Source organism: Garra rufa, chromosome 1 (assembly GCF_049309525.1).
Source record: "Garra rufa chromosome 1, GarRuf1.0, whole genome shotgun sequence".
NCBI classification, from domain to species: domain Eukaryota; kingdom Metazoa; phylum Chordata; class Actinopteri; order Cypriniformes; family Cyprinidae; genus Garra; species Garra rufa.
This window is the reverse complement of record NC_133361.1, coordinates 66,663,336-66,735,424: the sequence shown is the minus strand read 5'-3', so window position 1 is coordinate 66,735,424 and position 72,089 is coordinate 66,663,336. Positions and strand designations below refer to the sequence as shown.

The 72,089-nt window shown below is 38.9% G+C and overlaps 2 protein-coding genes, 1 long non-coding RNA gene and 1 pseudogene across 3 annotated transcripts; all 4 read left to right on the top strand.

Annotated features, from left to right (window-relative positions):
* Nucleotides 1–517: 517 nt before the first annotated feature.
* Nucleotides 518–4,361, top strand: LOC141338485 (uncharacterized). Its single transcript, XM_073844052.1, has 2 exons — nt 518–1,119; nt 2,125–4,361. The coding sequence occupies exons 1-2, from the start codon at nt 1,035–1,037 to the stop codon at nt 2,994–2,996; spliced, it is 957 nt and encodes a 318-aa protein (XP_073700153.1). The 5' UTR covers nt 518–1,034; the 3' UTR covers nt 2,997–4,361.
* A 20,539-nt stretch (nt 4,362–24,900) lies between these two features.
* On the top strand, nt 24,901–25,658 carry LOC141318914 (uncharacterized). The gene has a single exon (XM_073833223.1). The coding sequence runs from the start codon at nt 25,014–25,016 to the stop codon at nt 25,656–25,658; it is 645 nt and encodes a 214-aa protein (XP_073689324.1). The 5' UTR covers nt 24,901–25,013.
* A 10,450-nt stretch (nt 25,659–36,108) lies between these two features.
* On the top strand, nt 36,109–62,931 carry LOC141338623 (uncharacterized; annotated as a pseudogene).
* LOC141338640 (uncharacterized) lies at nt 47,547–57,951 on the top strand. Its single transcript, XR_012355865.1, has 3 exons — nt 47,547–51,145; nt 51,268–56,217; nt 57,160–57,951. It is a non-coding gene; the product is annotated as an uncharacterized lncRNA (long non-coding RNA).
* Nucleotides 62,932–72,089: the final 9,158 nt, after the last annotated feature.

Below are 72,089 nucleotides of genomic sequence, written 5' to 3'. Positions count from 1 at the left end.
TTGCACGTGTGACAGTCAGTGTAATCTAGACAAAAACTGTTAATACCCTTTTAAATATGGATATTTTTCTTAGAGAAACTTGACTATAATTCTTTTACATAAATTAATGTGCGATCATATAAATCAGAATAATGTAAAATATCAAATTTAATAAACAAAAAGGATATACTTTATCATTTTAATAAAGATAATCTAGGGAAATGTAAATTACATGTTATTAACACAATTAAAGATTTCCATTCAGAATCTGTTTTAAATCCACTGTCAATGTAATCCTTACAAACCTCTAATGAAATACACTTTAACCAAATAAATATTATGAACCAAATACAATTACCTTTATAGCCCTGTAAATTGATGAAAAAGATACTGCTTTTACATTTAAAAACAAGACTTCTAATAGTAAATGTTAAACTCAAGCGAACAGGACTTTTATTTTGGCCGGCTGGTGTGACGTCATTAAGCAGCGCTGCGCTCCTGTCTGTGCTTCGGCTGAAGAAAAGTGAGTTGTTTTATTAATTTTAAGTGTTTAAATAGTTGTATATAAATCGGTGAAATGAATTATTGCCGAGTGTAAGTCTGTCATTATTTATCTAGTGCATTAATGAAGGTTGTTTTGTGTGAATAAAGCGCTCTGACACACAGGAGTAACAGAGCATTTCTCTTCTTAGATCTGAATCGGTTTATCATAAACACAAATTCAGTTTCTGGTGAGTAGAGATGGAGAAACGGATCTTTTGGAAATCAATGGAGTCAATTGATTCGCAAAGTGATTCAGTGTTTCGAATCACAACACACTGATGACCAAAACTGTGGAAATAACAATCATGTGAACCTGGAATACATTAAATGTAGCATGCTATTTCAGTCAAGACCAAGTTCATCTTAATGCAAATAGGAATCTTCTATATGTGCTTTTATTAATCTGAGTTTTTATTTATTTATTATTATTCTGATCTTAAACAGGACAAAGTGTTCAAACACAGAAAAACTCCTGCTGAATCAACTGAGATCCATGTGACACTATTATAAAGATGGTGTTTATTAAAGAGGAGAGTGAAGACATGAAGATTGAAGAAACATTCAGAGTCAAACATGAAGATGCTGAGGAACAAACAGGTTGGTTTTCTTTCTCAAAGCTGGACTATCCTGGTTTTCATTCTTAAAGCTGAACTCACTCATTTGAACTTTACTAAAATGTCCAGCTCTACTGCAGCTAGTATTTTTTAAGAATGTGATATGAGTAGTAATTAAACATTTGATTTGTGTAATATTAAACTGCCCAAAAATGCATTTACATTTTCAGACATTACAATATTCTGAGCTTCAAAAAAATCAGTCTGTTAGTAATATAAAACATTTCTCCAGCTGACACAGCTTGCTATAGTTGTCTACATTAGTTTTTAATTTAAAGGGCTTTAGAGAACAGATAACATGGCCAGTAGGTCATAATAGATGTAAATCAAACCATTTGTTAGAATCAAATCAGATCAAATCAGAAACACAAAATGTGCACCAAAAAAAAAACATCTGTTCTGATCTTGATCTTCTGTCATCCTCAGTTGTAAATGTTCATCAGAAGTTGATCTAGGATGAGTGTTTCTCCTCTTCTTCACGTAGCAGCAGCACATGTGTGGGATCTTCTTCACATTAAGAGAAATAAACTCAATGTAGCTTAACATGATTTTTTTTTTCCAGACAGACTGAGACTAGCTCATATGATCCAGTGAGTTAGCAGTTTTTTTAACTTCTAGCTAAACAAGCAGAGCACACATACAAGGAGAATGAATTGGAAATAATTCAGATAACACCACACACAAATTGTGTATTAGAGTTATTTTGAAATGTAAAATTAGCAGCTACCTTAAGATATTTTTTTACACAATCATTATCATTTGTGCTTGTGTAATATTTTTAAAAGTGTTTCTAGCCATCCAAGCATGCTTATATGCCTATATAATGGGGCATAAAACAAACTTGTGAGACAAAATGGGAACATTACATTACAATATACATTTTACAAACAACATGTAAATAAATGTAAATGATAATATTGCTCCATAACAGATTTCAAGTGCTATGCTATAAAACTGGGCTTAACATGCATTTGTCTTTTCCCCTTAGACATTGTGACAGTGAAAATGGAGAGTCAAGATCTGAATGAAATGGAAGAGAAAGATACAAAGCATCCTGATTTTATAACTGGAGAAAAATCTTTTAGTTTTTCACAGACTGGAACTACAAGTCTTTTCTTCTGCCAACATTGTGGAAAGAGTTTTAGTAAAAAAGGAATCCTTAAAGTCCACTTGAAAATTCACACTGGAGAGAAACCGTACACCTGCCAACATTGTGGGAAGAGCTTCCTACGAACAGATGATCTTAAGAGTCACTTGAGAGTTCACACTGGAGAGAAGCCATTTGAATGTGGTCGGTGTGGAAAGAGTTTCTCTCATAAAACAACCTTTTATAAACATATAAGGATTCACACCGGAGAGAAACCTTACACCTGCAAACTGTGTGGAAAAACCTATACTCAAGATGGAAACCTCAAGATTCACATGAGAGTCCACACTGGAGAGAAACCTTACTCCTGCCAACATTGTGGGAAAAGCTTCATAAGTACAGATAACCTCAAGAGTCATTTGAGAGTTCACACTGGAGAGAAGCCGTTTGTATGTGGTCAGTGTGGAAAGAGTTTCTCACATAAAACAACCTTTTCTAAACATATGAGGATTCACACTGGAGAGAAGCCTTATACATGTGATCAGTGTGGAAAATGTTTCCCTTATGCAGATAGCCTTAAAAAGCACATGAAGATTCACTTCAGAGAGAGCTGTTTTAACTGCCATCAGTGTGGACTGAGATTCAGAGACAGGAGTCTTCTTAAGAGACACACAATGAGACACACTGGACAAGAGCCTTTTATGTGTAATGACTGTGGAAAGACTTTCATTAATAAAGCAAACCTCAGGACTCACATGAGAGCTCACAACTGAGACGCTTTTCACCTGACAACAGTGTAGAAAGAGATAAAGAAAGAAAAAAAACTATGGTTTTATAACAGTTCACACCAGAGAGAGGCCTCATTTGTAAACGTATTCTGGCAAGGAATTGTAAGTGTGGCAAAAGTTTAACTTCTGAATTCATCTGTTCATTCACTCTGGAGAAAATACGTTACCCATGGGCCTTTGAAAAGTGTGCAAAAGCATTAAATTCACTTTCAACAACTTTAAAGGGTTTGTCTTTTGTTGAAGGCTTAATTGTGTTTATGAGGTTCACTGTAACATGTTCATACTCAGTTTGTTTAGCTGGCCCAGTGTGTTGTGAACATTGTCTGTAAACGCTGCACCGCTTACCATAACTGGTAGTTGCATGCGATCCCAGTGTATTGTAAACAATGGCGTCAATAATGCCTCATCAGTTTGAGCCTGAGCCAGATCTAAAGAATATTATTGAAAAGGATCAACATATACAAGCACGACTTACAAAACAATTCAGAATATGTTTTTTTTTTTTTTTTTTTTGCTAATTTTTAGATATGTATTTATAGTATGTATGTATTTTGTGAGAGACTCAGTGGATGTCATACATACAGTGTTTGTTTTACGTCAGACATTTTTGGGATAGGGAGGCAATTGTATTGGGGTGATAGACACACCTCATTTTGTGTTTTCCATGTAACGGTCTCATTGTGCACGGTGTGCCTTTTATCGAGGTCAATACCAAAAGACAACCATTTTCAACGTGGCATCAATTTCTACATTCTGTGGGTATAAAAAGCTGTTATTGTCAGCAAGTCATTCCAAGTTGATAATTTAAACGGCCATGAACACACAACGTCACTTAACAGACGAGCAGCACCACCTGGCCATGGGGCGCCTTCGGGTCGGCGGCAGGCAGTCAGATGTTGCTCGTGAACTTGGTGTGTCTCAAAGTATCATCAGCAGAGTATAAAAATTATTATTTACATATTATGTACACTGTCTTGATATATGTTTTTTAAATGTTTTTCTGTTTGGTTTTAAGATAAGTTGTTAGCATGCCACAGTTAAAGAGTAAACTGAATTTGGAAATAATTGTTAAATAACCAATAGACCTTTCTCACAGAAACCGGAAATACGCAATCGCAGGGTATGTGTTACATGTCACCTGATGTTTCATATCTTTTGCCTTTGTTTTGCACTGTTTGTCATTTGGTTTCTCCCTTCTGGTTTTCCCCTGTCTCTGTGTTGATTTGGTTAAACCCTATCATTAGTCTTCGTTAGTGTTATCTGTATCACCTGTGTTTCTTGATTAGTTTGCCTTTATCTTTGAGTTTAGTCCTTTGTCCGGTCATTAATGTTAACTGGAGTGTGTGTGGATGTCCCCTGTTCTGCTGAAGAAGTTCCATTAAAGCCTTTATTGTTTGAATCCTGTTTCCTGTCTCGTTGAACCAGCACAACCCGTAACAGTATGCAGACTTCCTGTGTAATGTCAACACAGCAGAAAGCCGGGTAATTTAAAATTAAAATGGAGAGAGTCTACACAACTTCCCTCACTGGTTTGCCAAAGATAACTTTTGCCGACCTGATAAGAGTCGTGGAGGAAAACTCCATCACAAAGAGGAACAAATTGGATAAAGGATATACATTTTTCCACGAATTTTATCCGGGACGTTCTAAAAGATTTAACGTGGCTTAACGTACGTAAAAAACGACCAGGAAACCCCAAATTTCTGTCAAACCTTACTTGGAATAAACACTAACTACTATCAAAAGAACTAGCCCTTATTCCACAGATAAAGTGCATAATATCACATTAAGCGTTTGCTCCCCCATAGAAGCCCATTATAAGGAAACTGCTTAACGTGGTTTAACTTACCTTAAAACAAACACAAGGGCAGTCCAAAGGTGTGACAATCATTTTAGGTGTGTGTGAATAGAAATTTAAAATGAGACTGTCATCTTTTATCTGTGATGCTCTTGATGCTTCTGCCTCATTTCTTTAACTGTTGTCATTGTTAATGCTAATGAGGACCTGAGTTGTGTGTCTTTCCCTGATCTCTGTGAGCATGACTTCTTTAGTTAGAGTACAGCATAGAACTGATCACATCCCTTGAATACTGTGTTTAAGCTTGTGATCTCAAAGCTTTGTCTTCATCTGTAAGAACGGCCTCCTGAAATCTGAACAATAAACCATATTCCTTTACACTGAAAAAAATTATTTAAGACAAAATTGCTTACAGAAAAGAACATTACCACTGAAATAAGTAAGATCAAATACAGACCATAGTATCCTTTATATCTAATATTTACAGAAGATTTGTTCATTTTTAGTGTGGATCTGTTATTAATGACCTTTGTTTGTAAATACATTTCCAGCAACTGAAAACTCTTAATATGTAACTTGTTTATATTATAATCATATTTAAGCACAGATTATATGCACATAAAAAAAAAAAAAAAAAAAGATTATCTGGGGAAATGTAAATTATAATTTATTAACATTCACAATGAATAAACTTCTGTAGTGGTAAATAGAAACTGTGACACACACACACACACAAAAAATCCCTGACAGTGTTTCAGTAACTTTCCAAAAGAGGAATAAATAAATAAATAAAAAAACAAAATTGCCGGAGATTGATTACAAGAGTCAAAAGAGTGATAGATCAAATTTGTCATCACACCCCCTTTGTAACAGTTAAACAGCAGCATTAACTAGTTTATTGTGAATTTAAAGGTATATCAACATAAAACTGTTATAAATGTACATAAAATTGAGAATAATATTGATCGATTTACGAAGTTATTAACTTTAGAAAAGCATCATCATATGGGTACGAAATTCTATTCTATATACAACATTTCTATGATATATTTGTGATTCTAGAGAGCAGTGCATCAATGGGACTTTTATTTTGCTCTGGTGATGTGACGTCATAAAACTGCGCCTCGCTCCTCATCTGTTGTGATTCACCTGAAGAAAGTTTTGTGCTTTTAAATCAATAGACATTGTTGCATCAATAAAGCGTTTTTACAATCTATATAAAATAAATATAATGCTTTATTTAGAGTTACTGAAGACGTTAGCCTTTAGTAACAGAGAAGGTGTGTCTTAGTTGCTCTCTATATCATGAATCAATCGTGTGATGATAAGAAGTGATGAGAAAAACTGAGAATCCGAATCATTTGAATCGAATCATTTGTGAAATGATTCAGTGATTCGATTCAGCGGCACGCGGTCTACAAACGACAACAACAAACACAAACGAGTGTATCACAACCGAGAATGATTTCATGAAAGTGTAATATATTAGATATGATGTACAAATAATTGAATACCATATCTAAATCAAAAATAGTCTACCTAAATATGAACCTTCTGGGTAATTCGAATACTTTTTTACATATTAGTCTATTAACTCTGTGACTGTCTTACTAGTGCATTGACTACTGAACTAGCAGCTGATTGAGACTCACCCAGAGATTTAGTTTGCTTTGATTGTTCTTTCTGTTAATTATTCTCATTAAACAGGACAAAGTGTACAAACACACAGAAAAACTCCTGGAGAATCAACAGAGATCCATGTGACACACTTTGAAAAAATGGTGTTTATTAAAGAGGAGAGTGAAGACATGAAGATTGAAGAAACATTCAGAGTCAAACATGAAGATACTGAGGAACAAACAAAGATGGTGTTTATTAAAGAGGAGAGTGAAGACATATTTAGAGTCAAGCATGAAGATACTGATGAACAAACAGGTTGGTTGGTTTTTTAAATTTTTTCTGTAACATTAAATCCGATATTTGCTTCTAATTTTAAAACGATTGATTTCTAGCACTTTGGTAAATATGCAAAAGTCTCTAAGAAAATAATTAATTTTGCACAAAGCAAACCTTGAAATGTGAGTAATCGTATTTGGCCACTACATGCTGCCTACAAACAGTGCTGTAAATATAAAGCAAGTCTGACAATAAAAAAAGGAAAAAAAGCACAAACAAGTAACATTTAGTTGTAATTATGTGAGGTGTAAAATTGTAATGTGTTAGTTATACACTTCTTTATATAAAAATATAAAAAAGGAGGGAATAAGGATGGAAAATGGGAAAAAGGGAAAGAAGATGGAACAAAATATCTAAAATAAATAAATAAAGAGAAGAAAATAATTCAAATAATATTAATACAATTAAGTAAATAAATAGATGAGCGCTGTTCAGGAGCATCAGAGTGGAACAGTAGGTCACAGTTATAAAGAAGGTTCTGTATTTTACCATGAGAACAGTATAAACCAGTGGTTCTCAAACTGATAAATGGGTACGTGAACAAAATGCTGAGCTTAAAGTGCCCCAACTTAAAGTAACATTGAAGCAAGTATTTCTGACAAGCAAAATGATACTTTTATTATAAAAACAGTTAAATGGGAGTAAATGGTCAAATGACGTTAACTTACCTCATTTTTGCTGTGAAATCTGACTGGATCCACACCAGCAGCGTACGTTTGATTGAATGCCCACAGAGTGCTGCTTTAGCAAATCATGCTGCTGTTCGTTGTGTCTTTAAAGTAGATTTGTAGCACTTAATAGCATGAAGAACAAATGTTGACAGACTGTACAGAGCGACTGATTTAAGAAACTCTCTTCGATACAGAAACATACAGTGTGACTTACTGCTTTTCATCTTTAAAATATGAGCAAGAGTGCAATTTTCTCTGAATATTCAAATGATTTCAAATGTTAATTTTATAATTTAAACAAAAAGGTAATATTAAGTGAAGATTTTACATTTTAAGCACTGCACTGTCAATATTGTCAAAATACAAAGCAATAATAGATCCAACGAAATCCACAACAGAACTGGTGTGAGTCTCCAAGAAACAGCAGCATCTCATTAGTAAACAAATCTGTAGCTTTCAAATTTTAATTGTCATTTTCATTTTGTCTGCATGTAATGCCTGATAAAGCTACTAGTCTCGGATGTAGCATGTGAGTTCTCTCAATCTGAGAGCTAAGGACTTTTCTCCATGAGCTCTGTGTGCAGTCATATAAGGTTCTTTGGCCTCCCCCCCCCTTCCTTGTTAGTCTGCTCCTGTCTTTGAACTTGGCAGTGCTCCCTTCACTCTAGAGCAGGGAGGACTAGAGTCGGGAAACGAAATCCGACCCTAGAGAGCCACCATCTTACAGAACTCAGCTCCAACCCTAATTAAAACTCACCTGCCTGTAGCTTTCTAGTAACCCTTCAGACCTTGATTATGTTGTAGGGATTAATTAGCTCAAATTTATAATGATTCAAATAATGAGTCAAATCGAAAGATTCGGAACTTGATTAAATTGATTCAGAGTTAATAGATTACACTTCTTGACCATTCGTCCGGCGAAGTTGTCAATTCAGTATACTGTATCAACTCTAAAAGGTTTATATTATGATCCTGGCCCAGATCACAAATAAACCAAAATATTACGTTGGGCAATTTTAAAGCTGAGGTAGCTTGATCTAAACACAGATAGAACTTTGTGAACATAAAATTCAAGACACTTCTTTTAATGAAACAAAAATTTATTGACTACTCTAAGACACAAAACTAATCTCTACTAAACACAAATGAACACACACACACACACACACACACACACACACACACACACACACACACTCATACAGTTCCGGGGATGAGAAATTACTGAGTTGAAGAGAACCCCAAATGTTCTAGTATCTTAACTAGTTCTTAGATCGCAACCTTAGAAAATCACATAAGCAGAGACTTTTAACTACTTAAGGAATATTTTGCACCAGTTTCAGCGAAGTAAAGAGAGATCTTGTTACTTGCGTTCGGTTCCAGTAGAGTTCCACTGGCTTGTCTTTAGCAGAAGGGAACCCCGGCTTTGCTGATAGGTTGCTTCTTGATGACGTCTTCTGAGGAACACATTCGTGAGGGGTTGGCTGGAGCCAGTCTTCGGTTGCCTAGTTACGCGGTTCGATGCGTTCGGAGCTCTTCTGTATCAGGGTTGCGAGACTTTGAAGAGTTTGGCAGTCACGAAGTTTCAGTTTGTTCTGTAGAGTTTTGATGGCGCAATCGCGTGCTTGGTCAAGTCAAGTGGTCGAGCGCAGATGGAAAAACACTCCAACCACAAGAGGCGAAAGGCGTGAGGCGAGAGCTGAGAGCTCTGAGTTCGCTGAGTTCGCTAAGTTTGCATGAGTTCTGTTAGGAACATGAAGTTTTAAACGGGCCGCTAGGGCACGTCCCATGATGCTGGGATCCAATGGCATTGCTAAAGGGGTGGGTCTCGCCACCCCCTTTTCGTCCTGTAATTCCTTCTGGTACGTAACTTATTAGGATATGGATTTCTCTGCAACTTTTGTTATTAACTTCAATAAACTATTTCAATGCATAAAGTCAAAACAATATCATTTTCTCGTTCATTCAGACAAACTACAATCGCCAAGAACACTCATCCCATATCAATAGTATATTGCTTGCATGCTAATACATTTGTCGCTGCTAAAGGCATATAAATGCATAGATTAAACTCCAACGATCACATAAAACACATCGAGCATATAAACGAAAACATGAAAACATATGATACTGTTTATAAGCTGATTGTTTCTTAAAGATTGTCTCTGCAGTGTACTCAATTGAGACACTGCATTGGATTCGGAATGTCAGAGGGGAGGGGGACAGGAAATCCAAAAAATCATGTGAATCACGCTGGACGGATCATGTGCCTTGGATGCTCTGAGACAAAGAGCGTTTTTCCTCTCAGGATGCGTAAAACGCAGATCTCGACAAAAAAAACGGTCCATACAATTAGCGTCTGGTGATCATCATGTGATGGTCATGTGTCAATTTTGTGGCTGAGACAGAGGGTCCTTTTGTTTCTTTGGAATATGGCCATTTCTGTTTTGTACGTTGTTCGCCCAAGATTCCTACAATGTTGTTCAGGTGTGTTTGATTAGGGGTTGAAGCAAAACTCTGTGAGGCTGTGGCTCTCCAGGGCAGATGTTCGCCACCCTACTCTTGAGGGTCTCTGATTAGCACACCGCTCCCAAAGAAAACATCTGGGCCCCCCTCTCATCTATTAGAATAAAGTCCTCTGCTCCATGGAACTTCGTGAGGCAATCATACCAGGTGTCTTATGCTTCTGCATGCTTCTCCCAGGAGCTCCCATCATGTGACTGCCCTTATGACTTAGTTGGCAGTGCTATCCTAACCCTAACTCAATTTAGAGAGTTGCCTATGATCATGTCGCTCCAAAGTTCTCCTTTGATTTCTGAGAGTCCTCTGCTGTCTTATGTTCCGTGAGGCACCAAAAATTGTTAGTCCACTTTTGTCTCTCTTACGGTGTGTTCACACGGGGCGTAAGCGTCAACGCTTCCCATTGATTTTGAATGATAGACGTCAAGCGTTGCCGAAAAGAATTGTGGGTCCATTGGCGGCGCTTCACTAGTGTTGCTCGCGGCAGAAGTTGAGAATTTTTCAACTTCTGCCGCGAGCAATTCCAGAGAAGCGCCGCCGACGGAAGTGTAAGCCAATCAGGATTGCTCGATGCAAATAGAGTGGCCAGGTGGTAGCCAATCACGTTCATCCTGTTCAAAGAGCAGCATTTCATTGGCTGAAGCTGCTATGACCACAAAACGTCAGCCACGCCTTCCATTAAGCGTTGACACTTGTCCCGACCCGAGGCCTCTCTGTGCCTACCCGTTTGAGGTGAGAACACAGGAGCAGACTGTGTCTACACGAAGGCTATAGAACCTCGTGAACGTTTTAGGGGTTGCCCAGCCCGCCGCTCTACAAATGTCATTTAGCGAGGCGCCACGAGCCAATGCCCAGGAGGATGCAACACTCCTAGTCGAGTGTGCTCTCAGCCTGAGGGGGCAGGGCACACCCTGAAGCTAATAGGCCAGGGTAATGGCATCCACTATCCAGTGGGCCATCCTCTGCTTGGAGACGGCATTCCCCTTCTGCCTGCCTCCATGACACACAAAGAGCTGGTCTGAGGTCCTGAAGCTTTGTGTCCGGTCAACGTAGCATCTTAGTGCTCGGACGGGACAAAGCAAAGCCAGGGCTGGGTCTGCCTCCTCCGAGGGCAGCGCTTGCAGGCTCACCACTTGGTCCCTGAAGGAAGTCATGGGAACCTTGGGCACATAACCAGGCCGGGGCCTCAGTGTTACCTGGGAATCCGCCGGGCCAAACTCTAGGCACGAATCGTCGACCGAAAATGCGTGCAGGTCTCCTACCCTCTTGATGGAAGCCAATGCAAGCAGGAGCAGAGTTTTCATCGAGAGAAACTTCAGCTCTACTGACTGCAAGGGCTCAAAGGGAGCCTGCTGCAGTGCTGTGAGCACTAGCGACAGGTCCCAAGAGGGCACAGAAGGGGGCCTAGTGGGATTCAATCTCCTGGCGCCCCTAAGAAACCTGGTGATCAGGTCGTGCTTCCCTACCGACCTTCCTTCTATGAGGTCGTGGTTAGCGGATATAGCAGCCACGTGGACTTTCAGGGTTGAGGGGGACAGCCTACGCTCCAACCCTTGCTGCAAAAAGGAGAGCACGACTCTGATCGGGCATCTTCGGGGGTCCTCTCCACAGGAGGAACACCAATCAACGAACAGGTTCCATTTTAGGGCGTAGGCATGTCTAGTAGACTGCGCTCGCGGCCGTAGTGATAGTGTCAACTACTCCTTGGGGTAGGTCAACTTAGAACCTCCGCGTCCCGTCCAGGGATCAGACATGTAATTTCCAGAGGTCTGGATGCGGGTGCCATAGGGTGCCCCGTCTCTGAGTCAGAAGATCCTTCCTCAGAGGAATTTGCCAGGGAGGAGCTGTCCCGAGGAGCATGAGTTCGGGGAACCAGGTCCGAGTGGGCCAATAGGGGGCTACCAGAAGGACCTGCTCCTCGTCCTCCCTGATCTTGCACAGTACCTGTGCGAGAAGGCTCACTGGGGGAAATGCATATTTGCGGAGGCCCCGCAGCCAGCTGCATGCCAGTGCATCTGGAGGCGAACAGATCTACTTGAGCCTCGCCGAAGCGTCTCCAAATCAGCTGAACCGACTGGGGGTGGAGTCTCCACTCTCCGGGAAGCGCAGCTCGTGAGAGCTTGTCGGCCGCACGGTTGAGCAACCCGGGAATGTGAATGGCACGAAGCGACCTCAGATGCTTCTGGCTCCACAAGAGGAGATGACGGGCGAGTTGCGACATGCGACGGGAGCGTAGACCGCCTTGCCGGTTGATGTACGCAACAGTCGCAATATTGGCCGTACGGATCAGCACGTGTTTGCCACGTAGGTGCCCCTTGAGGCGGAGCAGGGCGAGACGTACTGCAAGCAACTCGAGGCAGTTGATGTGCCAAGTCAGCTGGGGGCCCGTCCAAACCCCTGAAACTGCCTGTCCGTCGTACGTGGCTCCCCACCTCGTGGTGGAGGCATCTGTGTGTACCACAGCATGCCTGGAGACCTGTTCCATGGGTACTCCTGCCCGTAGAAATGAGAGGTCTGACCACGGGGTGAAAGTCTGACGGCAAGCTGGTGTTATTTGAACCCGGTGAGAGCCGCGAAGCCACGCTCTCCTCGGGACTCGGCCATGAAGCCAGTGTTGAAGCGGTCTCATATGGAGTAGCCCCAGTGGTGTAACCGCCGCTGCTGCTGCCATATGCCCCAGGAGCCTCTGAAATTGTTTCAGTGGGACCGCTGTCCTGCTCTTGAACGTATCTAGGCAGTTCAACACTGACTGAGCACGTTCCTGCGTGAGGCGTGCTGTCTGGCTGACCGAGTCCAGTTCCATACCGAGAAAAGAGATTCTCTGTGTTGGAGAGAGTTTGCTCTTTTCCCAGTTGACTCGAAGACCCAACTGGCTGAGGTGTGCGAGCACCAGGTCCCTGTGTTGGCATAACTGAACCCAATATTGTGCTGGGATGAGCCAGTCGGCGATGTAGTTGAGAATGCGAATGCCCTGTTCTCTGAGGGGAACAAGGGCCGCCTCCGCGACCTTTGTGAAGACACGGGGAAAGAGGGACGCTCTGACCCCGCCCCGGTCCAGCAACGAGACTGCGAGGCGGGGTCATAGCGTCTGTATGTTGAGTGTGTGAGACGCTTACCTGCACATGAGCCGATGGTGCGTGAGCAGTCCGTCTCGCCGTGCTCTCAAACCGCCCATCGTCGCTCGCTGGCGAGGGGGGAGGACGGGTGAGGCGCAGGGGTGCCCTGTGCACTCCCCGCAGTCCCGCTTGGGGACCCAGAGATAGAGAAATTTGCTCTTTTGTCTAGTATGTCGGTGGCGGGGAAAAAAACAACAAAAGATTCTCCGCCCGGCCCTCCTCCGGGGGAGGGAGTGGTGCGGTCACCATCTCACGAAGAGCAGCATCCTCCATCTCTGGGTCGCCAGTCTCAGGGTCTCTTGTTCTTACGTGTCCTACTGGTCTTTGTGGGGGCCTGGACGGGCTGGGCGGCTGCCCGGCGACCGGCTCCACGGCGCCGTTGTGAAGGCTGCTGCGGAGCGGAGGCGGGTGGAGGCAGCAGCTGTACGCCGGGGCAGGATGTGACTGATGGCCTCAGTCTGCTTCTTGGCTGCGGAAAACTGCTGGGCAAAGCTCTCCACAGCGTCGCCGAAGAGGCCGGTCTGGGACACCGGAGCGTCGAGGAACCTGGTCTTGTCGCAGTCCCTCATATCAGCCAGACACAGCCAGAGATGGCCTTCCTGGACCACCATGGTGGACATGGCACAACCCAGGGACCGCACGGTCACCTTCGTCGCACGTAGCGTGAGGTCCGTGGTGATGCGAAGTTCACGAAGAACTTCTGGGTCGTGACCACCCTCGTACAGGTCTTTCAGTGCCTGGGCCTGATGCACCTGTAGCAACGCCATAGCATGAAGGGCGGAACCAGCGGGGCCGCATAGGCACTGCCGATCAGAGCCGATGAGTGCCTACAGGCCCGGGATGGTAGCGACAGATTGTTGCCCTGCCAAGTGGTAGCGGCGCCCGGACACAGTTGCATCGCAAACCGCACGCTCCATCGGCGGGACTGCCGTGTATCCCCGCGCTGGTCCGCCATCGAGGGTGGTTAGTCCCACTCGAGCGGTTTCGGGCAGTGAAAGGTGCCGTCCATGTTCGGGTGAGTTCTTCATGCACCTCCGGGAAGAATAGCACCGGTCATCCAGCCGGGAGGGGTCGGGACGTGATGGAGGATTCCATTCAAGCCCTACCCTCTCGGCGGCCCGGGCAAGAATAGCCATCATCTCTGGGTCAGTATCGGGCACCACTGACCGCCCAGTGGACGACAGTGTGATGTCCTCCTCCTCAGAGAGGTCTGGCTCTCCCCCCGATGCTGCGACCGACATCTGTTTCGTCGGGGGGGGCCCCAAAGGTAACGGGCGGTACCCCTAAGGGAGGTCCAACCCGCTCCCCTGAGAGCCCCGGTGGCGACGGAGCGTCGGTGGAAGGAGGAGCCCCCGCCGATGGAGTCACTCGTCACTGTCAGACCGGGCAGCCCCCTGCTTCCAGCGACAACGCCCCCCCGGCGTTTGCCTGGAGGAAAGTTCGTTCTGGGCAGACGGACTGGAACCCCGCCCCTTCGCAGGAAACTGAGTCTGGTCCGCAACTCTGCGATGGTCATTTTCCCACAATGGGGACATGACTCATCCACGAACGCTGCCTCAGCGTGTTGAAAGCCCAGACACGTGAGGCAGTGTGCGTGGCCATCACCCGGCGCCAGGAAACGGCCGCACCCAGAAACGCACAGGGAGAAATGCATGTTGCCTCGTCTTTAAAAAGACGCTCAACCCATGGAGCTCCTTTGAAATTCTCTCTTATAGGAATTTGCTCTTTTAGTGCTGAGGTGCACAGGGGAGATGGCCGCAGCAACACAGAAGGTGGATGGTGAAGACCAGGGGCCTCATGTATCAACGCTGCGTACGCACAAAAACTTTGCGTACGCCAGATTTCACGCTCACGTTTGGATTTACTAACGATGAAATTAACGTGAGAATGTGCGTTGATCCACGCCAACTCCATGTCTGGCGTACGTGTATTTTTTGTGCGTGTGTTTGTTTTATTTCCCTTGGCGACTCCTAGAGGCAATTATTTTAAATTGCACACTACAAAGTATCGCACCAACACATGTGAAAAACATTGCTATTAATTTATAATTGATAAAATGGGTTAATTGAGACAATATTTTTCTACCAATTATGTGATTTAGAATATAAAAGCATTTGCAAATGTATACAACCCTTAGTCTATGGCAATGTTGTCCTATACATCAATGGCCGAATCCGAAGGGAACGTTTAGGGATCACAGTGATTTTCTGGCCCACGATGATGACTGGCTTATAAGCCGTTTCAGATTTCCAAGAGCTATCCTCTTGGAGCTCTTTCCTGAGTTGGGTCCAAATTTGGAGACAGCGAGGAGCCACGCATTACCCGTTCCCTTAAAGGTGCTGATAACGCTTGGTTTCCTGGCAAATTGTTCTTTCCAAAGGGAACTGGCAGATCGCTCGGGGTTAAGCCAGTCGTCTTTGAGCCGTGCAATGCCAGCTGTATGGGACGGGATCATCCGCATGTCTAGCAGGTATATAAGATTTCCATACCATGCAGTTGACCAGCCAAACAAAGCGCAATTTGCAGCGATCACCGGTTTTCCTAATGTAAGCGATCGACTGCACGGACATTGCTATAAAGGCGCCATCTGAAGAACAATTTGGATACGTGAATCGGAAACAGCTAAGTTTTACTTTATTTTATTTTATTGAGCGTAATTATTTAACTGCATATCAGGAGACCGCGGTTATCCATTAAAGACGTGGCTGTTAACCCCCCTCAACAACCCACAAACTGACCAAGAGCGCAGATACAATGATGCCCATTCTCGCACTTGTAGAGCGGGCGATTTGGCAGCTGAAATGCCGGTGGCACCAGAGCCGTGCACAGACCTTTTGAGGGGCATGTGCTGAAACTGAAAAAAGCCCCCCCCCCAACCCCTCCACCACCAAAAAAATAACACACAATAATATTCTTATTTTATATTTAATTAGTATTAATAACTTTTATACAGATAATATACATATAGAGGGTATGTAAATATCTTATGTGTGTGTATATATATATATATATATATATATATATATATATATATATATATATATATATATATCTTATGTAAACTAATTCAAACAACACTGCGATCCACTGGGATGTCCCTCTCAATGGCTATATAGTCTATATAATATGATGAAATGTTAATAAATTACATCATGTAATTTACAAGCATCAGCAAATTCAGCAGATAACCATAAAATCAAAATAGAAATTTCTTATAAAATATTTTACCTAGCTGACAAGGATCACTCGGTTGCTTTGTGTCAAACTAAATCACATTATGTCAACATCACACCGTGTGGTGAGGCATTATATGAACCTTTATAGACATAGGCCTACTATTGTTTATTTCATAAAGACAACGTTGCACTTATTCAAACAAGATATTTTACCGTTACAAGACAACGATGTTCATCAGGGGCCAGTTGCATAAACTTAGTCTCTATGTTAAGACAGTGTCTTAAGAACTCGTTTGACCAGCTAGCAGATAACTAAGGGGTAATCAGTCTTATATTTTGGATCCAACTTAGACTAATCTAAGATTTTATGTAACCAAATTTTCAAAAATTTGACCAGTCTTAAAGAAAAAAAATGAATGACTAACTTTTAAGTCTGTCTAAACCTTTTATGCAACTGGCCCCTACTTGCGCTCTATGACTCTGACTGATGCGCTGAAACGTAGGCTAAGTTGCCGCTGTTCTCCACCTGCACCTTTACATCGGACCATTTCTTTTTTAATTCGTTCATAGTGCGATGTTCAGACCCCACTGCGTTGACCGCGTCAGCTAAACTCTCCCACTCTATTTTTTTTTTTTACAAACTTGCAAATAACAGTTTTTCTCCGGTCTACCGGTGAGGAGCACCTTCAAATCACATTCTGTTAAGTTTCTCTTGCTTGCTTTTTCGTTTGGTTTTGCCAAAGTGGAGTCATTACCATATTAATACGGGGGAGGAGGCAGGGAGGGGTTTTGCGCTCGTGCATGTGCGCTCAATTTCACGTAATTCGGATGTACAAAGAGATATGCGTGGAATTCCGCGTACGCAGTGTTTCATACATCTGATTTTTTTACTGCGTACGCACATTTACAGCTTTGTCCGTACGCAATGTTTTAGTAATAATTCAACGCAAGTCTTTGTACATGAGGCCCCAGCTGTGTGCTTCCACTCGACACGGAAGACCATGCCGCTGAAGCGCCGTGCCGCCAACACAAAAGAGAAGAAAAGGAGGTAAGTGTTGCTTCTGACTCGTCCCACAAAGAATGGTCCAGCTCCGAAGCAAAAGCTTGATGATGCATGCACCTGCTGCGCGTTATATGCTCACACTGTGATCAGCCGCAGCTGGCTGCAATCATGCATGCCAATATTCATTGGCTCGTTTGTATACACACAAAGTAGATTGGTCTATCCAGGCGATATCCCAATTCGTCGGTTTCGACGAGACGTCGAAGGAACCGACTGATAGGGAAATCTATTTCCAGTTAAAATGTAGGCTTTCTATTATTTCATTTTTAATTTAGTGCCTTAAAGATTTGTAATGTTTAATATCATTGTCATTAATATCATTAAATCTTGGGCACAAAACCTTAAATACAGTTGTCTGTAGTCTATGGTTTCAATTCATTAGGGCCCGTGCCCAAAAGGGCGAAGGCCCTATTGTTCTTCTAAGGGTTCTTTTTTTTTTTTTACCTTCCGGGTACTTTTGGGGGTCAAAAACTCTTGAAAATTTGCACACACGTCGGAATCTGACCCATGCTGCAGACCATCTTTAAGGAAGAAATGCACATAGATGTAGTGTATAATACATAAATATGTCTGATCTTTGAGAGTCATATATTTTGAGAAAATATAAAGGGTCACTAAGTATTTCATTGTTTGTATTTTGCAGTTTTTATTTATTTTTTACTGAACTGTACCATGAACTTGTCCTATTCAGTCACATAGCAAAAGATTAAGAAAAATACAACTTTTTAGCATGAGCGATTTATCTTCATTGATAGACAATATTTTCATAATTTAAATTTTAGATTCAATAAAAAACACTAACAATTTCAAGACAAACTTTGACAACAAAACTAACTTTGCTGTTATCTGTTCAAAACATCTGAAAACCATAATTTTAAGATCAGTTTTATATATATATATATATATATATATATATATATATATATATATATATATTGTAAGAAGTAATAGGGATTAATTACATAATAATTTATAATTTAGCTCAAAGGGAATCGAATATGATTCAATAGGGAATTTGAACAGAAAATTGAAATTTGAGAAAATCGCTGTTTTACGGCTGTTAAAGAGTCGACCCGCGATTCATTCACAAGCCATGTGACAGAAACTCTGCAATGGATATTACTATCCAGAATATAGTGAAAACACTATATATTAGCACAGTAGCAAAATCGGCAGTTTAAGGCAATAACTTGTAAGCACAAAACACAAGATACTTATCTTTTCTAATAAAAATATGATTTTAATGGATAAACCTAACACATACAAACTAAACTAACATAAACACACGCATTCACACAGGTTGCAGAAAGAGAAAGTGAGGAAAGAATGAGTTTAAAGGAATGAAAATATGAAGTCCCAAGTTAGCAATATGTGCAATTGCTTAGACCTGAACAACCATCAATCACTTAATTAACCCTCGTATTGAGTCTCTCAAAGAGGTTATTAAACTTTATCAAATGCACCAGTTCAGTTAGAACCTGGAAGTTACTTGCGTTGCCTTTGTCTGTGAAGGGAATTCCTTTCGTCGCTCGTTCCAGAAAGGGTTTTCCTGAGGTTGCTGATTGGTTGGTGGTCGGTCAATGTGATGTCTTCTTGGGCGTTGGCTGGATATGAGAGTTGTGCGTGCGCTGTTAAAGTTCAGGTCCACGAAGACGTTTAAGTCGGTCGCGGCTTGCACAAACTTAACTAGACACGAAACTCTCAACGGAAAGAAATAAAAGAATTAAAGTAATAGATAGAAGTGTGATGATCTCCTCATGTTTCCTTTAGATGAGGAGGCTGGCATTCAGGCCAGGCGGCGTCGAGACGCGGCGGCGCGAAGCACGTGAAGAGCGTTGTAAGGAGTAAGAAAAATTGCAAGAGAGAAGAGAGAGATTTTAGGGTGTCCTGGGTATTTAAACTCAGCTTTTGGACACATCCCCAAATGGTGTCTTGACCAATTAGAACAATGTCCGAAGTCAGGTGGACTGCTGGTTCCTTCTACCAACCATAAATCACAAGGTTATCTTATCAGTCCCTTGGGTCCCAACTTTCCAGCTCTTGGCAAAGTTAAATGTGGACATGATTTCGATAACATTACTAAAATACATTTTACAAAGAATTGACTTATAGAAACATTTCAAGAATCTTATTTCAAACTCAGGCATATCAAACACCAATATAAACCATCAAACTATTCAATAGTTATCAAAAAGGACATACACAATAAGTGATTCAAACATAATAGACAAATGTGTGGGTTACATATATGATAGGAAGTTAGACATAGAAATGAGGAGTTGCTCCTTAGTTCTTTAGCACATTTTGGGTGCATATATATCTATATATATCAATAGGCAGTTTCTTGTGCCATGCTGTGAGGGTCTGTTCTCTAAGCTGGGAGGTCAAAAGTTTAGGGAAGGAAGCTCAGTCTTTTGTCCTTCGTGTGGGGGATGACCATCGACCAAACTCAAATGACTCAACTCGTGAGGTTCATGAGGTGCATTTCTTTGACCATTAATCTTGATTATTTGCCCCAGAGTTGACAATCTCCTTCTTCGAAGGATTTGATTATGAAGAAGTGTCTTTTGTGTTAATTGTTGCGAGTTCTTAGTTAGTTTGGTTTGCTTCAGGCTGGCGGTCTGGCGCCAGGCTATCGAACGTCAGATTTATGACGGGGCCTCTTGTGGAATGTGAGTCTGTAGTGTTTTTACTTTTAATCGACTCCCCCAAATTGTTTGATTCGCGCTGATATCCCTACAATATATATATATATATCGCCCCATTAAAATTCTCAACTTGATTTTTAAAGATATTTTGAAAGAATTGAGCGTTTATAGAGCACTTTATTGTGTAATGCTGTACACCTACATGAACTGTGTTCATGTTCATGTAATTCACAGTACATAAACTAATGTTAAAAGATACTAATTTACCTTTAAACAATATATGGATACTTTTTTTAGCTTAATATTAATTAACATTAATAAATGCTGTTTAATTATTGTTCATGTTAACTAATACAGTTAATGTTAACAAATGAAACTGGATGGCAAAATTGTACATATTGTGTTTTGATTTTAAAGTGTAACCCTTTCAATTCAGTAAACTTTAGATCCAAACTGGCAGAGGGTTACTGTGAATGCATGTGCCAACTGGACACCATTTTCCTAATTGATTCTTAGTTATGTAGCTGTTAAGAGTGATGTCTTATAACAGGAGCCACCAGCAAAGCAATATCCACACAAAAATTGAACAGATAGGTAACGATGACATTTAAGCAGGATGTGGATGTAATGCAAGCAATAATATTTTGTTATCATCATAAATCATGTTCTTATCATCATCATCATCAGAATATAGGGGGAAAATGTAGCATATTGGTTCACAGTTGGCATTATCTGAAGTCCTTGCAGGGGTTTAGGTTTATAGCAAATTCGTCCTAGAGTTTTAATGATATCAACATTATATTTGGTCAGTCTGATCTAAAGGCCTTAGAAATGTTAAATTGTGACGATCTTGAGTTATCGTTAAAGGGCGTGTCCGTGGCGGCCTGACAAAGTTTGTTGTTTCGCCATGGACATAGAAGTTGTTGTAACTCAGCCATAAAAAGTCCGATCTGCCTCAAACTTCACAGGTTTGGTAAGAGTCCTGGCCTGAAGACACCTAAATGCCAATATTCAGATATTATCATAGCGCCACCTGTTGGCAGCAGGATATATCATATCTTTCACTAACTCAAACATAACAAGGTCAATCTTCACCAAACTTCATATGTTTGATAATAGTGCTGGCCTGAACACATGTACATGCCAATAATCAGTTATAGGCATAGCGCCTGCAGCTGGGAGCGGCAAGTTAAGCACATTTAAATGACTTATGACATATTTCTCTTACACTTACTGTATTAAAAGCATACTGCCCACCGTTGGCCGTTTTCCTAAAGCCACCGGTCGTCGGTGGGCCCGGGTGTGAGGGCCCGTTCATCGCTGCTTGCAGCTTTAATTTTATTTATTATTTGAGTTGGATTTTATATCTACTTTTATGTTTAAAGTGAAATAAGGTTAAATAATTGTGTGGGAGAGAGTCAGTGGTAAGTAATATCAATGCATTCCAGTTGGTCAGAGTTAGAGGACTCAGAGTAGACAGATTAACCTGCCTTGAACCAGGTTAGTTTAACTGCATGATTTGGCCAGTGCTCCAGGTGTTCGCGTGCGTGCGTGCGTGCGCGTATGTGTGCGCGCACTTGGATGGATTTAATGCAGAGCACAAATTCACCATACTTCACATCTCACTTCACTTTCAATTGGTGTAAAAAATATTGCCTGTTCTCTTTTAAAGGATATGTTCTGTGATGTGTTTGTTTGTTTGTTTGTTTTTACAGTAAGTTTTTGGGCATTTTCCATTCAAAAGGTAATTGTAACAGACCAGTGGTTCCAAACCATGTTCCTGGAGGCACCCAACACTGCATATTTTGCATCTCTCCTTTGTCTGACCATTTGTCATCCATTTTAGGTCTTGGTGCAGGGGTGCCCAATCCTGTACCTAACGATTTACCATCCTTCAAAGTCTAGCTCCAACCCAGATCAAACACATCTGAACCAGTTAATTAATCACTTAATTGGAGAAACATGAAAAACATGCAGTGTTTAGGGGCCTCCAGGAATTTGGTTGGGACTCGCCGTAACCAGTGATGGGCAAGCTACTTGGAAAATGTAGTGAGCTAAGCTAACAGTTACTCTTCATTAAATGAAGCTTAACTACACTAAACAGTCCCTCCAGAAAAACGCGGCGTTTTTTTGTGATTGTTGCGGGCAAAAATCCTTGATTATGCGGCACGTTTTCTTAAAAAATGCGATTGAATATGCGGGATATTTATGCAATTTTATGCGATGAAATTGCGGGAACTTGCAAAAACTGCGGGAACTTGCAAAAACTGCGGTTTGGTGAAAAAGAGAGAAAAAAGTGATTCCCCCAACACACTTATTGCCAGATGTAGCACTGTAAGGGGTGAATTTCGTTATTCTGGATTCAATTATAATTATAACATCGACTACTCCACCCTGGGAATCTCTCCCATGGGAAATAATGGTCAAAGACACCCAGGTATGTTCCCACAAGAATAGAAAAAAGATACAATATTTTATTATTACTGGGATAAAAGCTAAACACAGAGACACAATTTAGGACACAAGGGGTTAATATGGCTTCCAAATCAAAACAAAAAAATTAACAAATTAGACAAATCAAAATTAACACATCAGATGGCAAGGAGAAATAACCAACCTACCCCAATTCCACTTCACTACGCACTTCAAACGTACACTAATGTACTCATTTCACCACAAACACACGTGTATTCAGATGACACGTGTAAAAATCAGAAGAACAAAATCACTCAGTGAACAAGGGTACCCATTAACATGGACCTAGAGTGGTCAGCACTCCTTAGCCCGTCCAACAAAATTAACAAAATCAACATCAAATTGACACAAATCAATAAACACACACACACACAAAAAATAATACAATCAAATAGTCATAAGTCAAAATCAACTAAACACGAAAAAAAAAAAAAAATTCAAATGACCATAAATCAAATCAAATCAATAAACACAAAAAAAAGAAAAATTGATCAACAAAAATAGAAAAGCAACAAAATAACAGATGCAATCACATTACACCTGGTCCATCAACAATATACACACAACAAAATTTACTCCATAAGATCACGCAAACTCACAACCCTTAGTACCGATTTCTCACGCTCACACACACTCTTACATATACACACTCGCACACGCTTCCAACAATAAACAAACAGACCACATTCAAACCACTCACATCAACTTATAATTTCATCCACACAACAATCTAATGGTACCATACGAACCCCACAAACACAGTCCTCCAGTTGAAACAGTGCGGGGATGGCCAAACGGCCACACGGATTAATATTCGGGTCTCACAATCTCTCGATGTCCAGTTCTCTTGATGTGGACTGGTCAGGCAGGCGAAAATGAAGTGAGGCAAGACAGAACGTCGCGGCAACGCGCGACCACAATAGTATACTCGAAAGAACGAAGACAAAGACCCAAACGGAAATGGGATTATGAAATCATGCAAGCCCGCATATTTTGCGCGCGGAAATCTGCAATTTATGCGGCGAAAGTGCGGCGTATTTGAAAAAATGCGTCCCCCGCATAAATATGCGGACTTTGGCTGATTATGCATGGAATCATGCGATCGCATAATCGCGTTTTTCTGGAGGGACTGTCAAAACACTGGAAATGCAGAGAACAACAAATAACAACGACTACAAACAATTTTTTTCATGAAAGTGGAATCTGTTAAATGACTAAACTAGGGAGCTGATTGAGACACACCCAGAGTTTTAGTTTACATTTATTTTTCTTTCTACCAAACACAGAAAAACAACTGCTGAAGCAACTGAGATCCACGTGACGTAAAGATGGTGTTTATTAAAGAGGAGAGTGAAGACGTGAAGATTGAAGAAACATTCAGAGTCAAATATGAAGATACTGAGGAACAAACAGGTTGGTTTTCACTTATTTGATCCTTATTAAAATATCCAGCTCTACAGAAAAAAAAGTAACATATTTTGTGTAACATTAAACACAGTATCTACTTTTGATTAGAAAACAATGAAAGCTGTATCTAACAAAAAACTTTATTTTGCTTGAAGCAAACAATGACAGTGATTTTTTCTGCTATCATCAAAAGTGTGGTATTGGAATGTAAATAGCACTGAATGTTCATTACAACAAGCAATAAATAATCATATTTCAGAAACACCAGCTTAGCTTGTTAACTAAAGATGCAGGACAGCCACATAGTAGTGCATTACAATAGTCCAGTCTAGACGTCATGAATGCATCAAATAACTGTTCTGCATCAGAGAGAGGTAACATGTTCTGTAATAGTTTACCGTAATAGTTATTCATCTTGTATTTTAAATATGAAATGATGTTACATGTACTTTATTACTCTCCAACTCTGGAAACCGAAAATCACTCATCATAACTTCTCTGGGTTTAATTAGAAAATATTTCTTACTTCAATGCTGCTTTTAAATTATCTAGCGTGAAGATAAACATGGCAGATTATGTTTTTTTTTTTTTTTTTTAAAGGAGGTAGTAATTTTTTTTTAATTATATGGTAGTTGTGATAAAAGAACAACAATGTTGCAAATAATTGTTTTTAATTATGGCTATAATTAATGATTAAAATTGGAAGGAAATGCATTTAATAGAGACAGATCAGTAGCAGTATTTGTATCAATGAGAATGAGTCTTCATTAACAATTGGCTACTTGGTAAAAAGATGCCAATAAGCCCCATATTTTAAATGTACAATCTTTATGTTTTACATTCAATTTACATTGTTTAATTTGGAGATTTAATGTGAAATTGTTTATTGTCAAAAAGTTAGTTTTTAATTAATTGCCAGCACTAGTCTAAGTGTTTTGATGTCGGTTGCTTTGTGTCATTAAACTGTTGTTAACTTACATTTTTCTCATTTCACCTCAGACCTGATGGCACTGAAAGAGGAGAGTCAAAAACTCAATGAAACAGAAGAGAAAAATCAAAATGAGAAACATGATTTCAAAACTGAAGAAAAATCAATTAGTTGCTCACAGAATAGAAAAACTTCCTCACCAGAAATAAATCAAAAAACACAAAGTACAAACCTTAATTCTAACATGAGAATTCACACTGGAGAGAGACCTTACAGCTGCCAACAGTGTGGGAAGAGTTTCTCACGAAATGGAGATCTTAAGACTCACATGAAAGTTCACATTGAAAAGAAGCCGTTAATATGCCCTCAGTGTGGAAAGATTTTTATAAAGAAAAAATACCTTGATGTCCACATGAAAACTCACACTGGAGAGAAGCAATTTACCTGCTCTCAGTGTGAAAAGCGTTTTATGCTGAAAAAAACCCTTATTGACCACATGAGAATGCACACTGGAGAGAAGCCTTACATTTGTAAACTGTGTGGGAGAAGTTTTACGCAGAAAAAAAACCTTACTGTCCACATGAGAATTCACACTGGAGAAAAGCCTTTCATCTGTAAACTGTGTGGGAGAAGTTTTACACAGAAAAAAACCCTTATTGACCACATGAGAATTCACACTGGAGAGAAACCTTTTACCTGCTCTCAGTGTGGAAAGAGTTTCACACATAAAGTAAACCTTAAGGTTCACATGACAGTTCACACTGGAGAGAAACCGTACAAGTGTCTTCAGTGTGAGACGAGTTTCACATATCAAAGCAACCTGATACGTCATTTGCAAACTCATTCTGGGAAGAAACTGCCGTTTTCTTCAATGCAAGAGGAGGTTTAGAAAAAGGAGCAATTTCTAGAATCATCTACACATTCATTTTGAAATACATTCAATTGTAGTCAAAGTGGTAAAACTTTGTTTTTCATCAGACTTACAGATACATGTGAACAATCATGCAAATGTAAGACTCTGTCTGTGTTCTTTGTTTAAGAGTGTATTGAGAAAAAAGCTGTGCGAGAAAATCAAGGCTGTTCACACTGGAGCTGAATGTGGGCTACATCTGATCACCTTCATGCATCCTTCATTTTTATGCTATACCATGAGGCTTTTTTTTTTTTAGTTTTTGTACTTCTGTGGCTATACCAGACCATTTGCTTTACTGTAGTTTCAAATATTGAGTGATTACAGTACACTGTAGAATTTTTCGTTGTGAATTTACAATAAATAATTGGATACATTTTGCATGACTTTCACAGTAAGGATTACAGCAATATGCTGTGAAATATACTCACGGCAATTTACTGTAATTTTATATCTGTGATATTACAATGCATTGTTGTAAAAGCACAACTCTATACTGTAACTTCACAGCTCCAATGACAAAACAATTACTGTTGAAGGATTACAAATTTAAGAATCTGTTCAAATTTATAAAAGATTAAACAGGTTCCAATATAACAGCATGAACTGAAAAGCTATGTATATTGTGATTTCTAAGAGCAGACAGCCCAGGCCCTGAAAGAGAAACCTTTTGTCTTTAGGCAGTTCCTGAACATCTGGCAGGTTTCCCAAGTTAAGTGTGAATTCTAAGCTCAAAGTACAACTGTGTCCTTTTGTTTAGCACCTTTGCATTTGAATGACACTTGTAGTCTAAATAGATCAAGGATGGGAAAATCCTACTAGGCTAATTATCTGTATCACATTTGCATGCTTTGTTTAAATTGCCTCTACCTCTATGTATCCGTCCCCCTTGGAAAGGTATATAAACTGTAATGTATATGCCTTAGTCAGACGACTTTTGATGACTGAAGCGATGCACAGCTAGGATCTCAATAAAGAGAAACTTCTGCTTCAAAGATCTCCAAAAACGTCTCCTGGTCTCGAAGAAAAAGTTCACAACACTGTCATATTACACTACATTACTGGGGAATTACAACCTTTTGCTGTACATCATTACAACGAGGCCCTGTACTTTTACAGTGTGTACTGTGAAAGTAATGTACAAGTTGACAATTTACTGTGACCTTCCAATGTACACTGCGGAAGTCATGCTAAAATTGTCCAGTAACTTACTGTAAAAGTAATGCAGATGAAGCTTCCGTTTACTGTGAATTTACAATCATTGTACAATTAAAAAAGTCAATGTTAGCCCAATGGCATATTTATTAAAAAAATAATATTTTTCAATGTACAGGTGCATTACAGTACACGTACTTAAAATGCAGAAAATGCAGAGAAATTGTGAAAACTTGCAATTCAACTACCTGTCTCACAACTATTCAGCCAGCTGTGTCACAATAACAGTAATGGACAGGATGGGAATGAGGCCTTCATGGCAAGATAAGAGAGCAAGGTAGAGAGCGATGAAGGAATGTCTTAAAGGGGTCAGGCGCTCCTCTCAGTCTCAAACATTATTCAATTCAATTCAAGTTTATTTGTATAGCGCTTTCAGGGCTTAAAGTATTCCGGCACCGTGCCGGATCTCTGGCGTGCGGCCGTGAGGGAAAAAAAATATATATATTTTAGAGCCTGCGCATGCGGTTTAATATTTTCGAGACAATTTATTTCACCTACCAATCATATGAGAGGAACGCAGCTTTAACTAACGTTACAAGCCTATCAGAAGCAGAGAAGGGCAGGTCCTTGCAACACAGTATGATTGACACCCATACGTCAATGTCACGTTATCGTTGTCAGAGAAAAAAAAAATGGAGCGCAAGTTTATGAAGCCTGGGGATGATGTCCTAGCAATAGTTAAAGGACTCAAAAATAAATGGCGCTGGGCGTGGATTGAAGAAAGTAGAGATGGCGAGCCTTTTGGCAGTTGGTGCAAGAAACTGAGAGAGCCCGGGGCTTGTTTCTGCACGATTTGCTCGAGGAAGCTACTGTATGCCAGCAGCGGTAAGAAAGTGCTTGCTCATCATGATTTAGGCTGTATCTGAAATTGCCCCCTATTCACTATTCCCTGCATTAGTCCACTCATTCAGTTCACTTGAAGGAGTGAATGAAAACGAGTGAGTGAATTCGGACACTAAGTCCACCGGAAGGACTGCCGCTTTTGCATAGTGTGTTTACTGTTTAATAATCATTTCAAATGGGCAGCTCCAGTAGTAATATTAAATGATTTATCTTGAACTCTGTCACGGAAATTATGTATAAGCCCTTTTGCAAGTTGCAGTTTAAGAGATTCTGTGTACTGTTTTTTGGTCCAATAAGTAATATCTCGGTCTTATCTGAATTTAATAGTAGAAAATTATTGGTCATCCAGTCTTTCACATTTTTAACACACTCTGTTAATTTTGCTAAGTTAGAAGTTTCATCTGGTCTTGTTGAAATATATAGTTGAGTATCATCAGCATAACAATGGAAACTAATTCCATATTTCCTAATAATATTACAGAGGGGTAACATGTAAATTGAAAATAGTAGGGGACCCAGGACAGATCCTTGTGGCACTCCATACTTTACTGGTGTTAGCTGCGATGACTCCCCATTTAAATAAACAAAGTGGTAGCGATCGGACAGGTATGATCTGAACCATCTTAAAGCCTGCCCTTGAATACCTGTATAGTTTTGTAATTGATCTATGAGTATTTCATGATCTATAGCAGGGGTCCCCAAACTTTTTTCTGAGAGGGCCACATAATTTTATTTTCTTTAATGGGGGGCCGGTCGGTTTATAAAAGAAAATACCATGGGCTGGACTGACTACTACTTATTTTATTATGATTTTACCTGTATTTATTCTACCTTTTAATGCTAGAATAGTTTATTTTGTTATGCACCACACAGAAAAAGGATAATTTCTTTTCAAAAGATATACAGGTGCATCTCAATAAATTAGAAAGTTCATACATTTCAGTAAATCAACTCAAATTGTGAAACTTGTGTATTAAATAAATTGAATGCACACAGACTGAAGTAGTTTAAGTCTTTGGTTCATTTAATTGTGATGATCTGGCTCACATTAAAAAAAAAAAACACCAATTCACTTTCAAAAAATTAGAATATGGTGACATATCAGCTAATTAACTCAAAACGCCTGCAAAGGTTTCCTGAGCCGTCAATATGGTCTCTCAGTGTGGTTCACTAGGCTACACAATCATGGGGAAGACTGCTGATCTGACAGTTGTCCAGAAGACAAGCACTGACACCCTTCACAAGGAGGGTAAGCCACAAACATTGTTTAGCCAAAGAAGCTGGCTGTTCAGAGTGCTGTATCCAAGCATGTTCACAGAAAGTTGAGTGGAAGGAAAAAGTGTAGAAGAAAAAGATGCACAACCAACCGAGAGAACCGCAGCCTTGAGAGGCTTGTCAGGCAAAATCGATTCAAGAATCCACTGTGTTTTTTGAATCTCATCATTTTCAGCGCTTCCACAGACTTTTCACCTGGGAATGGGGCCACTGGTTTCTCAGCTGTTACTTTGGGTAACTGGGAGATAAGTGAAGTCTTGCTTTTGCACCTGTCCCACAAGCAGTGCTAGTTTCACCTCAAATGCTATTGAGTCATTTTGTCATCTAGCTGGCTCGCGCATCACCTGTTCGATTGCGATGACACATTCTGTTGAATGTTAATAACTAAAATTAAACGAAAATTAACTAACAAATTGTAGTTTGAAAGCCAACCTTTATTATCAAGATATAAGTAAATCATATTTAAAATTTTTCTTTTTAATTTAATCTCTGGCATTGTTCAGAGGGCCGGTCCAAATGTGGGGGCGGGCCGCATTCGGCCCCCGGGCCTTAGTTTGGGGACCCCTGATCTATAGTGTTGAACGCAGCACTAAGATCAAGTAAAACTAGCAATGAGACGCAGCCTTGATCTGATGCAAGTAGCAAGTCGTTTGTGATTTTTACAAGTGCAGTTTCTGTGCTATGATGGGGCCTGAAACCTGACTGAAATTCTTCAAAGATATTATTATTTTTCAAGAAGGAGCACAATTGAGCAGACACAACTTTTTCTAGAATTTTAGACATAAATGGAAGATTAGAAATGGGTCTGTAATTTGCCAGTTCACTAGGGTCTAGCTGTGGTTTCTTAATAAGAGGTTTAATAACTGCTAGTTTGAATGGTTTTGGGACATGACCTAAAGATAACGATGAGTTAACAATATTAAGAAGCGGTACTTCTGCTACAGGTAACAACTCTTTTAGTAATTTAGTGGGTACAGGATCTAATAGGCATGTTGTTGGTTTAGATGTGGTGATAAGTTTATTTAATTCTTCCTGTTCTATAGTTGTAAAGCACTGCAGTTTTTCTTCCGGTGTAATGACTAATGTTGAAGTATCAGTTGCTGTAGTATCTATATTAGTTATTGTATTTCTGATGTTGTCTATTTTATCAGTAAAGAAATTAATAAAGTCGTTAATATTAAACTGTGCAGGAATATTTAGGTCGGGTTGCATTTGGTTATTTGTTAATCTAGCCACTGTGCTAAATAAAAACCTTGGATTGTTTTTTTTTTTTTCTATGAGTTGGTGGATGTACTCGGCTCTAGCAGCTTTTAAAGCCCGTCTATATTTAGGGGTGGGCGATATGACCTAAAATTAATATCACGGTATTTTTCATCTTTTGAACGGTGACGGTATAATATCACGGTGTTACTTTTTTTGGTGCATTTTGGGAGGAGTAGCCTGTCCTGTCCCTTTAGTATGTGAATAAAGTTAATATTTTTATAATATAAGTAAATGGTAGGTATCCTTATCAGAAAGAGACATGGGAGAGTATTATGCATTCTCAACATATTTATTTAGCAAAAAACCTAAATATCTTACTTAACAGTGTACAACAAAACCTTTAAATAACTGGGGGAAATCAACCCATAGCAACAGTTTAAAAGTAGATCAATTCTGTGGGGAAAAAACGCGGACTTGGCAACCCTGCATCCAACACGAGCTCCTGGAGTTAATGTCATTGCACACATGAGTACGAAATTTTCGTCTGAGATGCACGTTAAAAAAAAAATACAGGTTATGTTAATCGAGTTTACACACTGCCTCTGAAACTTTAGTCCGTCATAAAAAAAATTCGGATCGTGTTAGATTTTCTGCATTTTCGCATCCATAATAAGCATTTTGATAAGGATGGCGAATATGAGAAAAAAAAAAGAAGAAAAAAAAACGCATACGAAAATCGGACTCGGTGTACAATGACCTTTAGATTTGAATGATCACGGGTCGAAAGTAAAGAGAGATGACAAAAATAGACTGGAGGATTTGCTGCAATCTTGTACTCACTGACAAATATCTATTATAAGATGTGCTGCTCCCTTTACACAGAGTGTGCGTTATCGCAAAAGCGAAAGTAAAATAAACAGCGCGAGCTCTCATTTAAAAGCAATTTCTATACCCTGCATATTGAAAGTGCGAAAATGATATACAATATTAGTTTGCCTCGCGCCCACTCAATTTGTGATCCGCTGTATAAATCCTTCGGCCGGCTGACCGGGAAAAGTCCCGGTCGTCCCGATTGCCACTGCGCCCCTGGTATAGGCTACAGGCCCAACCTTTCTTTACCATTTTCCCCAGTCGTTTAATGGCCGAATATGTTTTACTTTTTTATTTACAACAAGATATTTAGTATAAGGACAGGTATTCAGACCACAACTGACTGAAATTTAATGCCTTATTATGTAGAGTTAGCTATCATTAATGTTAATGCAGCCGTTTGAAGCACATAATTGATTTATTACGGTATTGACGGTATTAGAAAATCCATGTCGTGGCGCAATGTCACACCGGTGCTGACTATGACACCGGTGTACCGCCCACCCCTAGCTGGACATACTGTTTTTCCATGCAATTCTAAAAAATTCTAAGTTAGTTTTTCTCCATTTACGCTCAAGTTTTCGAGTTTCATTTTTTAGAGAATGGGTATTACTGTTGTACCATGGCACAGTACATTTTTCTCTAATCTTTTTTAGCTTTATGGGGGCAACAGCTTCTAATGTATTAGAGAAGACAGTGCCTATGTTACTAGTCATTTTGTCTAGTTCATGTTTATTTATGGGTGCACAGAGCAGTTGAGATAAATCAGGCAGGTTATTTTTGAATCTATCTTTGGTAGCAGGAACAATAGTTCTGCCCATACGATAACGCGGAGCTATATAGTTAACATCTGTAATACGCAGCATGCACGATACGAGGAAATGATCAGTAACATCATCGCTTTGAGGTACGATATCTATATCAGTAAGATCAAGTCCGTGCGATATAATTAGATCTAGCGTATGATTAAAACGATGAGTGGGCCCAGTGATGTTTTGTTTGACTCCAAAAGAGTTTAACAGGTCAGTAAACGCAAGTCCTAACGCATCATTTGTATTATCAACATGAATGTTAAAATCTCCAACAATTAACGCTTTATCAAAATTAACCAATAGGTCTGAGAGGAATTCTGCAAATTCTTTTAGGAAATCTGTATACGGCCCTGGAGGTCTATACACAGTAGCCAGAGCAAGAGATAGGAGAGATTTCTTTTGCATATCTGACAGAGTAACATTAAGGGGAAGTACTTCAAATGAATTAAACCTGTACCCTGTTTTCTGAGTAACATTGAAAATATCACTATAAATTGTTGCAACACCACCGCCACGACTAATCTGACGAGGCTCATGCTTATAACAGTAGTTTGGTGGAGTAGACTCATTCAGACCAATATAATCGTTTGGTTTTAGCCAAGTTTCAGTCAAGCAGAGTACATCAAAGCTATTATCTGTGATCATTTCATTTACAATAAGTGCTTTGGGTGCGAGTGATCTAATTTTTAGGAGCCCAAGCTGTAAAAATTGTTTTTGTTCATTTACAGTGCATTTTTCTGGTTTAATCACGATTATATTTTTTCCAGATCCTGCATTAAATTTTTGTTTTGACCTCACTATTCGAGGAACGGACACAGTCTTTATAGATTGGACAGCACCAATACTATCGTTTAAATGTGCATAACAAAAGCCATCATCGCAACTATTTGAAGATTTGCTTACTAGTCAAATGGAGCGCAGCGTCCTGGAGATGTTGTCCGACAGGAGTTCTGCTCCGACTCTGCTGGGGTGCAGGCCATCAGCGCGGTAAAGCCTAGGACGCTCCCAGAAAAGATTCCAATTATTGACAAAGAGCAGTTTCTGTTCTTTACACCATGACAACAACCATTCATTTAGAGCAAAACGTCTACTGAACCTTTCGTGTCCACGTCGATACGTGGGAAGCGGTCCTGACACGATGATTCTCGTCGCGGGCGCTGTGCTGCGAACCGTCTCGATCAGGCTCGCGAAATCCCTCTTCAGGACCTCCGTCTGCCGCAGCCTGACGTCGTTCACCCCCGCGTGCAGGACGATCGCACCGACGCTCACATCGTCCTTCAGGATGGCAGGTATCTGTGAAGAGACATCAAGAACGCGAGCACCAGGAAAACAGCGAGTGTGCACTTTACCGTTAGCTAAGTTAGCACGAACGTACCGGACGATGGAGTCTCCGACGATCACAGCGTCGCGTTCCGTCTCGCCGAGGGGAGCGAAGCGGTGCCGGGTGGAGATCTGGCTTTCCTCTGCTGCTGCACCCAGGGTCCGTGGTGTCCCGGCGCCGGAGTGAACGACATCTGGGAGGATCGCGTCCTGGGTGCGCCGGATCTGTGCAGAGAATCACACGGGGTAGAGGATATGGGAGTGTTAGGATCGAGCTGTACACTTACCCGGGCAAATTCGAGTGCGGTCTTTCGTTTACGCAGCTCGATCTGCCTAGCCAGGAGCTCCTGGATCTGCTTCTCCACGGCCTCCAGCTCCACCAGCACCGAGTGCAGCTCGAACGTGTCTTCACCTGCACTCAAAGGTAGACACAAATTCGCCATTAAAGCAAGTAACAGTGAGTAAACAGTTGAAATGTGTGTGAATAGAGAATAAACAATGTATGCAAGATTAGCCGCGACCGCGCTGGAAATGCTAAACGGGCTATAAGCTAACTTAGTAGCAGACTCGGGAAAGCAAAAATAAAAACTAATGATAGCAAGGCGTTCCGATTTGTTTTTGTTGTACAACACGACAGGGGGTATATTCACATGTTATGAAAAACAATGTGTGTATAGAATTGTTTTTAGGTTTAAAAAATAGAAAATAGTAATTTGACTCGACGGCGCTTCAACTCAAGGTGTGCGCTACGACAAACGGGAAGTGCTTGAGCTAAACACATCATTTTTGTTTGGTTGGAAGTTGGAACAGCAGCTACGCTAATTATTTCTTTGTTTCTCTGTCTCTGGTAACTAGGATTTACACAAGATTCAGCCTGGATTCAGAAGAAGAGATGATGCCAACCCCTCAGAGGACCGCAGATGATGCCAGCCTTGAAACAACATACAGCACTACATAATTTTCCTACAAGTTGATTACAGCACATAACCATTGCAATTAGTGTTCATCATCTGTTTGATTACACAGTTACTGATTTTAACATTTATATCATATGTACATCGACTTAACATAGAGTATTCACCACTATTAAGCTACTAAATATATTGTAGTAGCCTACAACTTTTGTACAGCTGCTCTGCAACAATTTGTATTGTGAAAAGCGCTATACAAATAAACTTGAATTGAATTGAATTGAACAAGGACAGGTGTACACAATAATCCAAATCAACACAAATGAGGAGAGGAAGTCCATACAAGGGCAATGGGTGAAACCAAGAACACAGAACAATAGGGGAAGACAATGGGAGAAACCAAAACAGAACAGTCCAATGACCAGAAACACAAGGAGACACGTAACAATAGGAAAGACTTGATACACAAAGAGTGGATTTGTACATTACTCTCATCAGTTTCATCAGTCTCATCAACTCCTCTGCTTTTTGAACATCATCATCAGTGATGCATCCCAATCTGAAATTTGCCAACTTTAAATTTGACGTCAAATAATTGTGAGCATTTCTGTGATAGCCTACTTCTAAAAGATCATTGATTTCTTGTGCATGGAATCATAACTCGCAATAAAATTACACCCATCCTTTTCCATTCACAAGCTTGTGATTGAGTCAACCAAACACCTGGAGTCCATGGAAGCTGTCTTTATGACAGAATATTCTTCAAGAAATCTGTCTATCATTAGACAGAGCAAATTCCAGCAACTATTGTCTTAAAATTAATCAATTCTATCAATCAATATTATTTATTATAATTATTTTAAAACTCCTTTCAGAACAGCATTTTTTCCCTGACATCTTTCCCTTTTGCTTTACTGACTTTCCCTTGAAATTAACCTGTTATATATTGTTAATCATTTGATGTTAACTTTTACTTCAAATTGTTGGCAAGACAATTGTTTATATTCACAAAGTTTTATAAATATGTAAGTTGATGTATGGAATCTTATTAAATAACCTTCGTCTGAATATCATTGTGCTTAACATTTTTATTACTTTCAATAGTTACAGTTTCCCAAGCTGGTGTTTGTGAAGGAGTTAGGGGGTTTATGAGTTTAACGAAAATCTAATAATTAATTAAATCATAAAAAAATGCCCAAAAAAAATTTAATGGAAAATGAAACCTTTGTTAGAAGCCGTTTGGAGAAAACATATTTTTTTAGATGAATATGAAGTTGGAGATTTTGCTTGTATTGATCACCATTGTGTGTCATGTTCATGATTCACCAATTTCAAGACTTCATAATTCACCAATTTGATTTTGAATTGGGAAAAATTGTGACTTTTTTTTCTGAAAACAAGACAATCATTTTTACTCATCTAGAAAATCCTTCTTGATTTAAGATTTTTTAGATATTTTGGCTGGAAACAAGACAAAAAAATCTAAGCTACAAAAGCATTTTTTGCAGTGTTAAAGTTGTTATAAGTCACAAAAATTTATTATATTTCTTAACATTTGTATTACTTTTCATGTGAGAAAATAAAGTCATATATGTGGGACAGTGTGAAGTTGAGTTAATTTGTTAGGAAATATTTTGTTTGCAATATACCCTTAAACTGTTTCAGTTATAATTCAACTATATCAACTATAAAATTACTGTTAGATAACTTAATTGTCTTTTGGTGTGTTTTCATCAAAATGAGCACAAGTATTTTTTGACATTTGGTGAATACAAATGAGTTTTTAATATTATAGTTCGCCCAAAATATTTTAACAATTTGCAATAATGGAAAATATTGGCTTTTTTTTTGTGTGTGTGGTCATGGGTTTGTTTCATGCATTTGAAATGTTGAAGCATGAGCAGGACTTTTATTTTGGAGTGGTGCTGTGAAGTCATGCTGCAGCGTCGCTCTCCTGCATCTGTTGTGATTCTGCTGAGTTAAAGGTTTGTGTGTTTTTTTACATTTACACTGTTTTAAATCAGTGCAACCCGTCGAGTCTGTTTTATATTTTTTACAAACAACGTAAAGTTAATTTGTTAATATTGACTGCAACATTAATGCTTCATCTAACGTTTATGCAGGTTATTTTGTTCGAGTAAAGCGCATTCACACGTGAGTAACGTTAACAGAATCGTGTATCAGTTTATCTTACATATTATTAATTATTATGTATTCATTTATCGTGTCAGTTTTTAGTGTTTTGTCTAATTTTGGCCTGGTTTTACAGACAAGGCTTAGTTAAACGTGTCTTAGAAAAAAAAACATTGGTGGTGTGCATCTTAAGACAAAACAAAGACACTGAGACATTTTAAGATCAGTCAGTGAAAGTTTCTGTAAGTTAAAACAGATCAGACTTACATCTGAATCTAAGCCTTGCCTGTGAAACCATAGGTTTTTCATTTAAAGCCATCAATTATCACTCTGACCAAATCCATTACAAGTGTGCTGACTACTGAACTCTAGATTTAGTTTAGATTATTATTATTTTTTTGGTTACTCATTCTCATCTAAAACATGACAGGTTGTCCAAAAACAAAGAAAAACTCCTGCTGAGATCCACACACTATTATAAAGATGGCGTTTATTAAAGAGGAGGGTGAAGACGTGACGATTGGAGACATATTCATAGTCAAAATTGAAGATACTGAGGAACAAACAGGTTGGTTTTCATTCTCGTTCAATCCTTATTAAAATGCCAAGCTCTACAGGAATGCATTATCATTTTGAAGCATGTCCAGGGGTGTAAAATACTTGAGAAATGTAACTTAATTATTGTACTTTTTACTTTGGGGAATTTGTATTTTACAACTGAAACCTTTTGCACTTTTCCTTGATTTTATTTCTGAAGAAAAACTCATACTTTTTACTTGTCATAATTTTATTTCAATTAAATAATTTAGAAGTTGATACAATTAAATTAATTGTAGGGTAGTTGTGTCCACACACTGCTAAGACACCATGTAAAATCATGTAAAAGTGAATTTTGCATCTGATGACCCCTTCAACAACTAAAGCAGAAACGCATTGAGCTTAGCAGAATGTAACGAATGTAGACTCGGAAGTAAACACCCATACTGATACACCCAACCACTGAGATGATTGACTATATCCTTCACAGATAGATGCATAAATACTCAATTGGTGACCACATAATAAAATCTGTTACTCACACTTGGGTGTTGCAACATTTTATGGCAAATAGTTTAGATGCTAGGCCCTCATTTATTGGTTCCTACGCACACCAGTAAGTAAATCCCACATGTTCTTAAAGGAGTAGTTCACTTTCCGAATAAAAATTTACAGATAATATACTCACCCCCTTGTAATCCAAGATCATGTCTTTCTTTCTTCAGTCGTAAGGAAATTATTTCAGGTTTTCTCTATATAATGGACTTCTGTGGTGCCCCCGAGATTAAACTTCCAAAATAAAGCTTCAAAGGGCTCTAAACCAGTGGTTCCCAACCTTTTTTACTCCAGGGCCCCCTCCTTTTCTGGTCAATTTTGCAAGGCCCCCTTTTGACTGACATGTCCTTATAATGTACTTCCGCTGTAAAAAGTATTTATTTTTAGACCTTTTTTTAATCAACCAAAACATTTGTTTTGCCTTATTATTCTTCCACTGCATGTTTAAAAAACCCCTCAAAATTCAAACTTTAAATAATACTTTATAACCTTAAGACAACCTGCTCAATTCTAACTTTTTAAAATAATAGATATATACTATAATATATATATATACACACACACACACACACACACACACACACACACACACACACACAGATTTAAAGCTCCTGATTTTTTGACATCAGAGTACTTTCCTTAATAAGTGAACCTACCTACCAAAGAGGACAATAAAGGAGATGCCAAAAGACTCACTAAACCTCCCTTTGAACTTGACTGAATATCTACTGTTTGTATCCACTAAAAAAAAAACTTGATTAAAAATACAGCAAATATATTCTAAATCTGTTAAACACATCAATCTGAAGGCTGATCGGCAAAGATCAGTAAACTCCGTCAGAGTGAGTCTGCTGCTCATAATGACTGAACCTCACCAGATCCTCCTCTATCGGTGAGCATCCATTATAAAACACTCACAGGAAATTAATTTGGACAACTAGGCAAATGTATTTAGATTTCACACAAAAATACAATAGAGATCAGAGTCCAGAGAGCGCACATAGTTTGTGAATCATTAGCGGACTTATGCGTGCCTAATGTAAGATTCTTATATACACGACTGTTATACATAGGCACGCTCAAGTTCGTTATTATTACTCGAATCGTGTAAAGTACATTAGTGCTACGGTATTTCCTTCATGCATGTAGCCGAGATGTAGAACAATAAATCACGGCTGAAGGGGTTGCAGGCACTCCGCTTCACGTCGTGCCTAACAATGCCCTTCAGCCGTGATTTATTCACGATACAGCACGGCCTCAAGTACCTTATTGCTTAATTACAATGGGATAAAATGGCGCTAAACATACGCACGTGAATAAGCCAATATCGGCCGATCAATCGGAGCATCATTAGATAAGACCCTTGCAGATGAAAAGAACGATTGGATAGGGGATACGATTGGATCCCCTAAAGGTTCCTAAAGGTTAATAATTTTTAAAAAAGCTGTTAATAATTGGTTACACAGAACTTTATTACATTAATTTAGCACCATATACAACAGCCTACTTGCTGCACAGTCTACAACTTTTGTTAGGGCACCTTTTTTTGCGGGGCTTCCTAACAAGGTTAATTTAGTTTTGCTTTTTTAAATTCGTTTTATTTTTGTATAGTTTTTAAATTTGCAATAAAACTTAGTTTAGTTTTTATTAGTTTCATTAACAATTTTGTTAGTTTTAGTTTAGTTTCTATTTTGTGAACACATTTCTATTTAGTTTTTATATAGTTTAGTTTCAGTTTTAGTTTTTTAGAGATTAAATAGAGATCACGATTTCCTAGCAATTCTAAACTAAGCAAAATAATGTGAGACAAAATATTAATTGCATCAGTCTATTAAAAAGTGTTTAATTCATTTGAATGAATTATTAATAATTTAATACATAATATTTAAAATAGAATATATTTAATACACCAACTTTTTATATTAAATTTATGAAAAAGTGGTTTGAATGAATAAAATATTTGCTCACAAAAACAACTGGATGAATCTGCGTTTTTGAATCAATCTCTAGTATACAGACGGATTCTGATATATCGTATTTAATTCAGTCTAAACCACATTTTACTACCTTTATCCTAATGACTGTGCAATGCTGGATAATATAATCCTTACATCATCTTAAAAAGCAGCTACAAATAACAAGCAAAGAACATTTTACATTATCAAAAAACTTCATCTAACACTTAACTAGTGTAGCCTAGTCTAGTGCGAAGTGCACTTTAAAAAAACACTCCCGTTATAATCAGTTTATCTGTCTACACTGTATGATGAATAAATCTCTTCCCCATGTGGCGCGTTAAGGCGACGTAGCCACTCTATGCGTGTGTTTATACCGCGGCAAGTTTCGGAAGCATCCTAGAACTGACTCTCTGCACTGCATCGCTAAAGTTAGGTGCCTTTCTTGCTATCGTCAAAGGCATCAGCAACTGCACTGTCAGAAAAAATGTGCAACATTTGTACCTTCAGGGGTACAATGGCTTGTCACTGGGGCAGTACCCTCAAGGGTACACCCGTTGTACCCTTTCACATGGGTACAAATCTGTACCCTTGCAGTATGTACCTTACAAAGGCAAATATGTACCTTTGCTGAATTTAGTGCTAGGGTACCATAATGTCCCTTTAAAAAAGGTACAAATTCGTCTTTTTTAAGGGTACTGCCCCAGTGACAAGCCTTTTGTACCTTATAGTGGCAAATCTGGACTACATACAACACCTTAAAAAGGCCAGGATGCTTTTTATCACATTTATTAAACATTCAAAACATTACATTCTCACATTTTTCACAGGATGAATGTTTTAAGCTCTATCACAATGTCATAACAGGATGTATATTGCAAAATTTTACTTAAAAAAAATATATATACTCAATGTTATTATAAAGCAAATCATTTTTTTCCAACAGTACACATTTCATTAATTGATTTTACCCTAACATTTTATAACAAAATAAGCTCTACCTCAATGTGTCTTAACAGGATGCAAATATTGAGCAATTCTTTTTTTCCAAAAACAATTGTTTATACTATTTCTAACTTTTTAAAACCTTTTTATAAAATTGTAAATATCAAGAATATTAAGCTTAATATTACATTTTTTTTCATAATCAATACATTCCATTAAGTAATTTTTTTTTACTGCATTCTACATTTTCAAAAAAAACAAAAACGTTTTAAACATTTAGAATTAAAAAAAACAACTTTTTTCCAACAGTACACATTTCATTAATTGTAACTTTATACGCGTATTTTTTTTATTTTTTATCACAAACCATTTTTAAACCAGTTTAAAATTACAATTAAAAATGCAGACCTACTTTAATACATATGCTTTACATTTAAAAGTTATTATCTTGATGTCTGCATAATCACTAAAATGTAATTTGCGTGTGTACTGTTCAGAACTGGTCAGAAAGATGCAGGCTCTTGAGCATATTTGGTTATTTTGTGCATCTCTTCCAAATAACCAACAACTCATGAAAATTATTATCTTGCTCTGTTTAATTTTGGGTCACTATTTCATAGACATCTGGCTTATTCCTTTGGTCACACAAGTGATTGTACCTTTCTTTGGAGATTAAATGGTACAAACGTGGACCCTCTGGCAGTTGGAAACATATCGGTACCTTTTTTTACCCCTAAATGGTACATATGAGTACTCTAAGGTGCAACTATGACTTCACCATTTGTACCCTAAGTGTTCACAAATGGACCCCAACCGTACCCTTTTTTTCTGACAGTGTGGAGATATCTCTAACTATCGTCTATGTCTACAACCCTAACTTGGTGGTTCTTCAAGATCTTGACTGTAGCCTATTTCTACCGGTTTTTTTTCAATATAGTTAATTTATAGTTAGTTTCATTTCTACAAATGGTGCAAACTCTGCTAGATTATAGGTAAAAGATTCCCATTCCCTTGCCATTCTGTGATCAGCGATCGGCAGATCATGATCTTGGTGATCGGTGATCGGCCCCAAAAATGCTGATCGGAGCATCTCTAGTCTTATCATCAGGGTCTAGCAAAATGATCGGTTATTTTCTATGAAAAAAGTACAATTTATATACTTTTTAACCTCAAATGCTCATCTTGTTTAGCTCTGTGTGTACTCTGTGTAAAGATTATAAAGAATATAAATTGTAAATGTTTTTAGAAAATAAACGATCGTTTTTCTAGACCCTTCTTTCTTCAAGCCCTTTAAAGCTGCATTTTGGAAGTTCAAACTCAGGGGCACCACAGAAGTCCACTATATGGAGAGAAATCCTGAAATGTTTTCCTCAAAAAACATCATTTCTTTACGACTGAAGAAAGAAAGACATGAACATCTTGAATGAAAAGGGGGCGAGTACATTATCTGTAAATTTTTGTTCTGAAAGTGAACTACTCCTTTAAGTACCATGCTCGTTCACGTTTATGGTCATTTACACTCATGTATTTAACATGAGTTCACACTTCATCATAAATGAAGAAACTGTGAGCATGTAACGTTGTAGTTCTGTCAACAGTTAGGTTATAAAAGTACCAAAATCCAATTAAACTGCAAAACTGTGCATATATGTACAGTCAAACCAAAAATTAATCAGACACCTGATATCATTTTTGATGTTTCTTTCCTAGTGGGTGCAGGACACGATGTGTGAGTGAGAATGGCAAAATAATTATACCCAAAACTTTTTCATACGGTGGACTACCAGAAAAAATAATAAAATATGGGACCAAAAGTTATTCAGAGACTTTGACCTGCCCATGTTTTGCTTTAGTGCTTATTGTTTAATTGCTAATGCAATCCGTGATGGACAGATCGACAACGGCTGGTCTGTGTGGTAATACAGTACATTGGGCAGGACATCCAAACGCTCACCTATCATTCATCGACCTCAAATACGGCTTATCGCCTAAAATATTTAAGTAGTAGCAAGTTGACATGGCCGTTCAATCTAATGTTAATATAGAAAAATGCGCGCAATTGAAGTGCGAAGTGTGGAAGCTGAATAATAGCCCATTTACTGCATGATGGATGGAGCTTGCCCTTAAAATACTCCTTCATTTTTGGTCATACAGGTAAAAGTTATACATCTTTCAAGTCTTTAAAGACTCTATTTTTATTTGTGTGCACTTACAATAACAACGAAACGTTGCGCTTTTGTAATATATTTAAAATAAACGGTGCTTCCTGCCGTCTCGATCTCTGTGAACTTGAAAGCAAAACTGTTCAGGGGTGTCAAACTCAATCAGAGAAGGGGACAAAATTTAAAACACAGTGTAAGTCACGGGCCAAACAGGTTAACATTTTATTGAACAGACTAAAATCACTTTTTGTTTAATCAGAAATCTGAATTTGACCAACCAGAATACTGTAAATATTCTCAATAACACAAATAAAATAATAAAATAATACATTTTATAAAATAAATTAAATTTAAAAAATATATATATTTTGTTCAAATAATTTTCAAAAAGAGGACATTTCAGATATAAACAAGCTTGTGAAAATTGTGCAAATCTTGCAAATAAAACTGTATTTTGATTTCAGGAAAAGGTGCAAAAAAATAAAAATAAATAACAAAAATATTTTCTTTTCTTTTTTATGTCATTTTGTCCTTGTGGGATGTTTGGCATCTTTTCTTGGCTACAAGTTCATTAATGTTCGGGGTTAGGTTCTGAGCTGTGGAAACTCTTAGAGTGGAGTGGAGGTGTTCATCAGTGAGACGGCTTCTGTGTGCGTTTTTGTTCATCTTCATCAAAGAAAAAAGTTGCTCACACAAATACGTACTACCAAACATGCAGAGCATTCGAGCAGCTTGCGAGCGAAGTTGAGGCATCGTTTCGGGAATGAAGCGGGGGAACTGTGAGGGCCCCACAGTGTGATACTTTGCCTTGAGTATGCTGTTACACTGGAGTTCTATCAGCTCCATCTGAATGTTTGCTGGTGCTTTTTCAGCGTCAACAGCAAATGGATTACTGAACAGTTCTAAATTAAATTTCTGTGCTTCAAAGTCCGCAAAGCATCGTGTGAACTCAGCGCGCTCAGTTTATCAGCAAAATGCGCATTTGGTCAATGTCAACAAACAAATACTCTGCCTCCCAGGCAGCGTTCTTGAAAACCCGTTTTCAAAGTCTACTTTTCGTTTGGCCATTTCTTTCGGAGATATTTTAAGCACTGAACCATTTATCCACTGAATACAGATGAGGCTATGACAACAGCGCAGCAGGGAGGAGGGGCTGATGCTGCGATCTGTTGCTTGGTGATTAGAGGTCATGACCGCACGGTAACTTTTGTTGTGCATTATGGGATTTGTATTAATAATATTAATCAGCGGGCCATTAATAATAAACACATGAAGTTGTCTCGCGGGCCACATATAATTTTATCGCGGGCCGGATGTGGCCCACAGGCCTTGAGTTTGACATGTCTGGTATACTTGCTTTACAGACATGAAAAATATGTATATAGAGAATGAAATGGCTACTCAAATTTAACCAATTCAAATAGAAAACAAGTAATATCTAGCAAACATGTTGGTCAATGTTTTGATGTCTGTTTCTTTTTGCTAACTTTCATTTGCCTTCTTTCACCATAGACCTCATGCCGCTGAAAGAGGAGAGCATAATACCGAATGAAACTGAAGATAAAGAACAATATGAGACTCATCATGATTCTATAACTGGAGAAGAGTCTTTCAGTTACACAGTTCACATTGGAGAGAAGCCTTTCACCTGCAGACTGTGTGGAAAGAGTTTTACTCAAAAAGTAGGCCTTAAAAGGCACATTATAATTCACACTGGGGAGAGCCCTTTTACCTGCCAGCAGTGTGGAAAAAGTTTCAATAGAAAAGGAGCCCTTAAAGTGCACATGAGAGTTCACACTGGAGACAAGCCTTACACCTGCAAACAGTGTGGAAAGAGTTTTACTCAAAAAGGAGGCCTTATAAGGCACATTATAATTCACACTGGGGAGAGCCCTTTTACCTGCCAGCAGTGTGGAAAAGGTTTCAATAGAAAAGGAGCCCTTAAAGCGCACATGAGAGTTCACACTGGAGAGAAGCCTTACACCTGCAAACAGTGTGGAGTCAGTTTCACTCACGAAGGAAACCTTTACAGGCACATGAGAGCTCACACCGGAGGGAACATTTTCACTTGCCAACAGTGTGGGAAAATATTCAAAGCAAAAGTCAACCTTAATAACCACATGAGAGTTCACACTGGAGAGAGCCCTTTTGACTGCCAACTGTGTGGAAAGAGTTTTAATCAAAAGTTAAACCTTAAGAGGCACATGAGAATTCACACTGGAGAAAAGCCTTACACCTGCCAACAGTGTGGATTCGGTTTTACTCAAAAAGGAAACCTTTACAGGCACATGAAAAAATTACACTGCATATTTCAACCACAACCTTGAAGAGCACATGAGGATTCATTTGAGAGAACTGTTTTATGTCAGCAGTGTGAAAGGAGTTTCGCAGACAGAAGTGAGTACCAGGAGAATCTGGTGTGTATTCAACTGGATTCTATATTGACCGTTAGAGTTGGGGTACTCGATGTTGGATTTGGGCTCAAGGGTCATTCCGTGTCAACTCAACCAGAGGTCCCCAGCTCAAATTTTAGATTTTGCTAATATTTGAAAACCAATATGAAAACCAAAATATTAAATGTCATGGATGAATAATTACTGAGTAATCATCTATTTGTAGAGCGAGCAATTTAAAATGGCAATTTTCCTCTTAGATTCAATAATTTTGTGATATCTTCTTGAGTTACAGGCACTCAAACTTTAGAAAAAATAATATTTATGGCACTCAGACTTGTATTCAGTTTTTTTTGACAGAAAGAAACAAGATACATATCTAGTTTTAGCATTATTTGTTTTTTAGACATTCCTTTTTAAAACAAAATAAGTATATTTTTTCAAACTGACCCACATTTGGTTTTTGACCACTGGAAATGTTTACATTTTTAATGATTTACTCCTGGAGCCATATTGAAATTCCAATATCTCTGGAAAGATGCCAAAGTTTATTAAAGGAACACTCCACTTTTTTTTAAGTCCCCCCGAGTTAATAAATTGAGTTTTACTGTTTTGAAATCCATTCAGCCGTTCTCCTAATCTGGCGATATCACTTTTAGCATAGCTTAGCATAGATCATTAAATCCTATGTGGAACATCTAAGGGATAGATGACCCAAAAAATATTTGATTATTGTTTAATTACCATTAAGCACTGTAGAAGAAAAATGACTTGTAGCCGATTTATGAGCTGCATGGATCCGATATACTGTTATACATGTATTTGCATTCTCAACTGTTTGTTAATTTGAGACACGAATAATCACCAAATGCCTTTTTTTATTTTTAGGACAGTTCTGGAAAGGTTGGGCTGCTGTGAAACTTAAAAATGAGGTGAATGAAGTTCTCCTGTATATTTACTTTAGTAATTTAAGTTAATTATTTAAGCAAAGTTATTTCTGTGCACTTTGCAAGTTGAAACTTGTAAATAAAAGACAAGTGGAATTTCTGGAAATTGTTTTTTTTTTTTCCTGTAATTTTACACAAGATTTTCTTTATTTTCTGGAGCTTTTAATTTTCAATAAGGAAGTTAACTTAAGTATTGTGGAAAGTTATGTAAAAACAATGAAATTATAAATTTTGAACTGCTTTAATTCGAAAATAATTCAAATAACCAGCCGTAAAAGTGTTAATTGTAGATAATTTATTCAGATATCTGCAAGAATATATCAGTATAGGTTGTTCGGAACTGCAATTTACTCTTCTATTTACTATTCTTTGTCCAAAACTACAAAAATATATCAGCATAAAGATTATAGCACAACTACAATATAGCAAGTTTGTTCATAACTGCAGTATAACGATAAACCTTTGATCACAACTGTAACAATACTTCAATAATTTGGTTATAACTGCAATAGTATAAAAATATTTTTAAAATGATCATAATGCAACCATATTCAAATATAAAAATTTGTGGGGGGGGCGCTAGTGCGCAGTGATGGAGTAAGACGTTCTTTTTCGAGCTCCGTGTTGTGACCTCCGTTTAAAGTTAATATTTACTGCACACAAATTTTTTTTTTCTGCAACCGCCTGTTGTCTAAGTTCTGTCTTAATCTAATTAACTCAGTTTTAAGCCAAGATGCCCTCTAATAAGGAAAAAGAAGCACAAAGCGGGAGAGGCGCATCTTCCACTTCTGCTAGCAATGAAGCGATATTAGCTGCTATCACTAAACAAGGTGCGGAGCTAGCCAAAGTTTCTAAACTAGTGGATGGCCTTAAGAAATCGATGGAAGAGCGTCTTGATTCAATAGAATCGTGCTTGTCTACTCTTCAGAACAAACATCACGAAGTTGAACGTCGTATGGGTGATATTGATGAAGCTCTCTCGACTGCTGACAAACGCATCATGACATTGGAGGCCACATGCAATGAGCTTCAGGTGGCTAACGGCCGCCTCAGTGCCAAGCTCAATGATTTAGAGGGTCGCTCGCGAAGGCTTAACATACGGATTGTTGGAATCAAAGAGGGAGAAGAGAAAAGTCGTCCTACCGAATTCATCTCCAAGTTGATCCCAGAGTTACTTGGTAAGGATAACTTCAGCAAACCGGTAAAGGTGGACAGAGCGCATCGCAGTTTGAAGCCCAAGCCAAAGGAGAATGAGCGGCCGAGACCCATCATCGCTAAGATCCATAATGACAGAGACGTGCGAGACATTTTGCGGCTAAGCCGTCAGCTTGCTCCGCTTCGCTACAACGGTGAGAGAGTGTCGATTTTCCCCGACTATACGGCAGAGGTGGCAGCCCAGCGACAGTCCTTCAATACCGTGAGGAACAGGCTCACCGAGGCCGGAGCCAAGTGCTCCCTTCGCTTTCCAGCCAAACTTCATGTGTTCTACGACAACACCGTGAATGTCTTTGAGACACCAGCAGCTGCAGAACGGTTTGCCAAGACTCTTGAAATTAAAGATTAAGTATAATTGTCTTTTATACCGGTTAGCGTTCTCAGGTAAATAAGTTGTTTAAATAATGTAAAACTTGGCACCTAAGTTTTTTTTATTTTTTTTTTTTTTATGGGCAGCAGGTGCTAACATAAGTATCTGGACTTTTCATTCAACGTGCGACTTGCGGATCCTATCTTCCCGGTCTAAATTTTTTTATTTATTTTTTTTTTATTTTTTTCTTGCACGTTATGCATTATTCATGATTATGTTCATAATTAAGGCATAGAGTATTATCTGTGCAGTAATAAGTGAGTTTGTATTGGTATATCGGAGGTTCTCGCGGGGCTGTCGGCTTAGGTTAGCCTTTAGTGTATAATGGCTCTGTTACCCGGCAGTCTCCTAATAGGAAGAATGACAAGCCGCATTGTTTTCTATGGCGGTTTGGGGTGTGTTCACAGGGGGGGTGTTTGTTCTTTGTTAATCTGCCAAATATTGAACTTTTGTATGTCAGTCTGCTTTGTTTGTTATGTTTTAATTTAGATGCAGGATAATTACTCAAATAGGTCAGATAGAGGTCCTATTACTTTCATATCTTGGAACTGTAGAGGCCTGGGTGGAGCATTAAAGCGGGGGAAAGTATTTTCACACCTTAAATCTCTATCAGCAGATATTATTTTTCTGCAAGAGACCCATATTCGACCAACTGAGCAAGGGCGTTTGCGATCTTTATGGATATCACATATTTACCAGTCCTCTTTTTCTTCTAAAGCAAGGGGTGTTGCTATTCTTATTCGTAAAACTATTCCATTTATTTTCAAGTCCATGCTAACTGATCCAGCTGGGAGATTTGTCCTTGTCACAGGTACAATTAACTCTGTCCCTTTAGCCCTCTTAAACATATATGCCCCTAACTTCGACAGCCCTGATTTCTTCTGCAAAATTTTCAATCTTGTGGCTAACCATAGCACACACAACATTATTATTGGTGGTGACTTCAACTGTTATTTAGACCCTCTGGTTGACAGGTCTTCTTCTAAACCAGCCCCACCTTCAAAATCTGTGCCTATTCTTAATAATCTGATAAAGTCGCTTGATTTAGTAGACATATGGAGACTCCAACACCCCTCTGACAGACAATATTCTTTTTTCTCTCCAGTACATGGTAGTTTCTCTAGAATAGATTATTTTTTAGTCGACGCCAGGCTAATATCAAAAGTAGACAATTCCACTTATCATAGTATTTTAGTCTCCGACCATGCTCCCCTTTCAATTAATGTAAACTTGAACTTGAATGCATGTCACTATAACTGGAAATTTAACCCCATTCTACTCTCAGATAAAAGTTTTTGTGAATATATATCTATTAAGATCTCAGAATTTCTGCAAAGTAATGACACAGGGGATGTCTCTGATTCAACATTGTGGGAGACTTTTAAAGTAGTTGTCAGGGGACAAGTCATATCATATCAGTCTTCTCGTAAGAGAGCTAGACTGAGACGTCTTTCCGAGATTGAGTCTGAGCTATCTGCTTTAGAGGATTCTTATAGAAACTCAAAATCTGAGGATACACTAAATGCTATTTTGAAAATCAAATATGAGTACAGTCAGATTCTTGGTGGGCAGGTGAGACATTATATCTGCAGGCACAGAAAAAACACATTTTGAGCTGGGTGAGAAAGCACATAAACTGCTTTCTAGACAGTTAAAAGGAGTGCAAGCAGATAGGGCAATACATAAAATCTATTCTTCTAATGGTCAGCTAATAACTGATCCTAAAAACATAAACAATAGATTTTTTGATTTTTACAGCCAATTATATACCTCAAAGTCTACAGCCACTGACACAGAGATAGCAAACTTCCTCAATGCACTGGAAATCCCATCCCTTGATGATGGTGCCAGGCAGGTTCTAGATGCATGTTTCACATTGGAGGAAATTAAAACTGCCATACGCTCCTTCCCTAATGGCAAAGCTTGCGGTACCGATGGATTTGGTATAGAATTTTATAAAGCTCACATTGACACCATTGCACCCCTTTTACTTCGGATGATAAACTGTTCTTTAGAGGATGGAGTATTTCCTCAAACTCTCTATGACGCTCATGTCTGTTTGCTTCGGAAAAAGGACAGAGATGAAGCTGACGTGGCATCTTATCGTCCTCTAAGCTTGCTGAATTCTGACCAAAAGATTATAGCCAAAGTTCTAACAAATCGGCTGAACAAATATATTGGCACCTTAATCCACCCTGATCAAACAGGGTTCATTTCTGATAGATTCTCTTTCTCTAACACCCGCCGTCTGTTGAATGTAATGTACTCTACCAAGTTGCCCCATGCTGCTGCTATCTCTTTAGATGCTCAACAGGCTTTTGATCAAGTTGAATGGAGATACATGTTTGCTGCCCTGGAAAAATTTGGCTTTGGTGACAAATTTATGACTTTGATAAGGATGCTATATGCATGTCCCAAGTCCTCTGTTCTGACAAACTTCGATAGATCTCCCCAGTTCATGTTAGGTCGTGGCACGAGACAGGGATGCTGTCTCTCCCCCTTGCTTTTTGCCTTGGCTCTTGAGCCCTTGGCGATAGCTATTAGAGCCAGCTCTCAAATTAGTGGGATAAGATGTGGTAGATCTGACTGTACCATTGGCCTGTATGCAGATGATGTGATTTTGACTCTGTCAGATGCAAAGTCTTCCATATCCCCCCTCCTTGATTTGATAAAGCAATTTGGGCAATTTTCTGGGTTCACTATCAACTGGGATAAAAGTCTGTTCATGCCTTTGTCGAATGACCTAGACCCCACTTTTCTTAATGGTCTGCCATTTAGGCTTGCAACGGATCACTTCAAATACTTAGGGATTAACATCACTAGAAATCCTAAACTTCTTTTTAAACACAATTATATGGAATTTATTGCTAAACTTAGAAGTATGATTGAAAAATGGAAACTTCTTCCTTTATCAATAATAGGGGGTGTTAATATTATTAAAATGATTGTGCTACCCAAATTCATCTACCTTTTTCAAAATGTACCCATCTTTCTTACATCTTCTTTTTTTAAGACAGTAGACTCAATCATCATGCCCTTCATATGGGCCTTCAAGACGCCACGCATAACCAAGGCGCATCTCCAGAAACCCATAACTGAAGGCGGCCTTGGACTTCCTGTTTTGCGCCATTACTACTGGGCCTGTAACGCCAGAACATGGGTTTTCTGGAACCACGCAGCAACTGCTGGTGGTCAAGAATGCAACCTCCATCCTAGCTGGCCTGCAATAGAATCTCATAAGGCAATATCACTAACTGGAGCATCCTTACCTGCAGTTCTGTTCTCTGATTCAAACTTGCTCACCAAATTACTCAAACAGTTAAAAGCTGATTTTATTTTATCTAATTCATTCAGAATACTTAAGCAAATTAAAAGTGTGTTGAAACTCTCTGTTTTGTCCTGTTATGCCCCTATATGGCAAAACCCTTCCTTTAAACCTGGTTTGATGGACTCTACATTTACTAACTGGGCTGTAAAGGGTCTGTCTCTAGTGAGGGATTTCTATCTAAACAAATGCTTCGCATCTTTTGCTCAACTTCAGGAGAAATACCAAATTCCTACCGGGCATTTTTTTCGTTATCTACAAATTAGAAATTTTGTAAAACAGTCTCTACCACTTGATCAGATGCCAGATCAGCACAATTTTTACAATCTTTTGTCTACAAGCCCTATATCCAAAGGCCTAATTTCTTCGTTTGTTTCACTTTTCACAGTTAACATATCTTCTCTTCACATCAGAGATGCCTGGATTAAGGACATAGGTGTAGAAATTTCAGATGGGCTCTGGGAAATGGGATTAGAAAGGGTTAGTGCATGTTCCATCAATGCTAGGCTTCAGCTTATCCAGTATAAAATAATACATCGCTTACATTACTCCAAAACTAAACTTAATAAGATCTTCCCCTCTGTCTCTCCTACCTGTGACAGGTGCAAATCAAGTGCTGGGACCCTTGCACATCTTTTTTGGGACTGTCCCAAACTTAGAGGTTTCTGGGATGACATTTTTCATTTATACAGCGATATATATAACAAGCCATTGCAACCAGATGGTATCTTTGCAATACTACATTGCTCTGACGATTCCATAACTCTTCCAGCGGCACTGCAAGAGGCACTTATGTTCGGTATGGTTATCGCAAAGAGGGTGATTTTGAGGGAATGGAAATCTAGCTCTCCACCATGTTTTAAACAATGGCTGAACGATATGGTGTCCTGTTTATATCTTGAAGAGTTGCGACATACCTTATCAGACAGTTGTACCAATTTTTTTAAGATTTGGGGTCCCTTTATTGATTATATTAATAGGGACAAGGATACAGTATCAAACTAGGCATACCTGGGTATTGTACCTTTTTGTATGTTTGTCTGCTTTCCGACTACGCCCCTTGTATGTATTCAAGCATCTGGGACATTACCTCTTGGAACTCTTTTTTTTTTGGATCTCTCTGCTCTTCATTTTATGGACAATTCCTGTCACCTAAAGAACATTTTCACCATCTGATGGACTGACCTGCTGAGATTTAAATTTAGTTTGGACTGGCAGTATTTGTAGTTTGTCCTTGTGATGTCTTGTGTTGGTTTGTGTTCTGTCTGTCAGTTGTCAAATAAAAAAAAAAAAAAAAAAAAAAAAAATATATATATATAAAAATTTGTCCAAAAGGTAAAATTAGGTCACAACTGCAACAACATAACAATTCATGACTGAAACAGTATAAAATTATAAAAAGATATATATAATAAACTCAACAATACACAATAAAAGGATTTGTTCAAAACTGTAACAATATAGCTGTTTGGTAAACAAATAACAATAATTAAATTGTCTTTAAAACTGAGCCACCTGTGAACAGATTAATTCATTTTGACAAAAGTCGAGGCATGAGAAAAACCAAATAATTTAACCATGAAAGCAAATTATCACCAACTATTTTAAGTCACTGACACTGCCAAGAATTTCTGCTAGGCAGTGAAGGAAGATCTGACACTCAAAGTTTTTACTCCAAGTTAATCAGAAAGAACCTTTGGACTGACTGCCATAGGTCCCATATTGTCAAAACCGAAATTTCCTGGCTTTTTTTAATGGTAACTAAGATTTAGGGGCTAGGTAACTACCATATAAGTTTCAAAACAGTCAATCCACAGTTAAATGCACACAGCCTGCATAAAGTAGCTGTTTATTTTCACGAGCCGCCGTGACTTCCGTAAAAATGTGACGTTCGATCTACTCAGTCACCGCCTTCAGTCACCACCCAGAGCACCAATCACCGTCCCACCCTCCTTTTGTCAAACTCTGACAACATCGCGTTTATTCCATTACTGAGCAACAACAAGAAGAAAACAAGTCGAGAAAACGTTGTTCAGTCGATGGATGTCAAGAAAACTACATCACTGCACAGGCTTCCATTAATAATATAAAAGACCAGTGGCACGTCAACTTTAGCCTCTTTCACACAGCGATTCTGGAAAATACACGGATAATGTGTCCCATGATTTATTCTGGAATTGTTTGATTTGTTTCAATCACACAGTGATTTTCCAAAATCTATGCGTGCTTTACCCACAACGATCCAGTAAAGACATGTGACGTGTAATGCGACGTGTACCTTGCACTAAACTGAAACTGCCGCGGATAGTGAGGAACTCCCTAACCACTGCTTAATCCAGTTTGCACACATTTTTTCGTCGTGAAGAGTTGCACGATATAATGTGCATCATCACTACAACACTGCCTTTGTGGCATTGGTTCTGGCTTTTGTTCACACAGCGCTGGTACTTGTTGTGCCGGGACTGATCCCAGCAATGTTACTAGGTTCCCAAACCTGGGATCGTTCCCGGAATCAATCCCGGGACATGTTTGCGTTCACATAGAAGGCACTCTGGCAATTTTCCAGCAATTTTCCAGAATCAACGCACAGTGTGAAAGGGGCTTTACTAAAGCAATAGTTACGTAGCTTACTGCAATCAGTGTATGAAAAAAAACAAACACATTAATTACCATTCTGATGGTGCGTTCACACCAGACGCGACTTGCGCGAATATATCGCGCTATTCACGCGTAGTTGGACGCTTGAACATTTAAGTTTACTCGCTTCATTCGCGCGTGACATTTACTTCACAACAGACGCGAATTCGCGTCATGGGAGGGGCTTCTGCCACTCGTCAGCGGGAAAGTAGTTGTAAAATAGGTGAATGAGCTCAATTTGCCAGCTTTAGCTTGCTTGTAGTCTCAATGTGTATGTAGGTCAGATTGAGTAAAGAGCGTTTTTTTAAAATTTACCAGATTGCCCGACCTCTTCACTCACTTTCTTCCAAGCAAGATCCTTTTTATTCCTGATGTATCGTACAGCACCGAGTAACCACAGACGGCAGCGGTGATTTTGTCCACCATTGTTGTTTCGGATTTCTGCCTCCGTCACTACTAGAGCAAGCTCCTGATTGGTTAACGGGAAGCGAATTTTCGCCAAAGTTCAGATTTTTGAACCTGCGGCAAACGTTTGAAACGCTCAATTCACGCCGATTCATTTGCGGCGCCTCATTCGCGCGTTTTGCGCCGCAGGATGGCTATTTGCATCTTTGCATTGACTTACTATGTAAATCACTCGCGCTTGCCGCTTCATTCGCGTCCGGTGTGAACGCACCATGAAACATCCCGTTGAGTATCACCATGCACCAAGCCACAGCAGGCTATAGTAGTTACATGTAGTTAGCCTGGCAGTGTGTCACTAAGAAAACAACAGGCCAATCAGAAGAGAGGCTCATGAAAATTAATTAGACGGGCCAAAATCGACCTGTTCTTGACAGAGCTCCTAAGAGAGGAGCTGTAAAAATATATAGAGATGGTTTTTGGCACTTATACCGCAAATATATATTCTTAAGGACTCCAAAAATGTGTTTTTAAAAAAACCTTTAAATGGCTGTTAACTATGACTTGGTCAACAGAAAACAAAGTTCTCTGCCGTCAAAGGGGATCTTCTTGTTGTTATGCATAAGAAAATGAAGGGATCAGTAACACTGACAAACTTAAATTCCTGCAAATATTAAATTTTACAATTTTCAAACATACTAGACACAGTAACGCAGGGTATACTTGGAAGAATATGATCGCAAGTCCAAACCTTGAAATTATCAAGACTTTCATTGGAGACTGTATCTGGACACTCGTCAACGACCAAGGCAATTCAAGTATCGTACATTTAACTAAATGAAACAGAGGTTTAGTTTAAGCTGTAGACCCCATTGTAAAATGGTGGTGGTTTCACTCAGGTGGTTAACTGACAATTTTCCATAGCTGCATTTTCTTGTCTCTCTAATGGCTTCTCACTTACCCTTCCCCCATGTATTGAGTGGTTGTATGCTTGTTTGTTTACAAAAGTTACGTGTTAGTTCTTCGTTAATAAAACTCTTGTGCACAAATTACATGAGTTTCTGATTCTGTCACTGCTTGTGGATATTGTCCCTTTTTCGATTCCTGATCTAAGCTACATTCTCTAATGCAATAGTACTTTAAGAAAGTTATTTTCTATGGCCAAGAAAATATAATTTCTTAGGGTTGACCAAAATTTTGGCTGGGGTGCACATTTAATTCTGCATTGAGTTTTTTTGTGTGCTGTGGTTTATAAAGCTATGGTTTTATGTTTTTTGGATACAATCCGGGTCAGCACCCGGACATCCCTTTCAGACATTTTCCTCTTACGTCGACAGTTACTCCTGTTGGATGTGGTTCATCTTTTATAATGGTATGCTGACATTTCCGTGGAAAGTCCTGATTGTAGATGCACCAAAAATTGCTCCTCTTTTGAACTGTGATATGTCTATATATTTAATGTACAATTGTGCTATTGCTCTGCTAATTCAACTTTACACTCTGGTCTTACTGTTAGAATGTAAAGTCAGTGAAAATTGGCTACCAACGCTAAATTGCTTCCAAGTCAAGTTTGGCGGCCACTTCCAAATCAAGCCCACCAGAAACTGCTTCAGATAAAAGTCCTCTTACTATTTAAAGAACCCTTCAATGGCCTCTGTTTTGGCACCATAGACTCTGGTTCTGTCCAGGGAATCTGCCATCCTTGAGGTCATTCCCGGATAGTTGGCCTTGAACCTGGTCCACCACACATCACTTGACCCCTTCTCTAAATTCACAGTGGTTCTTTCGGTTCTGTTACTGTCCTTGGTAATCCCAATAGCCAGTACTTTGACAAGGGATCTAGTCACTGGGAAACCATGTTTTCCCTGGTAAAAAAAAAAAAAGTCTAGTCTGGTTTTAGCTGGTCATAGCTAGTCAGCAGGCTGGTTTTAGAGGGGTTTTGGCCACTTTTCCAGCCTGGCCAAGCTAGTCTTAGCCAGTTAAACCACCAGCTAAAACTAGCCTGACCAGCCTGGCCAGGGAGACCAGCTAAAACCAGCTACTTCCAGCTTAAACCAGCCAACCAGCCTAGGCTGGTATTAGCTTTATTTTCATCAGGGTTGCCACACTGTAACAAATTTATGTAGTTTTCACAGCATTATTACTGTAAAATGAACAAATCCATACTGTAGAATATATATACAGTACGTTGCTGTAAATCTGCAATGCATCATGGGTGAAAATACAACCGCGGGAAATTCTACAGTAAAATTATATTTTCCTGTGAATCACAGTACAGTAGTTGTGATCTGCATTTTTCTCTCAGCTGGATTAACCGACGTAATGGGCGTATTTTTTCCAATTTGATCTCAGAAAGGTAAAGTTGCTCTTTATTTTTCCATATTTTTTGTCATTATTGTTATATTTACAGTTTTCACTCGAGACATTATGCGTGTTTAACTTTTAGAGAGCGTGAGAGAGAGAGTCGACCGTGAGAGGGAGCGGTGGAACTGGGCGGACATCCACATTAACCGGTAAGTGTTCGCATATTATTGCAAAAAGCATAAAATTTTTATATATTTTCAGGCATGGCAACATTTTATTGCTAAAGCCATTATTTCGGTAAAGAATCAGGACAGGATATAGTATTTGAAATAATCCAACTAACTAACAGTCTTCTTAAGGCTGGTAGTAGTACTACATTTATATGGGTACACGCTCATATAGGTGTAGGAGGTAAAGAGCTAGCAAGATAAATGGGTGAAGAAAGCAGCAGGAAAGTCTGATATAGAGGTAGTTATCAAATACAGCAAAACTGAAGTCAAGAGCATAATTAAATCTAAAATAAATGGAAAATGGCAATCTCTATGGGATAATGAACAATCTGGAAGACACCTGTATATCATTCAAGGAAAGGTGGGGAGGAGTATGAATACATGCACAAGGAAGAAGGAAGAAGATGTGCTGTCTAGAATGAGGCTAGGACATACAGGATTAAATAGCACATTATTTATATTGAAAAAGCATGTTGATGGAATGTGTGAATATTGCAATAGTCAAGAGACCATAGAGCATGTAATTATGTACTGTCCTAAATACCATCAAGCCAGACAAATATTGATTTTGAAACTTAGTGAAAACCAGATGACATTAAATGTACATGACATACTGCAGAGATACTCTGGTGAAATTACTTTCCAATTTTTGTTTTCTTTTTTGAAAATATCTGGGTTATTAAACAGAATTTGAGAAAGTATAGGCTGACCTTTTGTATCCACACTCCAGTCCAGATAGTGGCGGTAATGCACCAAAAGCTAGTTGCCAACCGCCATATAAAAGAAGAAGTAGTTTCACCGTGCTCTTTGTTGTTTTGTAGTGATTCTGTTTTAGTACCTGTTAGAAATGTAATTTCTGTAAACAGAAAATACAGATTTTGAATCTGGTCAGTAAATACCTGTATTCTTTTCCTCATTAAGTTTTGAAGCAAGCAATATCTGAAGAAGTATCAGCTGAACTGAGATCTACTGCTTTAAAGATGGAGTTTATTAAAGTGGAGAGTGAGGAGAACACAAGTGAACTAGAAACCTGGAGAATAAAACAAGAGGAACCAGAACCTTTGAACATAAAACATGAGGAACCAGAACTTTTGGGGATAAAACATGAGGAACCAGAACTTTTGGGGATAAAACATGAGGAACCAGAACTTTTAGGAATAAAACATGAGGAACCTGAACCTTTGGGAATAAAACATGAGGAACCAGAACTTTTGGGGATAAAACATGAGGAACCAGAACTTTTGGGGATAAAACATGAGGAACCAGAAATTTTGGGGATAAAACATGAGGAACCAGAACTTTTGGGGATAAAACATGAGGAACCAGAACTTTTAGGAATAAAACATGAGGAACCTGAACCTTTGGGGATAAAACATGAGGAACCAGAACTTTTGGGAATAAACCATGAGGAACCTGAACCTTTGGGAATAAAACATGAGGAACCAGAACTTTTGGGGATAAAACATGAGGAACCAGAACTTTTGGGAATAAAACAGGAGGAACCACAAACTTTGAAAATAAAACATGAGGAACAAGGAGGTTGGTGTTTAAAGGAACACTCCACTTTTTTTGGAAATAGGCTCATTCTCCAATTCTCCCCCGAGTTAATAAGTTGATTTTTACTGTTTTGAAATCCATTCAGCCGTTCTCCTGTTCTGGCGATATCACTTTTAGCATAGCTTAGCATAGATCATTGAATCCTATTAGACCAATAGCATCGCGTTCAAAAATGACCAACGAGTTTCGATATTTGTTGTATTTAAAACTTGACTCTTCTGTAGTTATATTGTGTACTAAGACCAGAGGAAATGCAAAGCTGCGAGTTTCTAGGCTGATAATATTAGGAACTACACTCCCATTCCGGCGTAATAGTCAAGGAAGTTTGCTGCCGTAATATGGCCGAAGCAGGCGGAGTATTATCAGAAATGAGTTCCCAGCTAGTTTAGCATTTGCACATGTGCTGCGTGGTATTACTGCTCCTGCTTCAGCCTTATTACGGCAGCAAACTTCCTTGACTATTACGCCGGAATGGGAGAGTAGTTCCTAATCTTATCAGCCTAGAAAATTGAAGCTTTGCATTTCCACCGGTCTTAGTACACGATATAACTACAGAAGAGTCAAGTTTTAAATAGGACAAATATGGAAACTCGTTGGTAATTTTTGAACGCGATGCTACTGGTCTAATAGGATTTAATGATCTATGCTAAGCTATGCTAAAAGTGATATCGCCAGAACAGGAGAACGGCTGAATGGATTTCAAAACGGTAAAACTCAACTTATTAACTCGGGGGAGTTGGAGAATGAGCCTATTTCCAAAAAAAGTGGAGTGTTCCTTTAATCTTCATTCATCTTTAATGACTGTTTGTGGTACATTATTTCAAGGTTTTAATAATACTGACATTTCAATCTGCTTTGATGTAGTGAATTGTAATAGAAACAATCTTTAAAGCTGATCAGTCTGTTGAAAGTATAGATGGGGCAGCAAAACCACTTCCAGATCTAGTAAGAAACATTTAAATTCTGCACAGAATTCTTGGTAACACTTTCTATGAAGCCCCTATTTATAATACATTATAATGGTATTTCTAAGGCATTGTAATGAATGAATTATATATATGTACATGTAACATGTTGTATCATCTTATGAATAATTATAACAATTACAATATACTATAGTACTTGAGTATTTGAGGTTCTAACGTTAAAGATTATGATTATATATAAGGCATAATGGACGGCATATTAAATCTACGCAATTTATAATGGATTATGTCATATTACATTTATTTTTACATTATATTACTTTTTATTTTGATGGTCCCCCTGGTCAATTGACTAGAAGCAACTTTGCAACTACATGTCAACTCATACTTTTTAGATTATTAGTAGACTTAGGTTAAGGTTAGGCTAGGTAGAAGGTTAACATACTTGCAAAGTTACAAATCAGTTTGTCATTTGGGGGACCATCAAAATACGGTGTTTGAATATATGTATGTACTAATCATAATTACTGCTAGTTGACATGCAGTTGAAGAGTTAGTTCTACAGGGTACCATCAAACTGATAATACAAATGTGTCATGTTACACATTCATCTGATACATGAACTTATGGTTTTTTGAGAAATATTATTAGTGTTATTATTATTACTTATAAGTGCTCTTTGTGTGCTTTCAGTAAAGTGAAAAGTGTAACACGGTAAGATATGAGACTTGAAATGTGTTAAAACTATGAGGAGGTAATAATACTCTTAAAAGCTATAACCACAAATAAAGAGAAATTATAATGTATCAAAACTGTTCTTATGAATACTAATGATATAATACAACATACAAAAAGTGTTTTGCATAATGCATTATGCATTTATTATAGTATTTTATAATGTATTGTAAATACGGGTTTCAAACAAACTGTTACTGAACTCTTTTATGAACAGATCAAACAAGGCTGATGCAGAAACAGTAGTGTTAACTATAGTCATGTCCAATGCTATTACATTATTAGTTTGAGTTTGTATTTTGGGAGAGAAATTCAAAAACTTTTTAACGACTTTTAAGTATTCCATACAATACCACTATAACCAGTAGATGGCAGGAGAGGCACACTTATTGACTCATTAGTCATTAGTTTCTTATATTTTTAAATGATAAAATAACTATTTTAAAACATCAAATCATCAAGCAACTTTTTTTGTGTATATAGTTAGAAAAGTCTCAAAACGCCAAACTTTTTTTAACTTTTTTTTTTAACTACTTTAGTAGTGTCTCTGAAATACTGCTGAATCTCTCTCTCTGCCTTTTTTTTTTTTTTTTTTTGCTGTCTCTGTGTTAGTGGCAGCAGTCTGATCTTCTTCATTCATATTTAAGCGTGAATGAAAACCGTTTCGCGGGGGGTGCAAAGTTGTATGAAAAAAATAGAATATTTGAATCTCAAAAATTTAAAATCGAAAGCCAACCAACCGAACGAATATTCGAATATTCTGGTCCAGCCCTACTTTATAGTAGAGATGTTCCGATACCCTTTTTTCCTTCCCGATACCAATTCCGATACCTGGGCTCGGGGTATCGGCCGATACCGAGTACTAATCTGATACCTGGGTGTGTAATTGTATATACAGCTGTAGATAATACTAATAAATTATTTTATTGTGTGCTTCAGACTTATTCCTTAATAAAACAAATATACAGTGAACTAGAGTATTTTTATTATATGACAGTAATATTTTTTCATATAGTTAGTATTACTAATCTGGTTTTCTGACGTACATCAGCCCTGTTTATAACAGAGAATTTTGGCCAGAATTTGAAAGATTCTCACTAGATCTCGCAGCAACCTTATTCATTGTGCGGCATTTTCAAATGCTCCTCACTGCATCTCGCAGCAGTGACAGTGTTGCAAAATCAACGTTGGCTCCCGAATAAAGCTGTTTGGGGTTGGTGCAAGTTTGTTTGCGTTGCAGTCCAAGCTGATAAACGGTCAGCGCTGAGCAGCTCAAACGTGTCGTGTTAGTTTCACTTTCGTTTCGCGTGCCATTTTATGTTAATCATCTGGGACAGAAATGGCAGAGCTTATGAGTTGAACAACGCGGTGGTCGCGCCAGTGTGACCGCTCACGAAAATTAGTAACACTGGCAGAAAAATTGGTCACAGTCTGGAGCCCTTTAATATTACCGCAAGTGTCCCGCGCGCTTCAGTACAAGGAGTAAACAAACCACGCGCCTGTACAATTCATTAACACAGAGCCACGCATTAATTCATATTTAAACAGTCGGTTTTTGGCTTAATATTAGTCCATATCACGATTTGATTTAAGTGTAATGAACTACCTTTGATTAATGCATCAAACTTTGACAAATTCCGTGACGTTCCGCGTTAAACTGTAAATTCCATTTTGACTGGATTCCGCGATTCCGTCCGTGTTTTCCGCATCGCAGAAATCATAAAGCCCTACATATGAGACATGCCACCGTTTTAGCGGACAAACTGCTAGCACATTTGTATTTCTTCTTCGCTGCTCTAAACAGTGGTTGCTTGTGGCAACACTGTTTGCATTCTGAGCCGCGAAGAAGAACTGGCTTCTGATTTGCTAGCGGGACTAACTTATATCTTAATAAAATGGTATCGGATCGGTACGTGGGTTCAAGTACTCGCCGATTCCGATGCTAGATTTTTTTGTGGTATCGGCGGCATTTCCGATACTAGTATCGGAATCGGAACAACCCTACTTTATAGCCTAACCCTTTGTGTACATCTGCCATTGAGAGCAGCTGCGTCTCCACAACATGGCGCTGCAACACTACTACTTATTCTTATGGGATGTGTTAAGCTAATCTACTCACACCGTGACCTGGACAAGTGAGGGGGTGTTTGAACGAGCCTTTTTAGGGAGTTGTGGCTGAGTCTTGACTTTCATAATCAATATCTCTTTGGTTTTGAGACTTTAAGCTTTGCAGCTTCACAAATCTTATCTAGGCACAAACAGCTTTTAACACTCCAAAGGAAACCGCATCATATGCCCCTTTAAATTATCTTTATTATTGATATCCCACACACCAGCTCTTCCAAATCTGCTTCTGGCGCACACATGCGATCAATGTGGTAAAGTGTATTTAGCTGCTTCAGGTCTGAGGAATCACTTGAAAGTTCATACAAAGGTGAAGCCACATTCATGCCATTTGTGTGGTAAGAGTGTTTGGCATTTACAAAGGTTGCAAGTATATGAGAATATAAATACTGGTGTCAGAGAATGCATGTGTCCTAAGTGTGAAAAGATTTCTACTTCAGAAACTTATTTAAAACTGCATAAGAGGATTCACACTGGAGAGAAATCTTATGATTGTTCACAGTGTAACAAGAGATTCAGTAAGTCAGGATACCTGAAAATACATGAGAGGATCCACACTGGAGAGAAACCTTTTAAGTGTTCACACTGCAACAAGAGATTTTGTCATTCAGTACGTTTGAAAATACATGAGATGAACCACACTGGAGAGAAACCTTATAAATGCTCACACTGCAATAAGAGATTTAGTGAGTCAGCATGTCTGAGAACACATGAGAGGATTCACACTGGAGAGAAACCTTATGAGTGTTCACACTGTAACAAGAGATTTAGTCAATCAGTATCTCTGAAAACACATGAGAGGATCCACACTGGAGAGAAACCTTATAAGTGTTCACACTGCAACAAGAAATTTATCCAGTTATGATATCTAAAAATTCATGAGAGGATCCACACTGGAGAGAAACCTTATAAGTGTTCACAGTGCAACAAGAGATTTAGTCAGTCAGTGCATTTAAAAATACATGAGATGATCCACACTGGATAGACACTTTATAAAGGTTCACACTGCAACAAGAGATTTCGTCAGTCATCAGATCTGAAAATACATGAGAGGATCCACACTGAAAAAAACAGTATCATTGCACTGGATGTGGGAAGCATTTTAGTCAATCATCTGCTATACACAGTCATGCAAAAACAATCAGTTGTTTTTTTTGTGTATATCTCTGGCAGATTTACACATACTGGTCTGGCATGTATATGTATACCTATCCCTACTTGAAAATTAGTAGGAGAGCGATCAATCTCATTAGTTTTCACTTTTACTTTCAGTAGTTAATGATCATGTTGCTTTGAGTCATTATCAAATGTTACCTTTTTTATTAGTACATTATCTTCACTTTTATATTTTATTAACAACATTAGTACAACATTTGGTCAGCTGATTGTATTTGCATGAGAAAAAAATTATTTACTCTTTAATAGTTGAAAGCCATGATGTTTTTTGTTTCAAATATCTAAATAAAGCTTTTAAATGGAATTGAATTAATAGTCTTTGTATTTTGCTGCATAGAGTGCATATGTTTTTCGAGACATTTTTCGCCAGGATACCCAAACGATTATCACTGGCGAAATTACTGGCATGGCGCTTAATGAAAAACAGAAATACCTGGGTACACAAGGTGGCGCTGTGCTTCTGCTTGTTATACAGAAGAAGACGAGAGCCAGTATTTACGCATTTTTAAAACAATGTTCACGCTTTCTGTTAACTGGTAAACAGAAAATGGATTTTTCAAGCAGCAGCTCCTCCTCTTCCTAAAGTGATGAAGAAATTATTGCTCTGTTGAATGAGGAAAGACAACATAAAAGACGCCCAATATTGGATTCATCCAATAGTTACGAAAAGAAAAGAACACGGGGAGTTCTATGGACTCATACCAGAGTTTAAAATGTACCATGAGCGTTTTCTGAGATATTTTAGAATGTCCGTCAGTGAGTCGAAAATTTACTTCAACAATTGGCGCCCTTGCTGACAAAATGCCAAATTGACATATCTATATATGCCTTTTTGCCAATTCTGTGCTGGGAAAGGCACTCGGAGATTGATCTCTGAATGTTCCACCACCAAGAGTACTTCGAGGTGCTACTGAGCTGTGAAAAGTTAACCATGTTGTTGTGGCGGATGAAGCTTTTCCGCTGAAGTCATTTCTCCTCCGGCCATACCCTGGATGCCACATCTCCACAGACAATTATCGTTTGTCTCGGGCACGGCGCATCTCTGAAAATGCATTTGGCATCCTCAGCCAACGCTTCTGGGTTTTCCAAAGAACTTTACAGGTTCAACTGTTCAAACTGTTGTTGACAAAGTTGTAAAAGCTGCTTGTTCATTGTGCAATTATTTACACCCGAATGGAAATGACCAGAATCATGCCACAGAGGATGCCCATGATTGTGAGCAAACGGGGGCAGCGGGCATCTGTGGAGGCACAAAATATCCGAGAACTGTACAAAGAGTACTTCAACTCACCACCAGGAGTTGAAGTTGCTTGGCTGTACGACCATGTGAACCATGGTCTGGACAACAGCTAACATCAAACTGTAAATTTGTGCGATATTCATTATTCCCATTTAGAAATTTACTTGTGTGTGTGTGTGTGTGTGTGTGTGTGTGTGTGTGTATGTGTGTACTTCAATCAAATGTCATGAAGTCCTTGTTCAACTTGAGGAGAAGTTGGTTCTCAAAATTCTGTGAATGAATTGATCCCCTTCTTGGGGTGAAAAGCAAACCTGCTATGCTAAAAAGCCTTTCACATGCTGCTGAAGCTGGCAGGGCTGTGTTGAGCTTTAGTGAGAGGTTACGCACAGCTGGATATGGGGCTAGTGTATTCACTCCTTCAGCTGTAGCGGCTAGGTATCCATCAAGTTGCTTACTTATCTCATTGGAATGCGTCTGCTTGACATTGGAGAAGAAGTCATCTTCATCAGAAGAGGTTGATGTGGTATCAGGAGACCGAAGACCTTCACCGTGTTCTGGCATATGTTCCTTGATGTAACTAAGGCCTTGATTAAAAACACAGAATCACAGCAACAAACACATATTTCGTTATGATTACTCTGTAAGTAAACAGCTGCATAGAATTATTGTTGAATGTAAAGGTTTAAAAAATAAAAAAATAAACATTTTCCTTACCAAGCTGTAGGACTGTGTCATTGCCGGTCCAGGAGGTTTTGAACCTTGGAACGAGAATGGCTGCTGCAATTAGCTCTGGCTCTGACATCATGCTCTCAAACCGCTTCCTCAAACCTTCAAGAAGAGCATCAACAAGTGGCTTGCAAAATCTGAGTGACGGTCTGGACTTTTCAAGCTTGGTTGTGAGGGTGGTGATTGTCGGGAGCAGCCAGCCCATCTGAATGTTGACTTCTCCTTGTAGTATGTTCAAGGACTTCGCAACTGGACTCATGGTGGTGACATATTCCCCTAAAAAGACTATGTCAGCTGGACTGTACCTAATAGAAACAGAAGAAAATAAATAAACACATATTTCAACAAAATGTTAGAACCACTGTGCAATGCTGGACATTTATTTATTTGTCTATGTACCTACAGCAGATAATGTGGTAAGCATTACTCTAACAAAATAAGAACACAATTATACATTACATAAGCTACTTACATTGGAACATTGAGTGCAGCACAGACCGTTCTCACAGACCCCTCTCCTTGGTCTCTAATGATTCTGACCACACGTTCCACGACCATGAAAAAGGAGTTCCATCGAGTTGAATTAGGCTTTACCAAGTGAAACTTACAGTGTTCCTTTATAAGCTCTGCATTTTGAGGAAACCTTGATGCTTTATTCCAGAGTGCCTGACACTTAGAAAAGGCTGATCTAGACAATTTCTTGTAAGCTTCTGTCTTATTAGCCCGATCAACATCGACTGTAGAAACTAAATTTAGTAAGTGGCATGCACACCGATGGTGTTTTGGCAGCTGATACTAAGGCCCATCATCTTCCTCCAGAATGGCTTCCACATCCATGAATTCCACCTCCTCTTTATCATCAGATGCATCACAATCATCTCCTACTTCTTCGATTGTGCCTTCTGCAACTAACTCTTCATTGTTATTTTCGTACTGCTGACCAAAGACACGGAACGCCTTGACGAAATTCGACCCGTTGTCTGTTGTAGTTCTAACAACCTTTAGACTTATTTCATACTCTGCATGAATGTCGGTCAAAACAGCTGCCAAGGCATTGAATGTGTGGGAGCCCTTTAGTTGACGGCAAGCAAGGGCAGCTGAACAACGTTCAAAACTGCAAGGATCGAGCCAGTGGGCTGTTACACCTATAAAGCTCCTTCACCTGGCTGTCCAACAGTCAGTAGTGGTGGCAATGTATGGTACCTTTTTCATTTCGTTCTTGAGATTTTCTTTCATTTTAGATGTAGCTGAATCAATCTTGCGCCACACAGTTGTGCGTGACATGACAGCACTACTTGGTTGTAATTCTACAATAAGGTCTTGGAAGGATGGTTTCTCAACCAGGGAGAAGGACTGGAGATCTTGAATGATGAAGCGGAGGATAGCCCGATCAACCGTCTTCTGAGACACCTGCTTGGTCTCCAGCAGCTTCAGTTGCTTCGCCTTGAAGCCTGTTCCACCTTCTGATGGCCTCTTGCAGGCTGTTGAAGTCAGTTGACAGTATTCCTCCAGATGTGTCTTATGTCTTCTCTGTAAAACACAGTATAATATTTCAGTTTACACTATAATAAACTAATAAATATCAGAAATGATACTCATCATGATGTAGTCTACATAGCAGTAGTATTAATTATGAAGTGCTGGTTGTTCATAATTTTCCAATGGCTCCAGACTAACTATTTAAATTTACTGGTGCAACTAACTTTAATTTATGCAGACCAGGAGCTTCTGACATTCTAACAAGTGCTGCAATATTAGGTCAGGCAAATACAAGACTTTGGGTAGCATATCTCTCATGTATTTAAATACAATTGTAGGATACAGCCATTTTTTATGGTATAACAAGACAGGTATAAGTACACTCAAGAGCGTTTTCTTGGCTGGAGATTCAGGCTTGGTGGCCATCGTGGCTGGGGATTCAGGAACGGCGGTAATCTTGGTCAGGGATTTAGGCTTGCCGGCCATCTGAGCCGGGAACTCACGAACAGAGGCCGTCTCGGCCGGGAACTCAGGAACGACAGCCCAGACTTGGCTTGACTCGGAACCTTGACTTGATTCAGGAAACACAGCTGTAACTTGACTTGTCTTGGAACCTTGACTTGATTCTGGATGTTCAGCTGTGTCTTGTCTTGACTCAGGAAGTGCTGCTGTGACTTGACTTGGTTCTGAAGGAACAGATGCGACTTAGCCCGTCGCATGAATTTCAGTTGCAATGTGACTTGACTTAGCAGGAACAACATCTGTGACGTGATTTTACTGTACAGGAACAGCTGTGACTTGACCTTGAGGGAACAACTGTAATTTGACTTGATGAAGAAACAGCTGTGACTTGACTTGACTCCGAGGGAACATCTTTGACTTGATTTGGCTTTGAAGGAATCGCTGTGACTTGACGTTGAAACAGCTGTGACTTGACTTGAAGTTGAAGATACTGCTGTGTAGGGATGAGCGAGTACAGCATTATCTGTATCTGTATCTGTTAACCATACAAATTATCTGTATCTGTACTCGGAGTGGGCGGGGCCTAACCCGGAAGTGGGTGGGATTTAACCTGGAAGTTGGTCATGTTGTCTTGAAATGGGCGGGGCTTTAACCGGTATGTTATTTTAAGCATGCAATTGATATGGGTTGATCAGAAATTGTTATATTTATTGCTGATTAGAAAACTAATTACATGACAGCATCAGCATTGAGCTTCAGATCAGTGGTTTTGAATTTTGATCATGATAACAAACAAACTATACAGAACAAGTTTTGCAACAATGAATACAACACATGCGGTTGCAATTATGAAGTAAAATGTAATGAACAAGAGTTTTCATTTCAACACAACTTTCTTTTTTTAACCTTGAGCAGTGTGATTTATTTATTTGGTTCTTTTTTTATTTATTTTTTATTTCCACACCAGGTATGTGTGTGTGTGTAGCTAATTAATTTGTAATATAGTTTTTTTATATCACTACTTCGAACCAGCAGGTTTAAAAAAAAAAAAACTCAGATGAACGGCAGAGAGAGGGAGAGTGTGTGTGTGTGTGTGTGTGTGTGTGTGTGTGTGTGTGTGTAACTAATTAATTTGTAATACCACTACTTCCTTTATTTATTTATTTATGAAATACAAAAAAGAAAGTGTCAAACACTCGTGAAGTAAAAAAAACTGGTCAGAGCCAGTTGACGGTTTAAAAAAGAAAAAAAAATTCTCCGACAGACGCGAGTTGCTTTTACCAAGCACCACGTCTGAACAAACCCCACGTTTACCAAAACTCTACTGGTTAAGTAAGTACTACAAACAAACCAAAGTAAAAAACAAACCTGAAGCTGAAGAAACCCTAAACGTTAACGGAAAAAACCCCGCAAACCTGAGTGACTGAGGGAGAGAACGGGAGAGAGCGCACTGTTCTCTTCTCAGTGTTCTGTGTGTGTGTGAGCAGAGCGGGACACAGCAACACAATAAATCTGGGAGGGGAGCTGTGACTAATCTATCACAGAACACAGACACAGTAAACTACCCAATGAGAATTTTTATTCAATCCGAGCACAGATATTGACTCGTATTACTCGTATGATACTCGTACTCGGCAAAAGTGCTTTATCCGTGCCGGATACTCGTTTCAGCCGAGTATCCGGCTCAACTCTACTGCTGTGACTTGACTTGAGGTAGAAATAGCTGTGACTTGACTTGAAGTTGAAGAAACTGCTGTGACTTGACCCAATGTTGAAAATACTGCTGTGACTTGACTTGACTCTGAGGGAACATCTTTGACTTGATTTGGCTTTGAAGAAACAGCTGTGACTAGACTTAACCTTGCTGGAACAGCTGCGACTTGACTTGACTCAGGAGGTGCTGCTGTGTCTTTGCTTGACTCAGGATGCGAAGCTGCGTCTTTGCTTGACTCAGGATGCGAAACTGTGGCCTGGCTTGACTCAGGATGCGAAACTGTGTCTTGACTTGACTCAGTAAGTGAGGCTGTGTCTTGACTTGACTCAGGAAGTGAGGCTGTGTCTTGACTTGACTCAGGAAGTGAAGCTGTGTCTTGACCTGTCACGTGAACCTCAACTGCCATGTGACTTGACTTAGCAGGGACAACATCAGCTGTGACTTGACTTGACTGTGCAGGAACAGCAGTTGTGACTTGACTGTGCAGGAACAGCAGCTGTGAGGGCGGCCATGATGCATGCAGACTCTGGCGTTGCAGCCTGTTGTGCTGAGTGCTGGGCAGCGGTTTGTGGTACTGGACTGAGGGAGACTATGGAGCTTTGGGAAATGATCAGGAATTTAGGGCGTTCGGGACATGGCAGGCAGTCTGAGCTGTTGGAGCGGTATATGGCGGTTCTTGGCTTCGGGTGAGCTGGTGCGATGTGCCGTGCTTCTGAGGGGGCTGGACGATGCATCTGACTAGCATTCTCTATTTATTCTATCTCGAAATTAGAGCAGTTTAAACAGAGAGATCACAATGGATAGTATCTTTGTCCAGCCCCAAAAGAAAACACGATGCCGATAGAGGCGTCGGGCCAGCTCACCTGATGGTATAGCTCAATGAAATCCACCACATACTGTTCCAACTCCTGACCACCCTGCCGTAAACTCCACAGTCTTTCTTCAGCCGTCATGTTTTGGCGTCGTCTTCTGTTAGATTTGTGGGTTGACACGGAGCCAGAGTGAAAACTTGAAGAGTCAGACGTAAATCCACAAACGTGTTTATTTATAAAGAATAGGGAATCCAGGTAAACTCAAATAACATAACTTCAAGACGACACAATGAAACTGAGGGACAAACGACTTATAAAGGGTGACTGATGACAAGGACAGGTGTACACAATAATCAGGAAGAAACCAACTACAGCAGAACAACAGGAGGAGACAAAGGGAGAAACCAAATCAGAACAATGACAAAGACCAGAAACACAAGGAGACATGTAACAAACAGTAGGTGGGTTTCTAATTTATTTTGAATATAATTTTACAAGAAATTACCTTTGTATTAATGCCTAGCTTATTAAGCCATTAATATCTCTTTAAGTAAACAAATAAATACATAAACATGACAAAATACATAAATAATCAAAATACTACATCTACTACATGTAGATGATGCTTATTTTGTTATTATTATTATTATTATATTTTTATTTTTTTTAATTGGGAGGGGAGACTGACAGACCATCCTCCACAAACACATGACACTTAAAGGAGAGGAACCTAATCAACAGGTAATCCGAGCATAATCATGTTAAAATACTATAAACTAATTTAAATATATATTTTTTAATAAATTATTTATAATACCTAGGTAGGCTATCTTTACTTTTATACTTTTCATAACTAAGAAATAAAATGAATACAAAAACATGAAAGTACATTTCAGTCAAGTCAGTTACACTTCTATACACTAAATCTTTGTTTCTGATGTAATTAGTTTCGATGATGGAAAAATACCACGTTCTTATTCACGCACCGGATGTCACAGCACACAGGGAGGTGAGTATAAAATATAAAACAGTGTTTCCCCTACCATTATCTTAGGGGGGCGCCCCGCCCCCCCAACGGCACCCCCCGCCCCCCTTGAATGTCAAGTTCATTTTATTTTTGATATAGCGTCAGATCACAATAGAAGTCATTAAGGTTATCTTTCCTATAGAACAGGGCTATACATTGTTCTTTTATTAAACAAACTAAATTGCCTTGTGTTATTTATCTTATTTACACGAAGGCATGTCATTTCTGTCTTTACATGATCGCGTGTTTACAATGTCTCATCTGCGAAAACACAGACGGGATCGCGGACTCCATTCATAAAAACCGAATCTACTATAGCGCGAAATGCCACGTAAATTCGTCGATTTTTGGATTAATAAATCAAAAGTTGGTCTGTTACTTCATTCAAATCGCGATATGGACTAGTGTCTGTGAAAACTGAAATGCAAAAAGACCGTTTCAATATGAATCCTGCATGCTCCGTTTGCCTCTGTATGTATGAATGGTGGAGACGCGCTTTTACTACATGCATATACTGAAGCACACGTGACGCTCCCGCTAATTTTGGGCATTTGCATCTCGCATGAACAGATAAACTCAATATCCAAAGCTGCTGTGAGTGTCACTTTTACCGTTTCATTTGAGAAAACTAGCATCATAACATGCTGTACACACACAGAAACTTCAAGGCAACCTGTCAAAATAAAAGTAACATGTAACAGAACATTAGTCTTGTATTACTTTTGTACAGTATAATGTAGTTGTTTATATATTCCTATTTAAATAATTGACATGAAACAATATATATGATAAAAATAAATATAACAAGATTAACCACTTAATTGTAGAAAAAATACTACAATTATTATTTAAATGTTAAATTATTATTATTTATTGATTTTAACAGTAAACCTCTGTTTGTTTGCCAAAAATTAAAAGGGTTTATTTTTCATTTGATTAAAAATAAATAAATGTTTATACTTTTAATTTGATTATGAGAAAAAATAATACACACAAGAATTAAAAAAAAAAAAAAAGCAAAAGTTGGTAGAGCCCTATTGTTCAAAATGTTAAAATAGAGAGTTTTGGACTTATTTTTCCACTGAATAAGTCTATAATAATGTTTTCGTTATTTCACAAAGTAGGGTAAAGTACCGGGAAAAAAAAAGTAACGTTGGCTACCGGCACGGCACCCAACCCCCTAAAAACCGGTTTGGTCTTTCATTTCAGTCTTCACGACTTAATTTCTCTTGTTTGGCTCACAAAAATCCACGACAACTGTTTCATAAAATTTATTTTACTTTTGAAAGTTTTAACGTTTTATTCTCAGGTCACTTTATTTTAAGATTACCACAAAGCGTGTTAGCACTTTCTGTTAGCTAGCAAAGACAACAAGCTTCAGCGCCACATTATCTCCGTGTTTAAAAAAAAAATCAAAGACAGTATTTAATATGTAGTTATCTAGTGGAAAATTTATTTATGTTTGTATGTTTTCTCACAGTTGGATAGATAACGAGCCCCACGCATTTTTGTTGGAAGGCTCATCACCATCCTCTGCATCTGTCTAAACAGTCACTCATGTCAGAAGCTTAATCTACAGGTAACGTTAATGCAAACACACCCATTTTGAAGTAATGTAAACTTTTTAAACATCTTTAAGAACAGTTTGGTTGGATTTAACTGGCATTAAAATGTGATGCTTAAAGGTGCAGTGTGTAGATTTTTGCGGCATCTAGTGGTGAGATTGTGAATTGCAACCAACGGCTCCTGTCCACCGCTCACCCCTCTACAGCTACAGTGGCCCACACGGGATTAAGATGTCGTCGTTTTAGACAGCAAAGAGTAATTAGGTTTCTTTTAAAACGTAAATTAAGGAATTATATTTACTAAATAA

Excerpts from the sequence above, each read along its gene's own strand:
- LOC141338485 (XM_073844052.1), top strand. The coding sequence starts at position 1,035 with ATGGTGTTTATTAAAGAGGAGAGTGAAGACATGAAGATTGAAGAAACA. Across the intron at positions 1,120-2,124 it reads AGATGCTGAGGAACAAACAG|ACATTGTGACAGTGAAAATG; the intron begins GTTGGTTTTCTT and ends TTTTCCCCTTAG.
- LOC141318914 (XM_073833223.1), top strand. The coding sequence starts at position 25,014 with ATGAGAATTCACACTGGAGAGAGACCTTACAGCTGCCAACAGTGTGGG.